This window comes from Mytilus trossulus, chromosome 2, assembly GCF_036588685.1.
Source record: "Mytilus trossulus isolate FHL-02 chromosome 2, PNRI_Mtr1.1.1.hap1, whole genome shotgun sequence".
Classification (NCBI taxonomy): Eukaryota; Metazoa; Mollusca; class Bivalvia; order Mytilida; family Mytilidae; genus Mytilus; species Mytilus trossulus.
In genome coordinates this window covers 70,108,086-70,180,174 of record NC_086374.1, presented here as the reverse complement: position 1 = coordinate 70,180,174, position 72,089 = coordinate 70,108,086, and the positions used below count along the sequence as shown (strand labels likewise).

The 72,089-nt window shown below is 31.2% G+C and overlaps 3 protein-coding genes across 7 annotated transcripts in view; all 3 read right to left on the bottom strand.

Annotated features, from left to right (window-relative positions):
* Nucleotides 1-1,549, bottom strand: part of LOC134705366 (uncharacterized) — a 7,374-nt gene extending 5,825 nt beyond the window's left edge. The window contains exons 1-2 of the mRNA XM_063564111.1: nt 1,423-1,549; nt 285-355 (exon numbers count right to left, since the gene is read on the bottom strand). Of these exons, the coding sequence (XP_063420181.1) occupies nt 285-341 (57 nt within the window). The 5' untranslated portion in view covers nt 342-355; nt 1,423-1,549. The remainder of the gene's footprint in view (nt 1-284; nt 356-1,422) is intronic.
* Nucleotides 1,550-5,613: 4,064 nt separating this feature from the next.
* On the bottom strand, nt 5,614-12,272 carry LOC134705364 (uncharacterized). Of its 2 annotated transcripts, none has more exons than XM_063564109.1 (7): nt 12,160-12,272; nt 10,692-10,762; nt 9,977-10,117; nt 9,166-9,276; nt 7,306-7,501; nt 6,939-7,059; nt 5,614-5,855 (listed from the first exon to the last, which is right to left on the bottom strand). In XM_063564109.1, the coding sequence occupies exons 2-7, from the start codon at nt 10,746-10,748 to the stop codon at nt 5,699-5,701; spliced, it is 783 nt and encodes a 260-aa protein (XP_063420179.1). In that variant the 5' UTR covers nt 10,749-10,762; nt 12,160-12,272; the 3' UTR covers nt 5,614-5,698. The 2 variants fall into 2 exon arrangements, with proteins under 2 accessions (XP_063420179.1, XP_063420180.1); XM_063564110.1 differs by lacking the exon at nt 12,160-12,272 and adding an exon at nt 11,889-11,910.
* A 16,239-nt stretch (nt 12,273-28,511) lies between these two features.
* Nucleotides 28,512-66,608, bottom strand: LOC134707903 (endoprotease bli-4-like). 4 transcript variants are annotated; one of them, XM_063568060.1, is made up of 19 exons: nt 66,488-66,608; nt 61,609-61,794; nt 61,063-61,081; nt 59,350-59,415; nt 57,400-57,525; nt 56,445-56,497; nt 54,680-54,765; nt 50,616-50,788; nt 49,720-49,849; nt 47,955-48,055; nt 46,453-46,553; nt 45,212-45,327; nt 43,724-43,841; nt 43,165-43,439; nt 41,240-41,326; nt 36,242-36,352; nt 30,324-30,513; nt 29,698-29,739; nt 28,996-29,110 (listed from the first exon to the last, which is right to left on the bottom strand). In XM_063568060.1, the coding sequence occupies exons 2-18, from the start codon at nt 61,665-61,667 to the stop codon at nt 29,706-29,708; spliced, it is 1,845 nt and encodes a 614-aa protein (XP_063424130.1). In that variant the 5' UTR covers nt 61,668-61,794; nt 66,488-66,608; the 3' UTR covers nt 28,996-29,110; nt 29,698-29,705. The 4 variants fall into 4 exon arrangements, with proteins under 4 accessions (XP_063424133.1, XP_063424130.1, XP_063424131.1 ...); XM_063568061.1 differs by lacking the exon at nt 66,488-66,608 and adding an exon at nt 66,166-66,190; XM_063568063.1 differs by lacking the exon at nt 30,324-30,513 and having other exon boundaries at nt 28,512-29,110.
* Between the last annotated feature and the right edge of the window lie 5,481 nt (nt 66,609-72,089).

The following is a 72,089-nucleotide window of genomic DNA, read 5'->3' as shown; positions in this document are numbered from 1 at the left end:
CCTGTCTTTTGATAAAGTATTGTGTCGTAATATTTACTTGCATATGTTTCTTTTGAAATAGAAGATAAATCTATATAGACTAACATAGAGCAATAATTTATTTTAATGACACCTCAAGCTTTGTCTTATTTATTATTCATATACAGACAATATATATATATGTTAGAATTAAATATCAACAAGATCAAGCAATATACCAAATTCAAGTTCCTTTTCTAGCAAACCTTACAGTAATTTTAAGTCTGATTAATTGTTGAATATGTCTTTGATAAAAAAGTTCATACCATTTCATAAGCTGCAACAGCAGACAAGAATAAAACACAAAGTGGTAAACCTAACATTGTCACAAATTTATCTACAAAAGAAAAAAGAAAACACAAAATAAAACTTTTTACAGTTAGCCTTTAGATTGAAATAGTGTGCAAAATTAAAAACAAACTTCTCGTGAGATTTTGATAATGTATGGGAGACAATGACCGAAAATCATAGCCAATCAAAAAAACTTTATTGTTGTTAAACCTGCACGGATAGCCTATACTATTCACCTAAAGTAAACACGTTTTGTTTTAAAGCAAGAGGTATAACAAATGACACAAATTTGTAAGACCTAGCAACAAAGATAAGTAAACAAAAAAATACATGATGACTACAATCACACATAAGAAATGGATGTCCGATGTCACTAGTTTACTGAGCGTGGATGCATTCTACTTTTTTTCAAATACTCACTGAGTAGTAGCATGCGTATATACTATATTATTGACCAATGTGTTATTTTTCTGCAAACAAACTCAATTCGTGTACCTTTAAACCATGAATAGGTAGGTTTATATTACATTAGTCATAATCTTTTTTTACCAGTCCTATCGGATGTGACGCTTTCATTATATTCAAAGAGAAGCACACACAACTGAACATCAAAACCATATAACCAAATTTTAATTTTGATTATCACTTTTTATGATAATAACGTTCCATACATGACCAAAGCAACGTTTTGAAAAGTTATGAAACACTGTGTAGAAATGAAAACACAATAAAAAAAAATACCATTCAAATTCAAATGATACCCCTTTCAAGAAGCTTTATTTCGCGTAACGATTTACGATATACATGTAAATACTTTCAACTTAGTTTAAAAATATAGCAGCCATCCGGAATTGACAGAGAGAGACAGTGACAATACGACTTTGATTTTATTGTGTATTGCAAAATGTTCCATTTAGCAATTTTCCACAAACCACCAGAAAAATAAAACAAATATAATAACTGTGCGTTACCCATTTACAACGTATACCCACGAAAACGGTGTGTTATCAGTTAATTAAAATTTTGATGCTGGAATTGCACATCTTTTGAAAACCTTGTATTTTTTAAGATCGTCTCGTGCATATATTTACATTTTCATATTGAATCACTTACCTTAGCAACTGTTGTCACGTTGATGCGACTAGAAGGGGAACGGCATATTTTATACATTTTTTTCACGTGCAAAGGTTAATTTCCAAATAAGGTAATAGATACTGAAAAAAAATATGATCCAATGATGTATAAAATTTTGATAGTGGGATTTTCCCTAATAACTTTACAGTATAATCGAAATGATAAAAAAAAAACGATCAGAGAATAAGACGATGTTTATCCAGTATTGGTTTCTAGGTTTTCAGACATGTCATATGGACTCCAGTTCATATAGTTTATCTTATGAACGGGATGAATAGGGGTTCTACTGATAACCATCAAGTCATCTAAGCTATGTTTTAAGAATCATTGTTATATGATGACCATCAAACCTTTGGGTCGTGTACCAACTACACTTGACATAATTTAATAATCTCATGTTTTAAACTTTGAAATTATTCAGTACATTAACCGACATAGTAATACTATGTACTATGTACAGAACTTAACCAAAGTGCAAATAATGGTTTTACAAATGAACATTACTTATTATAGGGTAAACTCATAAATCGAAACTAAACTGACAAAGACAGGGCTAAAACAGAGAATGACAAAACAGACAAATAATACTACACAAGACACAACTTAGAAAACTAAAGTCACCTGCATGTTGTCCATGTTATTAAAAACTCGGTCAATAACTTTATTCGGTAGATCACATCGTGAAAAGGGAATAAAATTGTAGTTATGACTTAAGGAGGCTCGCGGGTAGAAGATTTTCAGAAAAAGAAAAAAAAAAATATTTTTTGTTATAAATTTTATGTATTACCTTTAGTAGTTGTTACTTTATCATATGGTACAAAAATCATTCGAAAAAATTAATTCGTGTTGGCCTAAGGTGACTTTTAAAATGTAGATATCAATGTACAAGCTCCCAATTTTCTCCCTTTGGTGCAAACATGCCTTTTTTTTTGGTATTAAAATTGAAATATCTTTTTTAACTCATCGGTGACCTATTTTTTTTATTGTTGTTTTCGAATAAGCTGAATAATTGTAAAATTTAAGCAATTTCTGTAATTTAATTCTTTTTTTATTTCGACATTATCGCTTTTTCTCCTATTAGTTCAACAGAAAAAAGGACATTAACAACATTCTATCGAATGCAGATTTGAGCGTAAATGAACGGTGACCCCATTTTTTTATTTCATTTTTCTATTCAGAATAAGATAAAGTTCGTTCATAGAGAAAACAAAATATCGAAATCCTTTATTAAATTTAAAAAAAATGATTTAGACCCGCGAGCCCCCTTAAGGAACATATCCTTTCACATAAGGGGTATATACACATCAATATGTACCCCTTCTGGTCTGCTTGTTTATCCACATTGATAGAGATGAATTCGCATAAACCTTATTAAAGTGAGGGGTTGTATATTCTCTCATCTCAGGTTTAAATTATACTGATGGTGGCGAGTCGTTCAATAATCATCAATACGGCAAATTGACGACTTTAAAATATGATATAAAACAATTAAACGTAAACTAACCAAAAAAAATGAACACATCAAACGAAGGAAACAACTTTTATATTCCTGACTTGGAACAGGCATTTCCTTTATGTAGCAAATAGTGGCTAATATATGATATTAAAGCCAGCTTAACCCCTCACTTGTTTGAAAGCATATGACGTCAATATCATGACAACACTTCAATTTGTCAGCGAAACAAACAGAAATAATGAATAAAAAAAATGGGATACAGCAGTCAACATTGCATTATTATATGGATAACTATTAAATCAAACCAGCATGACAAAAAGGAAAACAAAATGTTATATTGAAGAAGAATTCATACAAAACCTTCTGAAAAAAATAAGTTACCTTATTTTCTTATTCTGCAAATGTTCTTTCAAGGTTCCTGCATTAATTATGAGTTGGTAAATGTATGACTTAGATGAAGGTTAGTTGCTGTTATTTTGTGATTATTTATAATTGTTAAACTAAAATCGTTTTATTTTCAACAGCCCAGTAGTCCTTCTGCAATGACATGAATATCAAATATGGTTTGTAGATAGATGTTTTGGTGTTCTGTTAAATTGTTCCTTTTAAAATTGTTACACGATAATGACTGCTGTACCCATATTTTGACTATTTTTTATTATGTCCGTTTATTTCACACATCATTGTAAACTTAACGGAATTTGATGAGACTGTCATCGAAGTGAAAGGGTTAGCGCTATAAAACCAGGTTTAATCCACCATTTTCTATATTTGAAAATGCCTGTACTTAGTCAAGAATATGACAGTTCTTGTCCATTCGTTTTTTATGTTTTTTATTATTTGATTTTACATTGTGATTATGAACTTTTCGATTATATTTTCCTCTAAGTTCAGTATGTTTGTGATTTTACTTTTTTTTGATATCATGGTCATTTTTATAAATTTACTGTTTGTTAAAAAAATTTATTCGAATACGAAGGACTTTATTATCCAAGACATGAATCACATTAGCCGTATTTGACACAACTTTTTGGAATTTTGGGTACAGAGTGCTCTTCAACTTCAGACTTGTTTGGCTTTCTTACACCTTGAACTTTTTACATCAATTTTTCAATGCGACTGCCAGCGGAATTTTAGTCCCCGAGGGTATATCCAGCCCAGTAGTCAGCACTTCGATGTTGAAATGAATATCAAGTATATGGTCATTTCTATAAATAAGCTGTTTGCTTAAGTATGAATTACTAGAAATACTAAGGATGTATTTATCCCATGCATAGATCATCGTAGGGCACAAGTTGTTGGGGTCCTGAATGAGCGTCAACGTTAATTTTGTTTGGCTTTCTAACTATTTTGATCTAAGAGTCCCTGATGAGTCTTATGAAGAAGAAACGCGCGTGTAGCGCATCAAATTATAAGGCTGATACCTTTGATAACTTTTTGTCGAAAATGCTGGTAGCGATATGCCAAATTTTGATTAAAACACAATGTTGCCTGCTGTGTCCTTTTTTAACAGTTTTAGATATTCTGTAGTATGTTTGATTTGTTCACACATCGTTGTCAATATAGTGAAATTTTTATGCGACTGTCATGCAAGTGAGAGGTTTAGCTGTCCATCAAACCAGATGTTATCCACCATTTTCTAAAAAAAGAAAGTGCCCGAACCAGGTCAGGAATATGTTGCTTGTTATCCATTCGTTTTATGTGTTTCAGCTTTTGATTTCGACCTTTGATAAGGGACATTCCGTTTTGAATATTCCTCTTCGGTATTTTTTAGTGTTTTGTTTTGTCAAATTTGAGGAATACGTATAGAAATGAGGCGGGAGAAGCCGTGTCTGCTGTGTCTAAATGTTATCGATGTTCAAATTGAGAATAAACTCATAGATACCAGGACTTAATATGTTGATGAAGGGACTTTCCTTTTTTTTATGTCCTCGGAGTTCTGTATATTAGTGATTTTCGTTTTTGTTTTGCGAGGCAGTTTTGAGGGTAACTATTCAAAATCTTTCAACATTTGCAAGTTTCAATTATTACGAATAAGGAACGTTTTATTGCTTCCATGTTCAGACATATGACACATTGATGCTAAAACACATAAGGCTGTCACACTCTGTGGGAATCAAGAAAATAGTTCTCAAATTTATTCAAAATAAACATATAGCGAACCAAATAAAGAAAGCTATTGTCTTGTTGGTCTTCTATTTTTTTATTATTTTTTTTTTAGGGGGGGGGGGGGCTTTTTATTTTTATACATCGCGTTTTATATTTTTTGTACATCGTGTTTTATATTTATTATCAATCTCATGTTTTGAATTGACACAGAGAAGATACTATGAGGAGTTAATCCAAAATCATAAGTCCAATAGAAAAACGAAAAACATAAACAAACAAAAAAGTTCTAAAAAACCACAAATGCAAGATTGGAAGAATGAAACCAATTAAAAAAACAAATATTAGGGTTGACTGAGGTTGTGTTAATAATCGAAAGTAAAAATAATTTGATAGTATTTCAACATGAATATCAGATGGTAGTGGATTTTGAAGAACAAAAGTCAAGAACTTAAAAGTTCCACATACCGCATAATCTTATTGTTTTATGTTTATGGCGACAACCAGCTGAATGGCAGGCAAGATGGATGCAGAAGTGATTGAAAAAAATAACTCACATGACCTTTAAGATCAGATTATCCAAAACCAATTTACAAGAACTAATGATATTTGATAAAGTATGTTTAATATATATTAGGAAAACATGTTTATTTTTACATCATCCTTATTGAGTTCTAATATTTCTTTGCTTTCTTAACGAGATCCATCCATCTTTGTGCATGTACAGTCGTGTCCATGAAGGTCAATTTGGGTGACCCAAGGACAACAAACACAGACATAAGCCAGTGGAGAAGTAATGTGGATGTTATTACAGTCGGTAAAAACTCGTGCACCATTGACCATACCAAATCTGAAAAAAAAACAATAATATGCAATTTTCTATGAGTGTTCATTATATACAATGTAAATGAGAAACAAAAAGCATCTAAATACATTTATTGGAATAGCTGTATTTTATGTTATACTTGTCGTCGTCTATCGTTTATTTAGCTATCACAACCTATTGTTTCCATCCAAGTAAAAGAAGACGGATTCTTAGATAAACTTTTTTTCATATTTATGATAGATTATGACTCCACAAAAATGTGCTTGTGCTCAAAAACAAAAATCGTCATTATAAACACATTGTAGTTACAAGGATTTTCTTCACTCAATTATTTAAATGCACACACGGATAGAATGTATTACCATACAATGCAATCACGGAAGACAGATTCATTCGGAATGGCAGAATTGACAGTTTTTTTCTGTCAAATTATAATAGTTTACATACTATGACACCTGAATGTTTTTAAACCTCTTGCTTTAAGTTGTGTATCAATTGAATCATGGATATCACAATAAGAAAAAAATCAATATTTGATTTGTATTTATATCTACATCTCCAGAATTCGATAAAAAAAGGTCTTGAAAATTGTATAAGATTTGTTATACAAGGTCGTCTGTCCATTAAAAGAAATTATACTGTTCACATAAGTAGGTATATAACGTGTGTACCACCACAAAATTTTAGATGGAAAAAATAAATACAAATATCAATAATGTTTTCTGATAGCAGATATCCTTTATCAGTCCGATTTTGAATCGATTCTTAACAATAAATGCCGATAAAGATCTTTAATGTAGTACTAACCAAATACCGAACAAGGCTTGTACAAATCGTATGTAAGTTTACGCAAATTTACGGCATATGTGTTGCTACTAAATTGGTTTCGGCTTAAAGTATGTTCGTTAATCCTTCTATTTTCTTCAACATCGGTTTGAGCACGAAACTGATTTCACATTTGGTTTTTTTTCAAACCACAATCTGTGTTAAACTGGTTTTAAACTCCTTACGAATGTTGACATTTCTTGCTTTAAACTGTTTTTCTGATACTTGCAAATGTTTTCTGTAAGATATGTTTAAACAATTTGAATAAATACTTATTCTTACTTTGAGCATATCTTCAGATAATTGCATGATGCTCCCGAGCTGACCCCATACTTTCTCTTTGGTGCTTGTCCTTTACAATCATTGCCCAGGGTTCCAAAAGATCTTTTAACACGAGTTCCTTCTATAAAAATGTTTAAGCTCTTTTGATAATAGAAACATGCATATACATATACATCAATAATACTGTAAAACAAACCGGCTGACGAAGATAACTTTTTAGTATATTATTTAGCAAAGCAAATATCACTACCACAAGTTTGTGATGATAGTATATAAAAACAAACGACAATCCAAAGGCAAGCTATGTTGAACCCTATATCATAATTTTAGTTGAAACAATTCATTGGACCTTTTTTTTTAATATTACCTGAAGATTTGACGATTTTAAGGACCTCGGCGCCTTGTGGAATCTTTGTTTCCTGGTACAATGGAAAGCCAAATCCTTCAAAAAACTGCTTCAAACTTTCTCCAAGTGTTACTGTATCAATAATTTCACCAGACAAATAATAAAGTTCTTTGATGACTGTAGAGTTTGAGCTTGTTATACTGTTTACTCCATCATTCTATTGTAGCAAAAATAAAACTCAGATTGATAAGTTGAAATAAAAATTAAATAATGTATTAAAATCGAGTCAGTCATGTGGATTCACAAGTAAGCTTAATCATATTGTAGTTGTTTGTAAAAGAAGTATATGATCCGCAAATAAACATATGATGATCATTTTATTCTGCATAATTGATTTATTTATGAAATACAATTCGAAACTGCATTCTTTTCATAATGGAAATGTCTCGGTCAAAGGTATAAATGATGCTATATTAAGAGGAATTTTGATTGGTAAACAAATATTTTTCAACATAAAAGCATATTATATGGTATATATAATGAAAATGATATTAAACTAGAGGCTCCATGGAGCCTGTATCGCTTACCTGATATTTTTATTTACAATTCAGACATGCAATAATTACCCTAATGATGAATGTGGCAAAGTTTGGTTGAGTGTCGCCAGGCAGTTTCAGGAGAGATATGTTTGTAATGATTTCAAAAAAATACGAACAATTAATAAAATATCACTTTAAAAGAAACAACTCCCTGAGGGGTCATTTGACAATTTTTGTCATCTTGCCTTATTTATAGATCTAACTTTGCTGAACATTATTGCTGCTTACAGTTTAACTATATATATAATAACATCCAAAATAATAACCCAAAAACTGTGGCATTATCTAAAAACTGACAATTCAGTGGACAGCATCCCAACAACGGGTAATCAAATGCATCTGACAATTTTAGGTTAGATAGATCTAATCCTGCTTAACAGTTCAACTAATTGTCAGATTGCTGTAAATGATTTTGTTTGACAGATAATAATAAAATTGAGAAAGGAAATGAGGAAATTTGTCAAAGCGACAACAACCTGGCCATAGAGCAGACAACAGCCGAAGGCCACCAATGGGTCTTCAATATAGCGAGAACTCCCGCACCCATATGTGTTCTTCAGCTGGCCCCTTAAAAAATATGTATACTAGTTCAGTGATAATGGACGTCATACTAAATCAGCCAGAGTAAAATTAGCCAGAATCTGCATTTTACCGTAACCCTATGTTCAATATTTAACCATGGCGGCAATATTGGTTAGCAGGCGGACTTATCGGACATTTTTTTTTAAATATACACTAATGATTATTTTGGACAAGTTTGGTTCAAATTTGGCCAAGTAATTTCAGAGGAGAAGATTTTTGTGAAATGTTACAAAAATTTATGAAGTATGATTTTAAAGGGCAACAACTTTTCAAGGGGTCAGTTGACAATTTTGATCGTTTGACTTCTTGTAGACCTTTCTTTGCTGAACACTGTTGCTGTTTACAGTTTATCTCTATCAATAATAATATTCAAGATAATAACCAAAAACAGCTCAATTTTCTAAAAATTACCAATTCAGGGAAGGTAACAAAACAACGGGTTGTCTAATTCATCTGAAAATTTCTTGGCATTTCAGGGTAGATAAATATTGACCTGATCATTATTTTTACTCCATATCAGATTTTGGCCAAATAAGCTAAAAATCAACAGCAATGTATCAGTAGCATTTTGTACCCTTTGTAAAACAGAACATTTCATCATTACCCACAATATTGTAATGGTATCTAAAACGATAAAAGGTTATCGAAGACTTGTGTATCAATCCAGGAAAAGTAATAAAACAGGATAGGCTGTACATACCCAGCTACGAATAAACGCCTCTGTCATTTGACCAGCATCTACAGAAACCTTTCTATCTATGTCTCGTAGTCTACATTCTCGGAGAGATGGAAGGCATGTAATTTGTTTACCCTGATAAATAAAATATATTTTTATTAATCTTTACATGCTATTTTGCGAACAGAGAATTTGTTTTTTACGTTAGTATGTCAAAAGATTTGGTGATTCGATTACTAGATCGACGACTTTGTTGTTCAAGCAAGCTTGCAGTCAATTGATTCAAATATAAAAATATAGTTACAAATACCTATGTGATCAATATAGTATTGCTATGTTCAAGTCTTAACTCGACAGACCTACGATAAAAAAATAGCCTTCAAATTTTGTTATCTAATATTTTACCAAAATATGTTCAGATCATCGATTAAATTTTCATCAACAAATTGAAAGCAGTCCACGGTATGACAGATAAAAGAAACAATATTCGTTACGTCAAAGAATTGGTTTATACATGGATACGCTCTTTTGGTGGCCGAACAATAAAACAGTACTAAACAAACAAACATTTTACGAACTTCTAACGTTATCAAGTTATTGTAAACAATCATAATATGTAAAATTCTACTGAAACATTTTCAAAAAAATAAATAAATCTTGAAATCATTGCAGAGTATTAAAGTTAAGCTAATGCTATGGTGTATAAATTGAAGACTGCAGACAGTTGTCCTTTGTTGGAGCCTTTATTTATTTTCGTTGTTTTTCGTGATATTTTGTCTTATTGACATATACTCGAAATTTCAATAATAATAATCTTATTTGTAAAAACACATACCTTTTGGAAGTCTTGCATCCTGTAAGATTCAAGAATATCATTGTGTGCCGGAACGTGAATCTTTACTACATTCTTTTCAAGATTTGTTTCGATTTTTTCCAAAAACCTTGCTTTCCCTTCACTTATATGATAATCAAATTTCTAAAACAAAATATAAAATCGAAGCCTTGTGATTAAAAAACGGTACATGACATATTATTTTAACAAACAGTAACCTGAAATAGAATGCTACACTAATTTTGTTGTGAAAATACTGCGTGTTAAATGTTTTGGAATGACAGTTTTAAACATTAATATCAGGATGATTAAATGTTTCTTTTCTTTCCCTTTCTTTATCAAAAATCCTTTCTGAATTTTTTTCTTTCACCAATTAGTGTCTTACTATACTGTTTGTATGGTTTCTATTACAGCCTACATATATAATTAGAGATACGTGTATAATATTTTTTCCCTACAGTAAGCATGTATTGCTGCGCAGGATCTGCTTATTCTTCTGGTGCACCTGATATCCTCCCTAGTTTTGGGTGGGGTTCATTTTTATCAGTGTTCTATGGTGTGATTTGTGTAATTTTGTTTTCTGTTGATCTTTTAAATGTTTTAGCCATGACGTTTTCAGTGTATTTTCTACTCTTTATGAATGGGTTAACTCACTGTACTGTACAAATATTTTAAGTCCGACTAATTCTTGAATATGTCTTTGATAAAAAGTTCATACCATTTCATAAGCTGCAACAGCAGACAAAAATAAAACACAAAGTGGTAAACCTAACATTGTCACAAATTTATCTACAAAAGAAAAAAGAAAACACAAAATAAAACTTTTTACAGTTAGCCTATAGATTCAAATATAGTGTGCAAAATTTAAAAACAAACTTCTCGTGAGAATTTGATATCATATGGGAGACAATGACTGAAAATCATTGCCAATCAAAGAAACTTTATTGTTGTTAAACCTGCAGGGATAGCCTATACTATTCACCTATAGTAAACAGGTTTTGTTTTTAAGCAAGAGGTATAACATATGACACAAGTTTGTAAGACCTACCAACGAATATAAGTAGACAAGAAAACATGATATTTTTTTTAATTACACGTTACCAATGAATGTCCGAAGTAATTGAACACTAGTTTGCTGGACGTGGTTACATTCTACTTTTTATTTTTAAATATAATGTCTGTTTACTGTATTATTTAAGGAATTACTGTAATATTGTATCTGTCTATGAAGAAATAACATAAAAAATTTGGTGCAAACTGAATAACCCGCGTAGCGGGTTATTAAACAGTGTGCACCAATTTTTTTATGTAATTTCGAATAGACAGAAAAAATATTACAGTCGTTTCATATACTTTAATTCTAAATCCCATTTTAAACCATAGAAAACCATGAAGAAACGTTGATGACGGCACGGTCAAATGACTAATTTATGTCTATGGGCTCATAACAAAATAGCCAATCAGAAGACGCGCTATATCCAAAATTAAATTATTCACCAATGTGTTAGTTTTCTGCAAACAAACGAAAACAAATAAACAAACAAAATTTTAGTACCTTAAAACCATGAATAGTAAATTCTAAACAAAGTCGATTACACTAGTCGACATAATCTTTTCCTTCCTGTCCTATTATCTGCACATTATCGGAAGGGACGCCTTTCAATATATTCTAAGAGAAGCAAACAAAACTGGACATCAAAACCATATCACTAATATTAATTTTGATTATCCCTTTTTATATTAATTACGTTCCAATACATGACCAAATAGCGTTTTGAAAAGTTATGAAACACTGTGCAGAAATGAAAACACAATTAAGAAGCTACCATGCATCTGCAAATAATAACCCTTTTAAGAAGTTTTATTTTGTGTAACGATTTACGATATACATGGAAATACTTTCTAATCGACTTACTTTAAGATATCTAGCAGCCATCCGGAATTGACAGAAAATACAAGTGACAATTCGACTTTCATTAGTAAAGTGTTTTGAATTTTCTACAAAACACCAGGAAAATAAAACAAATTTGATAATTGTGCGTTGTCCGTTTACAATGTATACCCACAAAAAAGTGTGTAATTAATTAACTGAATTTGTACTGCTGGAATAGCACGCCTTTTAAAAACCTTTTATTGCTTAAAGATCGTCTCGTGCATATATTTATTTTTTACAATGGATCACTTACCTTAGCAAGTGTTGTCACGTTGATGTGACTAGAAGGAGAACAGCCTCTTTTATACACTAGAATAATGTTGTCAGGTGAAAAGGTTGATTTCCATATAAGGTTATAGATACTGAAAAAGAAATATGATCCAATGATGTAGGGAATTTTGATAGAGGGATTTTCCCCAATAACTTCACAGTATAATTGAAATGACCAATTTGATAAAAAAAAAAGTCCAGGATGTTTATTAAGTATCGTTTTCTTGGTTTTCAGACATATCCGATGGACTCCAATTTATGCTTTATCTTATTTATGGGATGAATTCGAGGGGTTTTACTGATAACGAACAAATCATCAAAGCTATGTTTTAAGAACCATTGTTCTATAATGACCATCACACATGTTGGGTCGTGCACCTACTGCAATTGACATGATTTAATAATGTCATATATCTTAGTCTTTAAAATTATTCAGTACATTAACAAACGTAGAGATTTAAGTACTATGCACAGAACTTCATCAAAGTGCAATTAAGAATTATTACAAATCAACTTAACTAATACAACAGAAAAAACATTTCAGAGATGACAAAATAAAACAACTCACAAATGTTATTCATTTGTGAACTTGCTACATGTATACGCTGAGTATTATGGATCATCAAGAATATCTTTCATAGAACATTTTCATTTATAGAGAAAATACAAAGTAGATTTTTTACCCATTTACAGAACATTTGCATTAATAGCTGACGTAAAAGTAGATTTATTTAAGTCCTTATTATGTTGGAGAATCTATTAAAGCCCTAGGCATTGGCGATATAACGCAAAACAAATCTGAAATAACTAGTGTTGTCAACGGTTAACCGGTTAACCGGTTAATCGGTCGAACGACCGAATACCGAATACCAAAATCGTTAACCGGTTAACCGGACTTTTTTCAATTTTGACAGATTTCATATAAAATTGTATTGAAATCATTAAATTGTTAGGTTTTATTTAAAAATTGTCGTCTTGGTAATTAATTTGACAGATCAATTGTCCAGTAAATTGATTGCTACTGTTAATCCTATACACATAACATTAATTAGTTAATTAGAACTTGTCTCTCTGCTCGGGGCAGGATCTTAAAGAAACATAATTAGTATATTTGTTTTTTTAACAGTAACTCTAAATCAGTAATTATGCGATTAAATTTTACGATTTACTTCATTACTTCGTTTCTGATCTAATAGTGTGTAAACCTTCACCTAAATGTACAATCTCCGTCTCGCAAGGCTTTAGTCTTACTTTAAACGAAATGCTAACTAAAAATTGTATAATGCAAACCAATGTGAATGTACTCAATATATACGTGATAGTACAAGTAACATGCAAACAAAGTAAAGAAACGGTGACCTATAGTTGGGAATTTCTGTGTCATTTCAATCTCTTTGTGGTGAATTGTCTCATTGGAAATCATCTTCTTTTTTATAATTGATCATTTTAATTGAAACACTCCACATTATTTTCGGAGTCAACAAGTGAAAAGAAAAGAATAATCAGTTTCAGACATATTAAATTCCACGAGATCACGAAGGTTTTTCTATTTTCAATCTGAAGTTGGTACAAACGCTATAGTTGATACGGTGTAGTTGATTATTAAAAGTCAAACTTCGACAGGAATCCTCACACACAAGCCTTATAACATAGACGACAAACTTTAATTCTAAAAGCGTAAATTTATGACTTGGATGAAAGGTTGTCAAATTGACACTCATACCACATGTGTAGGGTACTATTGATAAGGCTTTCCAGCACCAACTCAAACTACCGGTTAACCGGTTAATCGGTCGAACGATTATCCGAGTAACCGGTTAGGCAAAAGTGAACGATTTGACAACACTAGAAATAACGCAAACATTGTGATTTCAATTACTCATTAAGTTTTGTATAAATGACCTTCTGTCATTAAATTTCGGTTGTGATTTAGTTAAAAGAAGAACCATGAATACAAGGCTAACTCATTTCCTATAAATATGGATAGGAAATAAGTGAGTACTTGAAGATCAATTATTCACAAACTTAGAATGTTTTTTGTATCAGATTTATATACTGTAACTTCAAAGTAGATAAGGTAAAGACATGTTTTAATTGAAATGACAGAATTTTGATTTAGTAGATTAGAGCAAAATAATTTCATACCGTTATATCGCAAAGGTTTTCGTTATAACGCAAAGGCAAAAGAAACTAATGTGTTTTAATTGTGTGGAGCTAATAAACAGAAGCGTCTAAGCCACACACATTGTTTTTCTTAATTTTTTTTGCGTTACAACGCAAACCTTTTCGATACATTCCAAATCTTTGCAAAATAATGCAAACCTTTGAGATATAACGTAATACAAGTATTAAACTATTTCTATGCATATGTATTAGAAGTGAATTGGTCTTGTATGTATGGTTCTTATCTTGACTAAATCACAACCTTGTTTTAATGACAGAAGGACATACAAGTCCATACAATGAATTTATAAAACTTAATGAATAATTAAAATGAAAATGTTCGCTTTATAACGCATACGTATGCGTTATTTTGCAAAAGTTAACGTTATAACGTTTTTGTTATTTTGCAACTTCTGAAGTTATAACGCTTACGTTCGCGTTATAAAGCAAATGTTTGCATGATTCCGCAAAGGTTGCGTAATAACGCAGGGGTTTGCATTATATAATAATTGTTTACGTTTTAAATATTTACATTGTAACGCAAACGTTTGGGTTATTTGGCAAAGGTTTGTGTGATAGCAAAAGTAAAGATAGAAAGAAAGAGAATTTAAATAAAAGTGTGTGGCATAGTTCAAACAGATTGATTGTCTTTATTTATTTACTTTTTTAGCTCTTTTAGGGACCTTTTTATTGATTAGCTTAGTTGTGTACTAAAACTTTGTTAGGCCGATATTTTAACTAAATACAACATAGAAATAGACCATTTTCATATAATTTTATATAGATGTGATCGATAAAATAATAACGGACCAAGCATCAGACAAAATCCCACGAGAAAAGTTCTCAATATCAACCCGGAAGAAAAAGACAATGATTCAACTTTATCAAGCTATCAAAATGCTTTGATCAATATTTGTTTTTCTGGTGTCAATGTAAATATCCTTGACATGCAAATGTGATAACGATTAAGACGCCAACTAAAAATATGTTCATTCTTTGGAAACTGTCGAAACGACTTGGTTCAAACAGTGCGTTTTGAAAATTTATCAATTTTCTTTGGTATGGTTAAATCATTAGCTAGTTATTTCAAAAAAGTCCGAAACATACGAAAACGACTATGTTGCTAGTAATTGAAATATTATATAGTTACCATTGCGTATTGCATAAACAGTCATACTTTCGATAGGTACTTTAAAATACTTTTATTTACTTGCCAAAAAATGTAAAAGCTCTCCAAGCAACTTATTACTGAATAATTATCGACATTGAGCAACAACAGATGAAGGACTAGTGTATCAGGAACGTATTCCCGTTCATATCATTAGATGCCGACCCTTTCATTAAAATCTCTTTAGTGTTTCTATCATTATTGTCCATTCGTTTGACTTTGCCATCTAATTATGGACTTCCCGCTTTGAATTTTCCTCCGAGTTCAGTATTTTTGTTATTTGATTTTTCGCAACAGTCTTGTTTAATATTTCTCAAGAAAAAAAGAATTTTCTTAAGCATTGAAATATTTTTACCCGGTATATTTATTACACGACATTACATGTGGAGCAGGATCTGTTTACCCTTCCGGAGCACCTGAGATCACCCCCAGTTTTTGGTAGGGTTCGTGTTGCTTAGTCTTAAGTTTTCTATATTGTGTCAGGTGTACTATTATTTGTCTGTCTTTTTCCTTTTTAGCCATGGTGTTTCAGTTTATTTTCGACCTATGAATGTGACTGCTCCTATGATATCTTTCGCATTCTCTTATTACATTTCTAACAGGCGTGATATATCACCTAATACAGCTGCTTAAATTGTTCTTTCTGTCAATTGCCCGGAGACTTAAACGTCTTTTTCAGCAGTGTTAAACTGGCTGCAGTTTCTACGTTAGCTATCTCTTTGTAGCCCTGGTAGCAGCGAGTAAATTTTAAAGACAATTACCACGCTATGGCTAAACAAGAAAGGACAAACAGACAAATATAAGAACACGAGACACAACAATGAAAACTATGGACTAAGTAACACGAATCCCATTGAAAACTGGGGGTGATCGCAAATGTTCTTGGAGGGTAAGCAGATACTGCTACACGTTTCACAGTTGCATCCGTCGCTCTTGTTATTACAAAACCCGTAAATAGTCTAATTCGGTAATCACATTTGTGAAAAGTGAAAAGATTATACATGTAGTTACGACAAAAGGCATAATATCCGATGAATCCATTCCATAACGTTTAACCAACTCGTAATGACGTCAGTAAAATTTACGAAATGATGATTTCAACTTCACCATTTGGAACTTCTGCTTTCATACCTTCCTAGTGAGCAGTTACCTCTATCAAGGATATTTTGATAGGAAATACAAATCAATATTAGAGAAAATTCTGAAACAATGTACTTTTTAGCAATGCACAAAACAGAATGAAAGTCATGTCCTTCATATAGTTAATTATTAATATATATATTTTTTGATAGTAGTTATTATAAAGGTATATTTTTTTTAAAGCTAAGCTTCATGTGAACAATTTGAAAAATATAGACAAAATAGCGGTTGAAAAGGTTTTTTTCGCATTTATCTATGTGTCTCAGGGTTGATGGAAAAGTACTTTCTCAGATTGATACACTTTAAAATACGAATATCAAACAATTGAACTTTTTACTTAAAGTACTATAATAAATGCCTTATTTATTTTATGCATTGTTTTTGTGATTTACCCCTGAATCCTCTTTTAGAAGCAGACACGTTTCTAAAAAAAAACAGTGTAACCCAGTAAACCCTGGGTTTTCCAAAAATTTACAATTTGGTTTGACCCGACCCATAATATCAATTATATAAAGTTAATAAAAGAAAAGAAGAAATGTTCGCAATGACCCGGAAGAAAAAAAGATTATAGGACACGTAAACAAGCTTGAATATATCTTTGATCAATATTTGTATTTCTGATATCACTGTAAGGAGCATAGGAATTCAGATACAATCAAATGTAAACCATAAAAGAAAAGATCTGTTTGTCCTTGGGAAAACAAACACAATGATTTGGTGTAACATCACGGCTTCAAATCGCCCAAATTTTTTTTTTCTTTCATATATGAAAAAAAATGTGGTATGATTGCCAATGAGACAACTGTCCGAAGGATTTCAGAATGAAACAAAACATAATAACTATAGGCTATGGAACGCCAACACTGTCTTGTTATGACCATTTTCATTATATGATGTGCATTTACCTTTATATGCTGTGCTTTAACCTTTTTATGATGTGCACTTGTCATTATATAATGTGCAAACACCTTTATATGATGTGCACATATCATTATATGATGTGCACATATCATTATATGATGTGCAAACATCATTATATGATGTGCAAATATCATTATATTATGTGCAAACATACTTAAATGATGTGCATATATACTTATATGATGTGAAAATATACTTATATGATGTGCAAATATACTTATATGATGTGCAAACATTCTTGTATGATGTGCAAACATTATTATATGATGTGCAAATGTACTTTTATTATGTGCAAAGATCCTTATATGATGTGCAAATATACTTATATGATGTGCAAATATCCTTATATGATGTGCAAATATCCTTATATGGTGTGTACATGTCCTTATATGATGTGCAGTTTCCTTTATATTACGTGCAAACATCTTGATATGATGTGGTTGTGTCATTATATTATGTGCTTGTAATCTTATATTATGTGGTTAGGTTTACTTTATTATATGATGTCGAAACGTCATTATATGATGTGCTTTCATCGTCGTTATGGTCAATGAACATTATTACGATTAGAATGATTACTGTTTACGTCATAACTGATTCCGATCTGCTTCTGTAAACTATTAACCCGGCTCAAGTATGTGTCTATCGCTAGCGAAAGTGCAATTTATAGGGAAAATCAGACAAAGCAATTTAACAAAATCAGCGTTTCAAACATTTCGGTTGAAGATTATTAAGATCAGTTGATACAGGAGCTAGTTGAAGAAATTCACGGCTGTGGAGAAATTGATAACAAATTTAAGAGCCTTTTATAGCTTGCTATTCGGTTTAAGCATAGGCTCCGTGTTGAAGGTCGTACTATGAACTATAATTGTTTCCTCTTACAAATTATGACTTGGATGGAGAGTTGTCTCAGTGGCTCTCATACCACATCGGCTTATTAATATTCATTGCAAAGGACACCATTGAAATCACAGTCTGTTTCAAAAATATTTCATAACAATAGCTATAAAATTATCTACTGATGCATAATATGGCGAGATGGTTTGTTTTATAGAATGTTATTGAATAATATTAATCTGTAAATGGTAAGATGTATAATGTAGTACTGTAAATTCAGAAATTATTGCGATGTTTTTATTATTGCGAATAATGCGACTGAGTTTTAAACGCAATAACTAAAACTCGCATTTTGTAATATTTTAACTGAATTAAGCGTGACTTTTCTCAAAATCGTAAAAATTAAAATCGCATTCAAGTGTAAAATGACAAAATCGCAATAATAAATGCTCGCAATAATTTCTGAATTAACAGTATTGAATATGTACAATGATATTAAATCTGGTATATAATATAATCTATGCTACTAAAGGAAAAGACCGATTTCCTTGAGCCGCAACTCCTCTAAAACCATACAAAGTCGGAAATAGTTGTGATATGGCGTTTACATGTAGTGTTTTTTACTTTTAATTTGTCTTTGAACCAATCTTGTTTCCACAGAAAACGCCAATTATGTGAGAAAATACCCAATTTCGAAGACTGCAAGCTTAGTCGACGTAGTGACGCGAAATGCGAAATGGCAATGTGGGTAATAATAAAAAAAGAAAAAGTAACATCTTTGCTAATGAGACAACTCTCCACCCCAGATCAACACAGAAATTAATAACTATACATTGTAGGTCACCATACGGTCTTCAACAATGAGCACATATTGGCATATACAGATTGTTTATTTTCAACATATTTCAATGGAGATTTTTTTAATTTCTAATAAAATTCTGAAACATGAGTACTAGTATGTCAAAAGATGTGGAGAAGCGTCAACGATTTCTGAGATACAAGGGGTTGATTCCTGATGAAGTGTTTTAGATTTAATTTTTCGTCCGATTAGATCGGATTTTCCCCCATTGTGGTACTTATTTTGATCCTTTTCGGTAATGGCAACGATACAGTTATTGAGTTAAAAGGGAAAAAAAAACACTTAAAATCACACTTTGCCACACTTTTTCCAATTTAGGGTATTTAATATTTTTATTTTCCAACCGAGATGAATGGGGTGACGCCCGTCTTTTGCATTTTGTTCCTCTTTTTTGTCTCTTTAAAAAAATAGAATAAAAAGCATATTAACTTTGTCATTACTGTGTCCGCCTTATTACTGTATCATCACTCTTTGTTTCAACACTTGCCCACTCGCTGGCATCTCCGTGTATCATCGGTGCAGCGGAAAAAGGTCCTTACCAAGGTGTCGTGATCGATTTTTCTTCTGACACGGTACGAAAATCTTTGTTTTGTTTACATTATATCAATATGTACTTCAATCCAAACATATTTGTTGTTTTAAGAAATGATTTGGTCGTAGGTTGGTGATTAGTGAAGGCACAAAACAAGAACCCTTACTAAAAACATGTGTAAATACTTGTCAAAGAAGTTGGCGCTCGTTTCATCCGATATGATTCTATATGCATTGCAACTCTTTTTCTGAAAGAAGGCCACTATTTGTGCGTAATGAGTATAGCTGTTTCAATAATTGGCATTGAAATATTTTGTACATATGTTATTTTCGATATTTTATTCCGACCAGAAGCGTTGTGTAAGCTGACCACATGAATCCTTCTGTACGGTACATAGTTAAATGAATGTACGGTATATACATGTAGTTTTTCACGCTTCGAAGTACCTACAATGTTATAACCGCTGTACCGATGATACACGGTAGTAATAATAATTCGGAATACTTTGCTTGCTTGTGACAATGGTGTTCGACAAGGAGAAAAACTTATTACCTTTCCTATTTTATTTACTTTTGATTGACTAAAATAATTTCTTCGTGACTAAAAATATTACAGGACTTACCAGAACTATACCAAAAGATCTGGAAAGAGAATAAAAAATATATCTTAAGTGTTTTGTTATATTGTTTGCAGATGACACGGTGTTGTTGTCTGAAACAGCACAGTACCTGCAGACTCAACTCAATGTTTTCCATGATTATTGTTAGGCTTGGAACTTGAAAGGAAAGTTGACAAAATTAAAGTCTTAGTGGAATTTTTTTTGGACGGAAGCCAAAAAATCTCCGATTTTCTTACAATGATACTAACATTGGGATAATAAAACACTATAACTATTTGGGAATTGTTGTTACTAAAACGTGAAATTTTAACATTTATCCGATAAGGCTTTAAGCCATGTACGAAAACTTGACAACAGGAAGGATGTATAAGATTTCTGTAAAATGTCAACTTCAGCTTGTTCGTTTATAAAAAAAATATATAAACACGTGCGTTTGTCCTCCAGCTAGCTTAGTAATTTTGAAATCTCTCTCTCTTGTTTTGTATATACTGTAAATAGTTATTATTTTTATCACAGTATATTGATGTCATACATTGACTTTGTGAGACTTAATATATAGATTAAGAGACCATAAGCATACCGGTATGGATGATTGATTGACTGTTATTTAGCGCCACTTTCAACACTTTCATGCTATTTCGTGGCGGTGAGTTTATTGGTGGAGAAAGCCGAAGTGCCCGGAGAGACCCCTGACCTACGGTTGGAAAACAGACAATTCTGGTCAATTAAGATTGAAATCGAGCTTACCTGTCACGAGCGGGATTTGAAATCGCACACATAAGTGTTGACATGCTAGTGATACAGCAGTTCGACTACTTATAAAAAAGAAGATGTGGTATGACTGCTAAAGAGACAACTCTCCACAAGAGGTCAAAATGACAAAGAAATTAAAAATTATACGTCATCGTACGGCCTTCAACAATGTTCAAAGCCCATACCGCATATTCAGCTATAAAAGGCCCCGAAATGACAATGTAACCACTCGACCACCGAGCGCCCATCACTTTCACCCGAAATGGATTAAAGGAGAATGAATCTGAACTCGGTGCATTACATTTACGTGCAGCTTTTTCTCATGTGTTTGTGCATATTTCACAGTTTCAACTATAGATGATTATGGGTGGATTCTTGAGGTCCAGCGGGAAATTGATATGTGCATATTCGTACAAGAACATATTAATGCAATATTAATATATTTACCCTGTTTTGTACTAGACTGACAACCTGAGCCGGATTTTTTAACATGCTAGTTCAAAAGGTAGCATTCCGAAGGAAGACATTCATATCACCTTACCCGGACACAATTTTGTGATTCCGAGATGACCAGATTTTGCTCTTAATCCTTAATCCCGCGCGCTTATATAATTAGCTGGGAAGCAGCATGTAAATATGAATTTTAAAGTCTTTGGTTTTGACCCAGCCGCTGTTCGAACCCACGACCTCTCTCACTCAAGGCGAACATGCTACGACGAAACTACCACTACTAGACATGCAGTAACCCGCAATATAAAAGGTTTCGTGGGAAGCCGCTCATCTACTAGTATACACTTTAGACTCAATTAAACAGGACCATTGATTTTTTTTATGTGAGTGGGGGGGGGGGGGGGGGGGCAAGTTGTTTTGTAAATGTTTGATTCTAAATTTCTTGAAATAGATTTTATCTATTTCAGAAGGGAAGCGAAATAGTTTGTTTCCTTTCAAAATGAGGAAAAAATAAAACAATGATGAAACTTTAAAAAAAAACAAATGTTTTTTTTTTTTTTTTTTATTAATTTCGAACAAGGAAATACACGTGCTCCTTCCCTCAAACTAGAGTCGGTGTCTAATACATTTTTTTTTTATTAAAATCAAATGTACAGATTATCTGTTTAAGCTTTGGATACAAGGATCTGACAACACGTCATTTTATTTTCTTTCCTTGTATATATAACATCAGTCAACGAAATTTCAGCCTTCAAATTTTTGAAGGTGTGTATCAATCCAACAAAACCAGAGAATTGAGCGTTTTGAATCTGGTGTCTAAATGAACTTAAAACACTACATTTATTTATTTTTCATTGAGACCCGTTGTTCTCTTACAAATTGAAAGTGGTGTTTTGAATTTTTCAAAGTGAAGATTTACGGCAACGGCTTTTGATAGTTTTCGTTTATCCTGGAAACATAATAGATTAAAAAAAAAATAGTGCAATGTGTCTGAAATATGCTCTATAGTAAATGTTCTTTTGGGGCAATTTTAGCTTTTCAGAGTTTTGTTGTTTTATTGGCTATTATCTTGATAACTAATAATAGAGAAACCTTTCCTTGCAAGGTATAGACAAGAACATATATAATCAAAGTACTCAAGTATGAAAGTTGTTTGCGACTACTCTATCAGAGTCCGATTTGTATCCAATTGTTTGTGTCTATCTGAGAATACATAGAGAGAAACTCGGACAGCTAAAATGATTAGAAAGGCAATATTTACATAAATGAAAATACTAAACTTCGTGTATTATCTTCTTATAGAAAAAATGCTAACGTTAGGTATACCGAAATTGACAAATATAATGCCTTCCCTCGTTAAAACGATCATAGAGCATGACATAAAAGAACTATTTATTAGATTTAATAACCGTAACCGTATTGTAGACTTCGTATGTTTATTATTAAAAACCCGTCGATTTAAACAAAACTTTGCAATTCATATATATTTTTTCAATTTTCCAACAATATCAGATGTGATTTTTTGCATCTTAAAACGAGGTACTAAAATGCCAAGGTTTATCTCAAGTTAGAACCATTTTCCAAACGGTAGCTGCCGTGAGATTTGATCCTAACTAGTAGTAACGGTTACTCCGCAGAAGCAGATCGGAATCAGTTATGACGTAGACAGTAATCATTCTAATCGTAATCATGTTCATTGGCCATAACGACGATGAAAGCACATCATATAATGACGTTTCGACATCATATAATGAAGAAAATAAAACCACATAATATAAGATTACAAGCACATAATATAATGACATAAACACATCATATAAAGATGTTTGCACATAATATAAGGGAAACTACACATCATATAATGATATCTACACATCATAAAAGTATATTTGCACAGCATATAAGTATATTTGCACATCATATAAGGATCTTTCAACATAAGATAAGTATATTTTCACATCATATAAGAATGATTGCACATCATATAAGTATATGTGCACATCATATAAGTATATATGCGCATCATATAAGTATGTTTGCACATCATATAAGTATATTTGCACATCATATAAGTATATATGCGCATCATATAAGTATGCTTGCACATCATATAATGATGTTTGCACATCATATAAGGATATTTGCACATCATATAAAGACGTTTGCACACCATATGATGACAAGTGCACATCATATAAAGGTGAATGCACATCATATAAAGGTAAATTCACAACATATAATGAAAAATGGGCATAATAAGACAGTGTTGGCGTTCCATAATAGGTCACCGTACGGCCTTGTACAATGAACAAGGTCCATACCGCATCGTAAGTTATAAAAGGCCCCGAAATGTTAAACTATATAGTTAGCTAGCATACAAAAAATAATTTGATTTGTGCAGGCGTGACACTATCCCAAAATTTGACCATACGGAATTTGAAATCAATTATATACTATTATATATATCATTTAGCTAATAAATTAATTTAAATATAAATACCTAATTATTTGGAACTTTATTCCTTCTTTACAAGTTATTTTATTTCTTAAAGGAAAGTAATTTTAAAAACAATTTCTGAAATAATATATAATACCAGTACTCTTTTTGGTATTAGTGCATATAAGACAACTCTCCATCCAAGTCCCAATTTGTAAAAGTAAAACATTATGGGTCAAGGTACGTTCTTTAACACTGACCCTTGGTTAACATCAAACAGCAGACCTAAAAAATTACTAGTATAAAACCATTCAAATAGAAAACAACAACAGTCAAATCATTTTGAAAAAAAAAAGCGAAAATCACATTTAAACCACATCAACAAACGACATCCACTGAACATCAGAAACATTTGAGTTTTAGATTATTATCTGACTTCTAATTATAAAAGTAAATGTGAATGGTACATGTATGAAACAACAACCCAATGGTTTAAATAACCAAATATTTATATCTGAAAAAAATCTTCACCTGCATGGTTTTTTTTCAAATGTAAAAGTAATACTTTGGTCTAAGAGACATGATTTATTTTTTGTTTGTTTTGGAATTTAGCACCGTTTTCAGCTATTGTGAAATGTTGGTTACTTTTGTACTTTTCTGTTCTTATGATGATCTATTACTCAACAGACCCGTATTAAACATTTTGCAGGTCATACTTTTTATGCAAAGTTAATATGAAAACCATTTTATCAAACAAAAGCATTTAAAAAGACTGGTTTGGTAATTTTTGTAACAACTGTGATGTATTTATAAATGTTTCTGTATTCAAAGAAAAGGTATGATAATACCAAGAAACCAATTGCATGAAAAGTTTGTGAATGATTTTCGGTGCCCTGTATCTCGTCTGCAAGAGCTACTTTCAGTGTAAATTAAAAAGAGATTCCATTAAGCAGTTGAATACGCAATTAATGTTAACGTTTTTCTTCAGATGCCATTTCTTTGTCTTAAAGATTATATTTTAGTTTCTTCCGTTTCATAATAATCTATGAAGATTTACAAACAAATCATGTAAAACAAATGTAACCCAAGACTGCTTATTGCATAAAAACTACAATCCACTAATTGTTAATTTTTCTATTTTGGATGGCGATTTTCCTATTGGCAACACCTTACAGTAAAAATATAAACCACTCTTTTGATATACGCTGTGTAACGTTTTAGAGGTTTACTTTGTTAAACTGGTAAATTGATTAACACAAATTACTTAATAAAAGACCTATAAACAAATTCTACATTTGATACAAAATTTGGATTCAAAGTTTGATTTTACCGATTGATCTTTTATTTCAAACAGGAGATCACATCCTAATTTTAACGGAGAAGTTGCATGACTCTTCTATCGGTCGTTGCATATAATTATCTTTACATTGCACAGAGGCCATGTTATTTCGCGACTATAAAGCATGATTTCTAATAAATGGTTATTGGCTTTGAACTTGCTGTCAGAAACTACGAGTACTCTTATACATTTTTGTATCTATTCTTATGGTCTTTGTTCGTTGTAGGGATTTTAAATATCCTACCACTTCCGCGTGTGTTTTTGTAAGATGTCTTTTTGCTTTGTATCGATCTTATGAGTAGCGCCTTTTCCATTGACTTTTAAAGTTAGTTCTTATATTGTAAAATAACACCACTTTCCCAAGTTAGGGGAAAGGGTGACACTTTCAAATTAGTTTAACTTTGGCACATTCTGTATCGTTTTTAGTTTTCATTTCATGTATTTGTTTCGGACGATTGTGTGGTGTTCATTTTCACTGAAATAGTACACAATTTTGTTAAGGTGGTGGCTGAAGATTTCCGTCGGGTGCTTTTTTTTCTCGCTGTGCTTATTTCCATTTGAAGCTTCTGAACTGTTTTCTGCTCTTTGGTGGGGTTGTTGTTTGACTTTGCCATATTTCCAATATCCATTCTATTTTTTTATGCCCGTCCTTCGTCAAGATGTTGTAATTCATTGGTTAACGGATTTTGGTTTTTTTTTGCTACATATCATAATTTGTTTTTTGTTCATTACTTTGTACAGATATCATGATTTTGCTGTGTGCGTTTTGCTCATTGTTGAAGGCCGTACGGTTACATATACTTGTCAACTTCGATGTCATTTGGTCACTTGTGGAAAATTATTTCATTGCCATAAAACTACGTACTACTTTTATTTTTGTATCAATAAAAAAAATAATAAAATTCAATAAAAAATATTAGGTTAAAAAATGTTCTGTCTAAAACTGTCTTTTTCTCCGAAAAAATATTAAGTATAATTTATGAAAAATTCCTTAATGAGTTGACACTGAAAACATGTAACCTCAGTCTATAGCTAAAAGTTAACTGTAAAAAAAATCCTATCATATGAAACATGCGGACAAATTATTACAAAAGATCGTATTATTTATTTGCACAAGATATTGTATGTTTCTTATTAAAACACTTTTGACCAAATTTTAAAATAGCCATGCACGTTAGACATAGTAATGGATGTCTGAAGAACCAGACTAAATAACTTTTGATTCCTCCAAAGCCAACGAAATTATTTATGATCGGTATGTTTTAATTTCACAGGATTTTTATGAACTATACATATACCATATTAGGTCAATGTCAAGAACATATAAACTCTTTTGTATGAGACTGAGAAACTTGGGAAGGGCGAGGTTCTACCGAGCCCTCCCTCAGTTTTGCCACGAGTACAAAAGAGTTTTTATTTCTATGACATTGACCTAAAATTGTTTTTATACTGCAACTTAAATTAATACATTGATAGCTTTTTAAATCATAACTAACACAAATGTGAAACTTATTTTTATCTCTAAATGAACACCTTTTTGTGGAAATGGTGTTCCATGATGAAATTGACATTATATATACAAAATATAGCTATGTTACTATCATATTTAGAAAGTAAACACAGGTAGTTGCAGTATAAATTAAAAGATACATAGAAGACCATTAATGTTTGTTATAGACAACGAACAATGCCAATTAGGTCATAGTCAGATAGAAGTTGCCATACAGACAAATACACCTTACAATCATTCCATGCACCAGATATAGTTGACCTATTGCATACAGTATAAGAAATACCGACCAAAAAGACAAAAACGTAAACTTTAACCACTGACCCATGAAAGTAATGTCAAGGTCAGATGACACCTGTCAGATGGATATGTATTCCCTACAATCATTACATTCACCAAAATTTTAATTTAATCTTTCTCTTACAGTATTTGAGATAAAGACTTTACAACAAACACTAAATTTTGTTCGCTGATCCAAATGAAAGTGTCAGACCTTTCGAGGTACGCAAATAGAGTTTATTACTCACAATAACAGAAAAACTACAATACTAAAATACTTTTTTTTCCAAAAGTCACTGAGCAATGAGAAAGAGATCAAGGACAATGGACATATCACAGGCACAAATTTCATAACATAAAGCAATTAAAGACAAAGTATGAAGGATCCAGGTTTCAACTTTTTGAAATATAAAAGTTTTAATAAGTGTGTTAACGTCGCAGGCCCCATATGTTGTCTCATTGTCACTCATACCCCATCTTCCCATATATGCAGACTCTGTTCGAATGTTGCTACACTGTAAGGAAAAAATCAAAATAAATAAAATTGAGAATGGAAATGGGGAATATGTCAAAGAGACAACAACCCGACCAAATAAAACACAACAGCAGAAGGTCACCAACAGGTCTTCAATGTAGCGAGAAATTCCCGCGCCCGGAGGCGTTCTTCAGCTGGCCCCTAAACAAATATATACTAGTTCAGTGATAATGAACGCCATACTAATTTCCAAATTGTACACAAGAAACTAAAATTAAAATAATACAAGACTAACAAAGGCCAAAGGCTCCTGACTTGGGACAGGCGCAAAAATGCGGCGGGGTTAAACATGTTTGTGAGATCTCAACCCTCCCCCTATACCTTTAACCAATGTAGAAAAGTAAACGCATAACAATACGCACATTAAAATTCAGTTCAAGAGAAGTCCGAGTCTGATATAAAATGATACCTTACGATGTAATGCAACCGAAGCTTTTTTTTCAGTTAAAGTTACAAAGTAACATGAAAAAAGAAAACACAAACTTCTTTTTAAGAACAATAAGGGAACACGAACTTAATCTTAAAACGTCAGGTTCGTAAGTATTGCATTTGGACATTTCAGAAATGCTTGGGGAATGAACTAAAAGCAATCTCAAATTAAATATACGTTTCGTTAAATTCTCCTTCGCCTTGCCCGTCCGAATTTAAAAGTTTTGATCTCTAAATTCAATAGGCTATAAACAAGACAAACACAGATGTAGGATTAGTTGCTCGCAGTAACATCTTATTTTCTCTTGCGATACAATATTTTATTTTACTTTATTGTACATATTTCTTCGATTGAAACAATATATAAATACTTGACATATACCATTGTTCCTCTTTCGCATCATTTTTCCCTCGGCTTCTACCTCCAACGCCTGTTCGTACAATAATCATAGAAGCAACTGCACATATACATATGTGACCAACTTCAATTCGACGTAACTGCGAGCACCTTCGATACTAATACATTTAAATGCCAAACTTTATATAGTACCAATAAACCCCACCCATAAAATAACCACCCAAACTTTCCTAGTGCCTCCTGTACCTCCTGTAACATCAAATTTATAAATAGTACATACTGTTACAAAACCAGTATCCGAACTAGTTATACTATTTCCAATCTATAAATAATAACTACAAATAGCAAACGGGAAAAACTCTATTTTAAAGGAAATAAAATACATGAAAGATTGATAATGTTTTGTTTAACCTTGTATTTCTTTACTGATATCAATTGATTAACTAACCAAACTAATACCAATTGTCAGTATGATAACACATATCTTAATCTTCAGATTTTAATACTTGAGCATAAATCCGCTTCATTAAAATTCAATATAGGTTTTACAAAGTTCATCATGAATAACACTAGTTGTCCCCATACTATATATATGGGACTGTTAACTGAAAAAAAACAAGGTCCTTCAATTAGATAAATACTGATAAAAAGTCAAATCAATTGTTTCCAATAATTTGCTCAAGATACTATAATATATGAGTTAACTTCTGTGAAAGTGTTATAAATGGACGAGTATGCTTTAAAAAGTTATATTTGTTAACATGTTTACTGTACATGGCGTTTTGTGTGAACTCGACCTCAGTCATTTATACTTTAAAGGTTTCGCAAAACATCGGAAAGTCTTTTATCGATACAAACAAAAGCTACAACAACTAACACAGTAACTCCACATACTGCAATTCCTATATCAAATTCATTATCTTAATTGTTCCTTGCAAAAAGATCTATATGGTAATACAAATACAATACAGAACAAAACCCATAGCAACGAAAAGCCAAGAAAACATAAGCTATAACATGGTTGAAGGAATGAAACATGTACAAATAGGGTAAATATAATTTGACATATTATTAAGTCTATTAATCTAAATTGTCAGATTTCTGGAGAGACGCACCATGCGGTCAATTGAAAAGTTTTAAATAATACTGCAAAAACTTATAATAAATTAACTTGACGTTTCTATACATATACCTGGTAAATTACTGGATATCCAAACTTCGTGTGGTACCAATCCTAATAGGATTAAAACCAATGTACAAATAGAAAATACACGGGAAGTCAAATTAAAGCATAATAATTAAATTTTGGATGTAACGCGTCTTCTGTTTGGCTGACGTTATTTTGTTATTAGCCCATTGACATATTTCACTCATGTGACCGTGACTTCATCAACGCTTTTTCATGGTTTTCTACTGTTCAAAATGGAATAAAGAATTATATTATAAGAAACGACTGTAACATTTTTTCTGTTTATTCGAAATAACATTAAAAATGTGGTGCACACTGTTAAATAAACCTCTAAGCGCGTTATGCAGTGTGCAGCAAATTATTTATGTTATTTCTTCATAGACAGAACAAATATTACAGTCATTCCTTAAATAGGAAAAAAAAGTAATTACTTGTATTTTAACTTTCAAAAAGATTATAACAGATATACCAGCTCAGCATTTAAAGGCTGTCTATATTTATTGAACCATATGTTTTAGAATGTAAAAATGATTCTCTTTTTCGAGGGTTATTCAATATGACTAAAATAGTTACCGAATTCCCAAAATAATCATCATGTACCGCTTTAAACAGAAAAAAAAGACAATTACCTATATATCTTATCAAAACAAAATAGGTTTCTTCTGTAGCAGCAAGAAATACTTATACTACATATCACTAGTGTTAGTACAATAAGTGTTGATGTAAGAACTATAGTTGTCGTATCTTTAATATGTTCTGTATTCCTATCCCTAAAAACAGTGACATTTAACGACGAATGCGTTGTTGTAAGTACAGAATCTGAAAAATAACAATCAAATAATAAAAGATTAAAAAGATAGATATATTAACACCAAATAAAAGATGGATAAAGAATAAGAAAAGCCTTAACAGCTCGTTCAACCATCAATCAACATTGGGACGGGTGTAAATCTATATATTCTGTGAAATTAATTGACAGATTACTGTAAATACCCAAGTCACTATAATAAATAATCTACTTACTTACTTACTTACTTACTTACTTACTTACTTACTTACTTACTTACTTACTTACTTACTTACTTACTTACTTACTTACTTACTTACTTAATTAATTAATAATTTCATCGAAAAGAGAAAATCGAGAACAGTTTTTTTATGTTTTAATTGACGACGCCATGGCTAAAAATGAAAAAGACAAACAGACAAATAATAGTACACATGATACAACATAGAAAACTAAAGACTTAGCAATACTAACCCCGACAAAAACTTGGGGGGGGGGGGGGGTCCAATGTCAAATCGTGTTCTATGTTAATAAGCCATCTACATAAATTGTTTCAAACTTTAAAAAAAATCAAGAAAACTTACGTTTACAATATTTTCCGGAAAGTGTGCCTTTGCACTTACAAATTGAAATTGTGCTTAATCAACAACAACGTTAACACAGGTACCTCCATTTTTGCAAAGATTCTTATCACATTGCGACTCTAAGATGCATATCAATTAAATATATATATGCATACGTAAACATGTTATACATAAAGGAAATCAAAAAGAAAACGTATTATTTGCAAGAAATCCGCTCATGTAAAAACAATATTCATTTACAACATTGAATATGAAAGGATAGCCAACAAAGTCATTTGAATAGCAGTATAGGGTTTAGTTCAAAATTTTAAAAGACGTATAAGTAGTTCTCCTCTGGTTTATTAACGAGATCAATGGGATAGAGAAACGGATAATGACGAAATTTATGTGTTAAGGTTTTTAACTGTCCCATATCCCTATTCGTGTTCTATATATCAACTACAATTGCTATCTACGCAAAATGTCTATAATCATTAAAAATAAAACAATAACAGATAAAGACCTCCTCTAAAATGGTATATGCTTGATGCTCATTGGTAGCTATTCTGTGTTGACATGAATTGTCTTATGTAAAATTAATAAATCTTTACGTAATCAGCTTGAAAAAGATATAAATAATATATGTCCAGAATCCTTTAATTTGTCTGAAACAGATAGATTACAATTAATTCTATCTTCATTTGATATTATGCAGCTTACTGTTCCGTTCATTAAAAAGTCATTTGCACTGAGGGGAGTGGACACAACGCCTGCATAAATATTACTGTTTTACCACTTTATATATGATGTTTGATATGTTAATTTTTATATTGTGTATATTGTATTGTATTGTTTGTATATGCCTTCAACCCCCAGGGGTATAAATGTGCATTTCATTAATAAATTATAAGTTAACTGTTTACAAAATCTTAAATTTTTCCAAATACTTTTAAGATTTTCTAAGAACTTTTTCTTAGTGTGCATTGGCTTTGTTAGTAAAACCTTTCTTAATTTCGGACCCTCAATACTCTTCAACTTCTTTGCACTATTCACTTTTTCATTCAAGCCTCATTAATAAGCTTTTTGTAGACGAAACGCGCACATCTGGCGTATAACCAGTTTTATTTGCTAATTGAAAATTAAGCGGAATAAAATAATTTAAGACAGCAGAGAAGATAATTCTGTTTAATTGGTTATTACTAACCGACTTAAATAAATTAAAGAGTGAGCTCAGATTACTGTAAATGTATAATGTCTCTAGACTGGTCAAAGGGTCAGAGTGTCCTACTTAATTAAACGATAAATTGTTGAAATTAGATAACTTATTTTCACGTGCAGAGAAATTTCTTTTATGTCCAATGCATGACCGGATATAATCTTTTTTTATTGGTCAATGGCATTACTGGTCAGCACGAGTTCACGTGTAAGTGCATTGTGGTCACTTCCTTTTATCATCAGCATTTGATGTGTTAACTTGTGATTGTTATCAAACAATTTGTTCAAAATTTATTTACTCGGTTAAAACTTACATCTTTTAACTTTTTTCGCAATTAAGGTACAAAAAATTATATAAAACATCACTTAAAGCTGGAATATTATAATTATTCATTTTACAACTTTATTTACTACTATACAATATAAACCTTTTAAATGTATTGCATTGGAATAACAGTTTGTTGAAATAAGTTCTGTCGCATGCCAGGAAGGAATGAATTTATTTTATGTTAGGTTCAAGTAAGTTTGGTGTATTCCTCCTTTTTTATAGTGGTGTTATCGATATAAATTATTACTATTAATATTGAATGGTAATGTTCACCAGTCACTAAATTTCTAAAAAGCTGGGTTTTTTTTCAATTGTGACTAAAACTTTTCTTTTTACCGTAACATGAGTTACAAAAATTATTTCTATAGTCTCATATCAATTCGGATCACAACAAAAATAACTGAGAGTTAAAAAAGGGTTACAGTAAATACTTATTTACTAATTTTAATTTGAAAATGTTTACCCTCGCCATATTATGTATGTGTGTGCCTTTCCCAAGTTAGTAGCCTGTAGTTCAGTGGTTGTCGTTTGCTTATGTGACACATTTAAGTTTTTTGTTCATTTATTTTTGTTCATTTTTTTTTTATGTAAATACGGCCGTTAGTTTTCTTGTTTGAATTGTTTTACATGGTCATTTTGGGGTCTTTAATAGCTGACTATGCAATATAGGCTTTGCTCATTGATAAAGGCCGCGTGCGATGACCTATAGTCGTTAATTTCCGTGTCATTTTGGTCTCATGTGGTTAACTGTCTCATTGGCATCATACCACATCTTCTTTTTTATATTTATACATTTTCGATTGAAAAATGTCAAGTGTAGTTTGGGAATCCTTTGCTCATGATCCCTTACCGAAATAGTCAGATATAAAATTTCGTATTTAGGAAGGATTCAGGACTCTGTAAAAATATACTTTAGTTTTGTTTGAATTTTTAAAATTAAAAATATAGTTTCGGTTAATCAAAGTACTAATTGTCTGTACTAAATTATATAAAGGATTCTATATTTAAATGTCTGGATGTAAGAAGAAATATGAATTCTGAATCATACTTACATTGTAACTGCGATTCTATTGTAATTTAATTGCTGTGATCCTGGTCGGAATAATATTTACACCTTTAATCATTTTTACCATTAAAAGATAATTTTAAAGTAATATCTTGGTATATAAAAATAGGAATTTTTAATATTTCTGCTAAATGTGGAAACGTTTTACATAATAAAGTGATATGTGTTTGGTGTACATGTATGTGAATGTAATTTTTTTTCCAAGTCATATATAATTGTATTCACGTCGCCAGAGTCCTCGGGTGGGGGATCCACTCTTTTAGCCTTAGAGTGGATTTCACATCCACTCTTTCAGCCAAAGAGTGGATTTGTGGCAGGTTTTTCTCCCCACCTTTGCTATTATTTGTCATTTATTCAATTGACAGGATATTAGTTGATGTAATTTTGTAGTAATTATGTATTATTATTTCATATTCAATATGAACTTTTATGTCAAATGTTTTATTTGTAAATGTATTTTTTGCATTTTATGATTTTGAATAAATGACCTTTTTTCGTCAGTTTAGTTTTTATATCATATAGCAAATCAAGCTCAGACTCTGGCTTGTGTATACGTAGTATGTTTATGGTATCTAGCGGTCTGTCTTAAAACCAGTTTTATTTGCTAATTGAAAATTAAGCGGAATAAAATAATTTAAGACAGCAGAGAAGATAATTCTGTTTAATTGGTTATTACTAACCGACTTGAATAAATTAAAGAGTGAGCTCAGATTACTGTAAATGTATAATGTCTCTAGTCTGGTCAAAGGGTCAGAGTGTCCTACTTAATTAAACGATAAATTGTTGAAATTAGATAACTTGTTTTCAAGTGCAGAGAAATTTCTTTTATGTCCAATGCATGACCGGATATAATCTTTTTTTATTGGTCAATGGCATTACTGGTCAGCACGAGTTCACGTGTAAGTGCATTGTGGTCACTTCCTTTTATCATCAGCATTTGATGTGTTAACTTGTGATTGTTATCAAACAATTTGTTCAAAATTCCCACCCACAAACCGCCCTTTATATTATCTTTTGAAGTAGATATGTATATATGTTTATTTATGGGGTAGGTTTTTCTCCCCACCTTTGCTATTCTTTGTCATTTATTCAATTGACATGATATTAGTTGATGTAATTGTGTAGTAATTATTTATTATTATTTCATATTCAATATGAACTTTTATGTCAAATGTTTTATTTGCAAAATGTATTTTTTGCATTTTATGATTTTGAATAAATGACCTTTTTTCGTCAGTTTAGTTTTTATATCATATAGCAAATCAAGCTCAGACTCTGGCTTGTGTATACGTAGTATTGTTTATGGTATCTAGCGGTCTGTCTTAAAACCAGTTTTATTTGCTAATTGAAAATTAAGCGGAATAAAATAATTTAAGACAGCAGAGAAGATAATTCTGTTTAATTGGTTATTACTAACCGACTTGAATAAATTAAAGAGTGAGCTCAGATTACTGTAAATGTATAATGTCTCTAGTCTGGTCAAAGGGTCAGAGTGTCCTACTTAATTAAACGATAAATTGTTGAAATTAGATAACTTGTTTTCACGTGCAGAGAAATTTCTTTTATGTCCAATGCATGACCGGATATAATCTTTTTTTATTGGTCAATGGCATTACTGGTCAGCACGAGTTCACGTGTAAGTGCATTGTGGTCACTTCCTTTTATCATCAGCATTTGATGTGTTAACTTGTGATTGTTATCAAACAATTTGTTCAAAATTCCCACCCACATACCGCCCTTTATATTATCTTTTGAAGTAGATATGTATATATGTTTATTTATGGGGTAGGTTTTTCTCCCCACCTTTGCTATTCTTTGTCATTTATTCAATTGACATGATATTAGTTGATGTAATTTTGTAGTAATTATTTATTATTATTTCATATTCAATATGAACTTTTATGTCAAATGTTTTATTTGCAAAATGTATTTTTTGCATTTTATGATTTTGAATAAATGACCTTTTTTCGTCAGTTTAGTTTTTATATCATATAGCAAATCAAGCTCAGACTCTGGCTTGTGTATACGTAGTATGTTTATGGTATCTAGCGGTCTGTCTTAAACAATGTTTATCCTGGTACTATCAATGATTAATTGATTTGATGATACCGTTCTTCGAGTAGTATTATAGTTTAAAATGCAAACTCAAAAGTTTAATTGTGAATTAAGGATGTTTGCTTGTTATGTTTTGGAGTTTTTGTCAGATTTTCGAAATCCTCTGGTTTTATCCATTAAATGCCTTAATAAAAATTGCCCATGAACCCCAATATTTCTTTTTATAAATATTTTCCATGTATAGTTATAAGCCATTTGTGAAAAAATATTATAAATTTTATTTATTTTTCAATAGTTTTTGAGAACTTTAACTGGTCAATTATAAAGCTATGAAAAATCAAGAGAGAACATTTTCCCGCCAAAATTTCAATGGCTAATATCTAAAAAAAACCAAGCACATAGACCCGTATATTTTTTTGGCTATTTTGATTTTTCAATGAATCCCCTAACAATATGTAGTAGTTTTATGGAAAGTTATTTATTATGAAACTGAGTAGCAAACATCCTTAAACAAAATGTACAATGAAACTTACGTTCACAATATGTACCGGAGAAGGTAGCTTTACATTTACAAATAGCTATACCATTGCTATTAACATCACAGCTTGCTTCATTTTGACATTGATTTTTATCACATGGTGAAACTGAAAACAACACAATGTAAAAATAAGTAGATTTTGTATGATTGGTTATTTAACGAACATGCAACTTAAAGATGGTATGTATAAATAAAGATAAAGGAAATACATCAATAAAACATAAACTAAAACGAAGTTATCTAATGATGAAATGATACCCTTAGACTGAGTGCAATCTCTTGTGATTGACAAAGTAAAATATGGTGTATATATGTTCTTAAGTTCGTTGTATGTGTAAACATATTGTAAATGAAATCAACATACGTTTTCGATGATCTTCAGTCTTCGTGAAAGCATTTTTAAATTTAAACAAAGGAAGTCACAGAAAACTACACAGGAATGGTTTTATGCATAATCATATTTGGGAGAAATCAATTTGTTCCATCATTGATTCTCTAGACTCCTTCGATTGCATGAAATATTTGAAATACAAAAGAGAAAGAAAGAAATAATAACAATGTCAGAAACACAACTTAACAATAAGTTTATCTTCTCGCTCCGTTATACAGAGGATGCACTGTCCTTTTAATAGCAATAGTGTGGTGACTACATTGACCGCATCTATATATCCAACTTGAAATTAAGGATACCATATATGTTAATATCTCAACATCGAGAACTTGACCACACGATTCGGTTTAGAAAAAGAGTTTTTTTCTTTTTTAATTTAGCAAAATTCCAGCAGCGCCTGTATGCGGGATAAATATATACAAATGATACATATTTACAGGTCTTTTATTTTCTTTGATAGAGGAAGCTTTAAAATCAAGAGTTCAAAGTGAGGATTTTGAAGTGATCTGAAGTCATCCCTCCAAAATTTTACGGACGCCGTAACGAGTTGTCTAAACATTATGGAATACAATGTATCTAGTTTACCGATTGCGCCAAATATGTTCTAATTGTCCAAATCACAATTCTGTCCTCTTTTTATTCAATATAACCTACTGAATGATACTTATGATTGTTATGACGGCAGTCACATATGCAGTAAGATCTTTTTCTCATTTGGATAACCCGAGCGGACACTCATGTTTTCCTGGGGTTCTATTCGCTCAGTCTTCAGTTTCCTATGTTGTGTTTTTTATACCTGATTTTTTTACGGGACGTATTATGGTATACAAACCTCCGTCTGTCCGGCGTAAACATGTCGCACCGTAACTTGAGAACGACATGCCAAATTTTATATACAGTTATTCCTTATAATGGTCAAATGATCTGTATACTTTTAGGTGAAAAAAAGATTTAAACTTTTTGAGTTACGGGACTTTGTAACTAAAAAGGGTGTGTTTTTTTCAAATGTCGTTCTGTATCTTAGAAACAATTTATGCTTATTGCTTTAATTTTATTATTAATATTAATATTTAATATTTTACAATATTTGTCTCCTATACATTTCTAGGCATATTATTGGTTACCATGTGTAAGCCGTGTTTATTCCATATTAGATTAGTAGGCGTGGCTTATTTCAATACATGGTTAATTAGTAGTTGTGGTATGTCCCTTTATACAAACAACACCGTTTTAAGGACACAGACGATCTCCCCCATAAGAAATTAACTAACCCCATATACATCGTATAAGGTCACTAACTAACACACTATGTAAATAATGTGGTTTTATAGCTAGCTAAATCTTTCACTTTTCGCATAAACTGCCATTATCTTGACAACGAAGTGCGAACGAAAGAAACTGACACACATCACATATACACATGTCAAAGATAGAGGTACAGTAGACAACATGTTATAATGTTAGTCACTTAAAATAAACAAATATATAAATAAACATGTATGATGACACAATAACACAATGACGGGATGTATAAGTACAGAGCCACGTCTTTGTAACCAAGCAACAAAAAAAGGCACATATACAAAGCATATTAGCAAAAATAAAAGACAAGAATACAAAACGCAAGCATGACACAATAACATAATGACGTGATGTATATCAGTACAGAGCAATGGCATAGGTTAAAAGAAATTTAAAAAAAAAGGTATATCGACAAAGCATATAAGCAAATATGGAAGACAAGAGTACAAAAAATATAATAGAACAATAACACAATGCTGGCATGTATAAGTATATAGCCAAGTTTTTTAAAACAAGAAATGCAAAAGGGCCATATAAGGAAAGCATATTAGCAACAAAAAAAGACAGGAAAAGAACAATTATCATAGAACATTAACACCATGCTAGGATGTATGAATACAGAGCCACATCAAATTGATATTTCATTACTTTATCTTACATTATCAATGAGAAAGTTTGGAAACAAATGTTACCAATTATGATGGCTAGAGGGATGATGAATCCGTGGTTTTCGGGATATACATGCTCTTGGTTTATGTATGTTCCGAATTTGCTAACCTCCAATTTAACATAGAAAAATATCAAAATAGCAAGGTAAAAATAAGATGATTGCACATACGTATGTTTGAAAGGTCTGATCCGTGGTGTAGATAACAATACACAAAGCAAACACAACTACATACCTTCACAATGTTTTCGCTTACATACAAAGGACGACATTCCGTTGTATTCGGCTGAACAATTACCGTCGTTACAATATATGTATGGGAACATGATGATTGTACATAACAGATGAAAGATGAAGTATGTTGATTTCATTATGTAATGAATGAATGAATGTGATTATTTACAATGTCCAATTCATGTGGTGAAGTCCCGTCCTCTGTTAAATGGACTTAACCTAACCGAATCAGACTTATCACAGAGCTGAAACTAATACAATAAAGACGACGGTACAACTTGTGGAGCTGGGTCTTCTTACATTTCCGGAGCACCTGACATGACCCCCATGTTATGAGCAGTTGTTTGATGGCATATCTTATAATTGTAAAAAGTAGATTATATTTCTTTTTTTCGTTTTTTACCAAGGTGTTATCCTTTGGGAATTTTTTTTCACTCAATAATTTGTTATCTTTTTGCCTGTCTTTTGTTTCCACTTGTAGAGCATGATATGCTGGATCCCAATTATAATCACGTTTACCAATTATGTTTTTTTGGGTTGTACACCAAATTTATTCGATATAACGGAACTATAAAAAGAAAAGTACCATACACGTGTCAGGTTAAGCTATCTATGAAACCAGATTTAACCCGTCGTCGTTTATTCGAAAATACCTGAAGCAAGTCAGGTTTATGACAGTTGTTTTTTTAATTCGTTCCATAGCTTAATAAAGACTCACTCTCAATTTTGTCACTTTAAATCGATTTCTCCTTTTTGAATTTACTGTTGTTTACTTCAGACTTTTTATCCATTTGGAGTACCTAAGATGATCCCGTTTAGGTAGGGTTAGTGTTTCTTGATCAGTCAAAGTCTATGTTTTATTTTGTATAATGTTGTTTTGAGGAGTTACCGTCGGGTAAGTTGACCTACGAGTTTAAATATCCCTTACTTAGCATGCGCCTATCAATTACTCAATTACTTTAATGTTATGTATACCGAAAACATGTTTTACAAAAACACGACGAATAACTGTCTTAATATAGATGACTGCGTAATATTGAACAGTTATTTGATGAAGCATTTCGTTTTGAAATTGCAGTCGGGTCGGGTATGACAGTCTATTCTCTTTTTGTATAAGAGTTAATTGAATTACAACTTCGTACTGTCCCAAGAAGTTAAATAATGTCTTTTGTTCAACATTAAGACAATTTCAAGCACATTCACCTTCGACAAATTTCAATTCTTTACCACTTATATTTTGTTTGAAGATAGACATAGTTACAGAGGACTAACAACAAAAATATATTCTCAAACTGGTAAGTGTGTACCAACGAAGGGGAGCAAAAAAAAACAATACTCAACAAGGTAAGAGTTCCATCAATGTAAAAAAAATCATTTCTCCTATTTTGATGAAATGACTTCTAATGAAACTATTTACTGCTACAAAAGCTTTTTACGCCAACCAGATGTAAGTATAGACAAAACTCCAAAACATTCTCCAGTGCTGTCCAGTTATTCAACTTTTCTGGACAACTTTTTAAATCGTGATAATGGGACGTCATATTTACCGACATTCACTATCAAAATGACGAAATTATAATTGATGTCAACATTTCAATAGTAAGAAAATAATAAGGCTCATTGTTAAGGACATACGTTTACTTAAAGTTGTTAATTTCTGTGTCATGTTTGTCTCATTGGTTATAATGCCACATTTTCTTTTTTTTATCATTTTAATTAATATGTGTAGGTACACTAAGGATATCATATTCAGTAGTAATGTTTATGTTTGTGTATAACTGTATTACATAGAAAGTAAAATCACAAAAGAACTGAACTCCGAGGAAAATGCAATCGTAAAGTCCCTAATCACATGGCAAAATCAAAGGACAAAGCACATCAAAAACGAAAGGACAACAACTGTCATATTCTTGACTGAGTGCAAGAATTTCAGAGTAAAAGATGGTACCCTTAAAAGAGAGGCAAAAGATACAAAAGGGACATTCAAACTCATTACTTGATAACAAATTGACAAGGTTATAGCCAAAGCCAAATGTCTCTTTATTTCAGGATTTTTGGAAGTCTTCAAGTCTTGTTTCAATAAACCTAACTGTTATATTAAAATTTATACAGGCATACACTAATTGTCATATTACTGCATTGGAACAACTTTAGAAGATTTTTAGATATTCATGTACGTTTTATATATTTTGTTCTGTTCATTTGCTTTGGTAGAAAAATGTCGGCTTTCCTAGACCTTTACGATTATGTATTGGTATACTGTCGGAAATAATCTGTCCTTTTCATGATTCGTTTACTTAGCATAGTTTTCTATTAATTTTGTGTGCCCTTAAATGAACATAAATTCCTAATATTTTAAATGTATTTTTTTCCGTATTGAAAGACTTATCATCAGATACCTTGTTGTACTGGCGGCAAACACTTCAGTCCAGGGATACAGCTACACCCATATATGGTGATACTAAACAATTCGACCGTTCCATTATCTATTGAAATGTAAATTGAAACATGCCTAAACCCACAGTAGTATACCGATGTTCAAAACTTATAAATCGATAGACAAAAACAAAATTAACTGATTCATAGATAAAATAATATGCATACACATGGAAAAAGTTATACAACACCTCGGTTTTTTCAAACCTTGGAAAATAAGCTACCTTGTTTAGGATAGAATGATATATAAAATATATTTAATTATTTTGATACATTATGAATGATAACATTGGCATCAAAAAGAAAATAATCAAGGATGAAAAAACAGGTTATTAATTTTCCGCAATTTTTTTACACAAAACTACATTTTACAAACTTAACTATAATCGAACTCCAGAATGTCAAATATTTATTTCAAAATAAAGGCTAAGATGATTTTTTTACGTCATTGTTTATTGTTTATAAATACTTCGGTGTTGCAATAATATTTTCCATGTGTAAATATAAAATTGAATATGGAAATGGGGAATGTGTCAAAGAGACAACAACCCGACAATAAAACAGACAACAGTAGAAGGTCATCAACAGGTCTTCAATGTAGAGTGAAATTCCCGCACCCGGAGGCGTCCTTCAGTTGGCCCCTAAACAAATATATACACCAGTTCAGTGATAGCAAACGCCATACTAAACTCCAAATTGTGCGGTTAAACAAGTTTATGATATCTCAGCCCCACCTCTAGACAATGTAAAAACGAACCATTAAATCTTACATTAGGTCTCATGACATATTCATGCTTTTTTTCAAAAGTGTCCTAAGTGACCAACATTAGTGATTCAAAAAATACATTTAGTTGATGTCTGACAATTGTTAGGTTAAAGACAAAATATTGGGACAATAGATTGTGCTATTTAGAATTACAAGTATAACGGTTATAAAAAATTGAAAACAACACTTTTAATAATTCCACGCGTCCGAAGCACTTTTCTGGATTTACCTTCATTAGGAACGCTCAAAGCCAAACATTTTAAATCCGAAGATGCATTAGTACCGAAACCGTTGAAAAGCTATATGACAAAAACACCAAAAATTTATAGCCAAATTCATCTTAAGTCAACTTTACCTGAGGGAGTTGAAACATTAGTTTCTTAATAATTTCAAAATTCATAAACGGAAAATTTTAGAAGAGTTTGTTAAATCATGTCAGTACAGAAGTGACTACTAAGCTGGTGATACCCTCGGTGACTGAGAGTCCACCAGCAGAAGTTTTGACCCAGTTATGTAAAAATTGAAAACAACACGTTTAATAAGTTCATGCGTCTGAAGCACTTTTCTGGATTTATCTCCATTATAAACGTCACCAGGTACGCTAAAATCTGAAGGGAAATAAGTGAAGAACATGTTACAGCAAAACTAGCTAAATAAAATAAACGTGATAACAATCAATGACTTCAGTGAAATTTTATTTTTTCTTTAAAAAAGACAACAGTATCATGCCGCTTGTTCAATAGTCATTAATAGATAAGCGAAAACTAATCCGGGTCACAAAACTAAACCGAGGGAAACAAATCGACTATAATAGCAACACACCAGAACATTAGAAACACTGATCTTCTACAAAGGCCATATAACTGTTAACTTCTATGTCATTTGGTGTCGAGTGGAGATTTATTTCATTGGCAATCGCACTACATCTTGTTTTTTTATATCATAATTTTCGCACGTGCACAAACATAATTTGTTTTGGAATATTTCACTCATTATACTTCTGTCAACTGATATTATACCGTCTAAACACATATCACAGCATCATGAGCATCAATTTTGCTAAAGTTTACAAACCTGTCTTTCAAATAGTTTACCAAAACTAAAATTTCATTAAATATCTACCTAAATTACTACCAAAGACAGCCGTAGGTTCCAATCGCCATTGTCCATTGGGATTTTCTCCCCACATTTGCACTGTTAAAACAGTAAGATTCATTTCTCTAGTTGAATCTAATCCTCTGCCAGGAAGAACTGTAGATCGTGTTCCATAGGGCGATATAAGAACCCACTGTATCTGGCCTGCATGACGGTGTTGAACTTTTATCGACACTTCAACATGTTCGACATAATGTATATTACACATATTCACAAATACTGTATGCGAGTTGCTTCTAACTCTAAAATAAAATATTGTTGACTTTTGTTAGTCATAAGGATAAAAAGTATATTTGACATTGTGAGTAAAGAAACAAACATTTAATAAATTTGTTTCTAACTTATAATCTACCAAAAAAGGGTATCATCTTTGACAAACTCCAGTGCTAATTAAAAACGGTAATGAAACAACCTGAAATGCGCGAATCGATTTTTCCCTTCCATTTTTCTTTTTGTTTTACTTTTCTTGTTCCTCAAATTGAATATTGTCAGATAAAACATAACATTTAAAAAAAGGAATACATACGGTCTTCGACGGTTATTGCTTGCACTACAGTTCATCACTTGTGGTACATTTTCCCAAACTTTACTTTTTTCAACAAGAGCTCCAATGTCCAATAAACCAAAGCCAAAGTATGAAGAAACTATAACAAAAGTAGTCATTTGTCAAACTGAAAGTTAACATAATAATGATAAATATTATTAATTTGTCATTTCTCTTTCAGACCTTATTTGGTCACCGAACGTCCTTTTTCTCGATTTTAATGAATATTTTACTCTTGTTCCTTTGACTGATAACGTTTGATATTGGTAAAGGCCCTTTCTTTCAGCTATGCATAAAACGTCTACTTAACGAATACCTATCAGACGTTTTCAATAGGATTTGTATGTTTGATACATAAGGAGACCCACAAAGGAGTGCAATTGGAATAGTGTACCATCCCTTTAAATTCTGAGGGAGAGAATGCAAAAATGTTTCAATGTATACTGTTAAAATATGAAATCTTAGCTCCGGTGATTTTTTTCAATACGCAAAATATTGGGAATTTATCGCTCCTGTCATAATGGTGTTTTTGCAATCATTGTTATATATGTTATATATGCATGCAGTTCTCTTCTTAAATTTAAAAAAAAGCCCAGAGGCAGATATATAAAAAGAACAAAGACACATAATACCAATATGAAAGTATTAACAATTCATTGTTAAAAGTGCATATATATCTTAAGCGCAGTTAATTTCTGCATTTATATAGGTCTGCATGGAATATGGAATAATGACAAAAATAATAAAAAGAGATAAATGGGGAAAATATATAAGGATTTTAGCAAGGTGAAATTATAAAGCGTAACCAATTACTGAGTGAAACAAAAGAATACAGTACTGATTACAGAAATGCACGATGTACAGAATAATGAAAGCATCTTATTAGAAAAGTCTTAATTATAAAACAATTTTCATGAGAATTTTATAAAAAACGCATTATTTTTCGGATTCACTTTAATCGGGCACGCTCAACGTCAATCGTTTTTAAAGTCCAAAATATCAGAAATACGTGAAAAGGTAAATATTCAAATCGGATAAAAATATCAAAATTTATATAAGATCCTATCCTCTTGCATAAAACTAATAGTTTTCAACATCCAAATTACATTGTGTTGAATACAGATTTTAAATACATGGTATTAAATAAGGAATTTAAACATATTGTAGTGAAAAAAGATCTTAAATACATTGTATTGAATAAAGATTTTAAATACATTGTATTGAATTAAGATTTTAGATACATTGTTTTGAATAAAGATTTTAAAACATTGTATTGAATAAAGATTTTAAATACATTGAATAAATATTTTTAATACATTGCATTGAATAAAGATTTTAAATACATTGGTTTTGCTATATCAGCGATATTAGAATTATTCATATAATAAAACGTGGTATGATGGCAATGAGAAAAATCTACACCAAAGACTAATTGAAATTGAAGTTTACAACTAATTAATGTGTACCAACCCGACAAGTTTGCTGCATTTTTCATAAAATAATTTCCTCCTTGTTCAAATTCTGGCAAATCTCCTCTACATGTCAAAACAAGTAGATGCATAACATCACGATAGGATAGTCTCGGACTGAAATATAACATACATTTTACTTAAGAAAAAGCCATGACCTCTGACATATATTATACGATTGTTTACAGAATTCATGTTCAATTACTTTTACTGCAAATTTATTGACAAATAGTTAATTAACATTTAGGGCGGAACAAATGTATTCAAAAATTAACAATATAAGTTTAGACTATTATGATACCCAGATGATTTACTAATACATGTAACGTAAGGGTACCCAAATTGCACCGAGTACCCAAATTGCACCTATTTAGAAAAAATAGCAAGGGAAATCTTACAAGATTTCCTAGAGACTTAACAATTTGTTTTTTCATGATTTGATACTATGCACGTCTTTTAACATAGGTAAACATATATAGATAGACACAAAACGTTCACAGTATTCATCAACAGATGGTCTGTTTACTGAGAGAAAAAAAATGTACGAAAACGTCATCATGCGACGTCATCAAAACGTCATCTTTTTAAAATTAGCAAATACAATATATTATAAGTATCCATTTCGTAAAATATGAAGAGTAAGCATGGACTAATATCCAATTGTTCAAAATATTTGAAGAAATTAAACAAAAGCTCGGTTATTACAATTTGACGATGTGAAATTTAAGCATGGATGCAATTTGGGTACTCCTCATTACAGAATCATGGACAGTTTGTAGGTTGATTCAAACCTATTTTTTTATGACTCAAAATAGATTAAAAATTAAATTGGTGTACCTATACAATAAAGAAGGATAGGGCTACAAAATAGACAAATTGATGACATTTATTTCTTGATCATAAAAAAAACGTAGATGAGAAAACTGTCAAAATAGGTGCAATTTGGGTACCGTCACGTTAAAGTAACCATCGTTTAATGTTAAAATAATTTAATACTAGCACTGTTATATAAAATATAGACGTAAATAATGTCATTGCTCGTTTCAATTTCTTGGTATTTGATGCGAAGCATCCTTCGTTCAGGTTTCGCAATAATAGTAAATATACACAGATGTTACCACTTAAATAATAATCGGAGTTTATACAAATTGTATAAAAGACTATAGCCGATATTTAACTAAGAAAAAATGTACAAAATAATTAAACCAACAAACAAGCAAAATGTTTAAGTGCACAACGTACTTAGCACTAAGGGCAAGCACTACAGCCCCTGACACCATTGGAGTAGCTGCTGAGTTCTGATTAAAATATTCTGTCGATGTATTGCCTATATCTGTTGTTACCTTTAAAAAAAAGAATAGTTTGTTGTCAACTTAATACCTAATTTATCATTATTATATTTTGTAACTTGTCTTTATGATCATTTATCGACGTCAAAACTATTATGGAATATGTATCCAACATTAATACATTATATATCAACCTGTTTCCTGTTCCTTATGTTTGCATGAACGACACTGTAAATGAACTTCAATAGGACACATCGTCCTTACTGCAAGAGTCATTCTCACTTTGACGTTCTCAATCATTTAACTGCACAAAAAATCAATTTTTTATATATTTAAAAATAATATGAGCAATTCAAATTTATTTTATACCACGAATATTCTAATTAACAACAATATAATTAAAGATAATCTGACATTAATATTTCTTTTTTACCGATTCCTTAATTAAACTTTTAAAACTATAGACATAATCATTTGAAAAAAGTAAATATTCAATGAAATAGTGAACACTTTTACGGTCTCATTTTTGAATTTATTTAATTCAACGTATTAGATTGTATCTAAGACAATTCAAATAATTATTGTAAAAAGGGGTTGAATCTTTGAAGATACAAGAAGTGCAGTCAAATTCATGTCATATCAATGTGTTTTTCAACTGTTTCATCAACTATGTGATTTGATAAATAAATAAGAATAACTCTGACATCTCAGTACTTTAGAACTGACATTCAATATGGATATTTGAGAATCGGAATATATGGTCTAGAATCCTGCTCTTTTAATCATTTCGCGAATTTCATTCCCGGAATCTTATATTAATAAAAATATTTAACGTTTTTGTTCAGATTTTGAGACATATTTTACATCATAACATAATACATCAATGATTAACTTTTGAAAATTAATGCCTATTAGACAAAATGTAATGTACTTCAAAAAGGTTAGGAAGTGCATGAACAAATATATGTTTTAGCATTAAAAGTTTCATTTTATCAATAAATGAATACAAAAGAGCAACGAACATACATTTTGAAAAATATGAAAAATATATTGATAAAGGATATTTTGTAAACTTTACTATCATACATTTTTACGATAGTCTACAGATATAACATGAAAACAGTTTTACTGAATAATGTAAAATCGTATATGATAATCCTTTAAAATAAAATATTACAATATTTTTTTGGAAAAAACGTGTATCACCTTCATTACGTTTAACATAACAGTATAGATTTATATGAATCAATACTTAAAAATGATGAATTTAATATAAGTCAGTAAAGTTACTCTGTACATAATATAAAATTATAATAAAGAAAAGAAAAGAAAAAAATCACAACTGTGTAAATATACTTACATTAAAATGGTGTCAGGTTATTAAAGTACCATTCTTAAACAACATTTTCACAGATATACTGCAAAATGTATATATACTCATCTGATAAAACTTACTAGTTTATGGTGTATTGCTCCAGCCTTAGCTGTAAAAGCAGCTACCATCATGGCGCTGCAAGACTCACCAGTTGGAAGTTTGGTCAAATCATTCTGTATTCCTATAAAACGCGGGATTAACAATTATTTATTAATTAGACCCATAAAAAAATGAAATCATTTTAAACAACAGTTTGAAAAAAAAATATTAGACAAGAGACCTGATTGGATTTTGTGTTCATTGTTGGATGACATAATTAGTAAAAGGCAGGTGTCTTATATCTATACTACTTCAATACAGAGGTCAATTAAGTCAAAGTTAGCCAACATGACGTAATTAAAGGCAACAGTAGTGTACCGCTGTTCGGAAGACAGAAATCGATTGAGAGAAAACAAATCTTGGCCACAAACTGAAACCGAGGGGAACACATCAACCATAAGAGAAAACACTGAAGTGCATTAATAAATTCCGGGTCGAATCCTATACCTATTTGCACTTTTATGGTATGGTAAACGTTTTGATATTGGCACATAGAGCCTTAGAATGTGCACTTTGAAAATGAAGTTTTATAAAATTGACTGTGTGGCAGCATTTAAACAAATGCATGGCGTCTATTGCAAGTCCAATGATTCTATCAGATTTCCACCTTACTAAGTCTTTTACTTTCATGAATATATATTTGTCTATCAAGTTCTCTTTTAAATAAATGTTAATTGCTGTCGTATTACTTTTGTTATACTGATAATAACCTTTTTTTTATAATTATATAGAATTTGTTAACAAAATTAATAAAGTTCTCATATTAATTTCATCGATTCCCTAAAAATATCAAATCAAATAAAACCTATATCTAAATTTAGTTATATTTGTTTTTTTCCTCAAATAGCCAGATCATTTCAAAATGTTGATATTATGGAATTTCTATTGTTACGAACCGTCCACACTTATGACCGCGCATGTTTGTATTTATCACATTTATTAATTTCATGAGAAATTTGTTTGTGCCGAAAATTTTAAATCATTTAGACTTTTTTTTTTTTAAATATGTCTTATTTGCAGAAGTTAAAGCTTGATATATAAGGCAATAAGTGTTGATGTACTGTTTATTTTAAAGTTATCATAGGTAATTAACTTTCCATATTATTCTAACAAGTTATTCACCACCCAATTCATTTCTTCTCGGACATTTATATAAAATCTGTATCTGATTATTCCTTCATAAATTGAATGTATTATTTTCAGATTTATCTTGTATATCTTAAAGATCATTCAAGGCATTATATACTCCTTACGTTTGATAACTATTTACAAACTTTTTTACAGCTTTTTATAAAGGCCAAATGTACTTTTAACATATTTAAAAATCGAAAATAGATTAAGTTTCCTAATATGAAAAAGAAGATGTGGTATGATTGCCAATAAGACAACTATCCACAAAAGACCAAAATGACACAAACATTAACAACAACATAGGTCATCGTACGGCCTTCAACGATGAACAAAGCCCATACCGCATAGTCAGCTATTAAAGGCCCCTATAAGACAATGTAAAACAATTCAAACGAGAAAACTAACGGCCTCATTTATGTAAAAAATGAAGTTTGGAATAATTTCAATTAATTTTTCTTATCCAGGTTAATAAAACAAAAACACCTCTTTTAACTTTATGTGGTCTAGTCTGTACCAAAAATAACTACTACACACGCCTCATTTGTTTTTTAAAATTGTTCTAGCATACATATATCTTATTTGTTATTATGATAAGTACAGCTCGCTTATATGTACCTGCTACTGAAATGACATATCTGTTTGTCACCAGTCTATCGTAAGCACAGCTATCGCGACCAATATCTGTATCATCACCACCACTGTTCCCTGTAGCAAACACATAGACAGATCCAAGACCACCTCTACCCTGAATGATAAATAAAAAAAAACCTAAACGAAAAATATCTGATGTGAAAGTAGCATCCGCCATTTCGTTTGTGACCCTTGTTTTACTGTATTGCATTTAATTTATCTTAGAAGAGGGTTGATAGCAAAATAGCATATCTATTCACGGGAGTCTTTTCTAGTTCAGTATTTACAGTTATATGATTTTTAGATCGGGAATAGTTATTGAAGCACTGATCCTTTACTTTGTGTGTGCGTTAAACAGTTCGTGTACTGATTTTACGTCATGGATACAAACCATATATCCTTCGTGTTATCTATCATACATGAATTCATACAATATTACTGCAATTGTATTTGCTACTGCTAAACATTTTTGGAATACATCATATTTGAAAATTTATGAAAATTCACGAAAATTTCACTTTAGTATAACATATCAATTAGGTAAAACACACACCTTAATTGTTGATTTATTAGCTGTCAGTTTATCTTATAGAAACATGCAGTAACAATAAAGTAATACATGGTTCCGTAAAATAATAAACTGCTTATAGAGTTTGTAACAAATTACTATTTTCTTTTGAACAAACGACACTTGCACCTTTTGTACGTACACATACATTTTGAAAAAAACGTGTTAATATTATGCATTATTGACGAACGTTATAGCTATACATTCTCTTGTTTTCTTCGTTCAACACTTTTTTTTCCATTTGTTTCAGTGAGAACAAAGAAAATTTTTAAAGTCGCTGTGTTCGTAACGGGGTACATAAAAATTGCCTTACGAATTTCGTTCCCCTTTTAAAAGAATCTTCTTGTTCAGTAAGTAATGGATATGTTACGGTTCCAGTATGAAAATTTGCAAAACTGCTTGAATACACATCAATTATATCCATGTGATGAGTGAGTGCATCCACGTCCAACGTCTTAAACATTGCACTCGAGGCTACCTTTATATCTAAAAAGAATCATACATATGTAAAACGCCCATAAAAAATACGTTTATCATCTACAACATATAAAACAATTAAATTGAGTTTCTTTGATTCATGCATCAATTGTGTTTTCAATATTCTTACCCCTGGTTTTATTGAGTATGTAACAAAAGCGGATTATCTAACGACATTACAAAAATGTATGATCATTATTTATTAACATATTCAAGTAATATCTTAATGTATTGAAGAATCCGTTTGTAGATTTTCGATATGCCTTGAAGTGTACCACTTTCTCGCATGTACGCTTCAAAACCAGTTTACAGTATAACATATTTTGTATTTTACTTGTGCTACCAATTTATAAAACTAAACACCCGAGAAAAAATGACCTAAATGTGAGCTGTGGTGCTAAATCTGAAAAATTAGAAAAGTTGGTTAAGCAAGATAAAAATTGAAACCGCCAACCAAATATGTGAAGGAACTTTGGTAATCTATTCTTCAATAATTATCTTTAGAAAATATTGTTACCCCGAGAAAATTATTACTTTTCGACTCGGAAAGAACAACATCAAAAATAACCTTTAAATTACGAAATAAAAGTTGAGAACAACAACTCCTTGTTTTTATATAAGATATGCTTATGTTTTCCCTTGAACATCGTTAGCTTTCTCTTTCGATTTGTTTTACATTGTTATTTCGGGCCTTTTATAGCTGACTTTGCGGTATGAGCTTTGCTCATTGTTAATGACCGTACGGTGACCTATAGATGTTAATTTATGTGTCATTTACACCTCTTGTGGATAGTTGTCTCATTGACAATCATACCATACCTTCTTTTGTTATATTAAAAAACGATGCATTCATTTTCTTTAATATTTTATTTTGTGAGTATCGTTATTTAAAAAGCTTATTAAAGTACAGTAAACCAGATACATTGTCATTTAAGGGCATATCCAACAGTTTATTTCTGACGGTGAGAATTTTTTCCCTTTCAGATATTTTATTCTTCAATTCACAGAGAATCAAATTTTGCCAAAAAAAATATATGTTGTCGATTTCGTTTTTGCAAAAAATGCTGCTGAAAATTGAACATTTTTGCAATTTTGGAGTAAAAAACGTTTTTTATTAAAAAAAAATAATTATGATTTTTTAATCAACATAAACTTATATAATTGGGCTCAAATTGAAGCTAAATAATTTAAGATGGTAAGAAAAATCGAATTTTACCATTTAAAGCATTCATTCTTACTTAAATAAAGCCAAAAATGTCATGGTGTACCCAAACAACGGCAAGAAATGGACATTTGAAATGCACATATTTGATTTTTTTTAAATATTTCTAACGGTGTCGATTTGGCCAAAGTAAGATATGTTATTCTTTGAAAAAAATGGAACGTCATAACGTTTTGAAAAATATTGGTCACCGTACTCGTTTTTGAGGAAAATTGAGAAATATAATATTGTTTACTCAATTCCTCCCGTAAGCCTCACAAATTGCGCCAAAAATTTAGACGTTTTCCGAAAATAACGTTATATTTCCCCGCTAAATTTTCAAAGGCAGTGCGACGGTGTGGCAGACAAATATATTTACACTTTGACTTTGTTGGGTAGTTGTCTAGATAGCACTCATATCGCTTCTTCTTATTTATAAAGAACCAGTATCTGGACGAGATAACAATTCAGTTAGTTTTACTATTGTGTTCGTCAAAATTGTGAAACCAGGGTGTGAAACATACAAACCGTGGAATTACAGACTATTTAAATAGGCCTTCGGGTATCATTCATTCCTCTTTTAAAAACAAAAGTTTTACACATTAGAAATCCGTTTCTGTGTCTTGGTCTATAGTACCAAAGCAGGGTTAATTTTCATATTGTATTTCCATTTGATATTTTGTTCTGAATATTCATTTAGTATGCCACTTGACGTCCGTCATCCATAATCATTATTTATTTTACCGTTACTTTACAATGAAGCGTTTTGCTTATATAGAAATTAACAAAGAGCACATGAAATTTTGCAACCATACACTTGTCTAAAAACTAAATGACTCCATATTATTTATTCATTTTGCAGTTTCGGGCATTTTATTCTTTATAGGCTTCCAGCAAAAACAAAAATCTGTATGTTGACTCTTAATGTTTTGAATTATATGGGTCGTTGGGTTGCTGTCGTATTAATGCATACCTTTAAATCTTTTTCAAAACAAAGGATTGATTTGGGTATGGGAATATTCACATCTTTGAACTTCTCCCGTCCGACAGTATATCTTTGCTAAAATTGGGTGCGGCCGTTTAGCTGCTCGGATGTATAAGTTTGCAGCCTCGTTTATTTGAAATAAAAATGTCGTATATCCGATGCATAGTGCAGTGATAGTTTCGCGCTATCTATACGATACTTTAAACAAACATCTAAATAAATGGTTGAAAGGATATACGAACTTCGAATAAAATCTCTAAGCAACAACAAAGGTTACGTGAATCTTCAAATAAGTCACATTGCTGATTTAACACATATGCTGCGCCTTTTGCAGTTGTAGATGAAAAAAAAACTTTTTATAACAAAAGAGATCAGAAAAACAATAAATTGAGAATAAGCGGAAAGGCCGAGAAGCGAGCATGACTGTCGTTGTTTTACGCTTTAATATATGAGTTATGGCATAAATTGAGATTGTTTTCTGTTCTACTGCCCTCCACCTAGTTTGGCTGCGCATACAATGTAACTACTGATGTTGACTTCTATTTTATTATTGATTATTCAAAAAAATGAATTGAAAGAAAAAAATGCGGATAGAAAGTCTAAATATTTCGTTAAAAATAAAATATAATAAAAACAAAATACCAAAATTGAAAAACTGTTTGAGACAATTATCAGTTGAAAACTAACGATTATGCAACACTATATGAAACTGATAAAATGATTGCTCCCTTGCTCCAGTGGCAAATATATCAGGCATTTTACAACGAGGCGAAAATGGATTTGAAGTAAATCATTGATACATTATTATAATAAAGAGTTTACTAGCGGTAAAACATATGCCGTACTAAAATAAAGTTAAATAAGATAAAAAAAAAATCTTGAGTTAAGCTATTAGCCCCCCCCCCCTCCCCCTTCCCCAATTTTGAATCATGGTATTTCGATGGCTGTTTTTTTCCCTATCCTTTTATGGAATATGGATCCGCTGATTTTGTGAGGGCGTGTCTTATTAGTCGAGACCTACATGAAGACCTACACCGCTTTTTTTTTGTGCTAAATTATATTTGTTTCCTCATACACCTTAAACACCAAAATCGTCAGATATTTTCTACTTGTTTGTCAGTGTATATATTACAATGTTTTCCTATTTCATTGTTTTTTTTAATTATTACAGTGTCATCTTTTGTTATACATTGTTTTTTTATGGATTTTTTTTTCTGGACAAACTTTTCTTTTCGCTTTTTGGTGACAAGTCTAAATATTTTTTTCTTTCAATTTCAGCATTACGTATAGTGGCAGCTGAGGGTGAAACAAACAATTTTTTTTTATCTCAGGGTCAAAAACTGGAAACAAACTTTTTATAATGATCAAGATAATTGCATTTCTTTTATGATAGACCAAGAGGACAAAAATATCTTCAAAGATTTGAGTTCTTATTTCTGTTTATATTCTGTATGAGTTTTCTGCCAAATCCCGCCGTGCTCTTTCCTTTGATGAAAGTACCCTCCCTTTCCAGACGGCCATAGCAATTCCAATGGTGATTTCGTTATGACGTCGTTGAAACAACGTTAAATTACGGGAAAAAATAGACGATGTTTACGTTTGTTATTACCTCCCCTGTAACTGTTGGATATGCCCTTAAAGAGGGTGTTTGATAAGAATTCTTATTCTTGACTTTCAAAACACTAGTACGTATAGTTTGAACTATATACCTTACCTGCTATTTCTGAACCAAATGCTATTCCAACAGTTTGTTTGCCATTTTTCAAAGCCCCAATAATACCAGCCACGCGAGTGCCATGTCTGTAAAAAAATGAAAATTTACCATTACCACACAAGTAATCTTAATTGTCATAAAGAATAAATAAAGCTGGTGAGATACAAATAAACACAAATTAAATAACAGATATAAACAAAACCCTTTCAACCATCAGTTCATCGTTCCTCGTTCAATAGAATTTGAAAAAAATAACCAAGACCTTGTGACTATTAAATCTTTTTTGGATTGATAAATAATTGCAACAGTAGTATACCGCTGTTCAAAACTCGTACATCTTTGGACAAAAAACAAAATTGGGGTAACAAACTAAAACCGAGGGAAACGCATTAAATATAAGAGGAGAACAAACAACATAAAATTAGAGGTTGTGGTATGATTGCCAAGGCAACAACAATCAACGAGACCGTATGACGTAAAAGTTGCCAATTATAAATTACAGTACGGTGATCAAGTATGAGCAAAACGTATACAGAATAATTAAATATAAAAGGCTCCAAAATTACAAATATAAACAATTCAAACAATAAATCTAACGCTCTACTATATATACGATCCAACAAATGAAAACAGATATGAAATAAATAGAATGTGCTACAATTATGAGAGTGATATTTTTATTTTGAAAATGAAATTATTATTCTGTCAAAGTATTTGAATATATATGATTAAAAAGACAGTATGATTGTAGAAAAGACAACTACTGACTTTATGCCCAACACAGATTCGAAAATATTTTCAACAATTCAAACCAAACTAAACCAATTAATGTCTCATTACGCCATAATGAACTTGCATAAATGCTATAAGTAAAATCGACATATTGGATTAAATATTTCCTTTTCCAAATGTGAATTAAAACTTTAAAAGTTACAGAACATTGGTCGAAATTCAAGTGCAAATAATGATTTGTCATAAAAGACCATTTTAAATTGAAAACAGAAACAAGTGCAATGTCTACCAAAATGCTTAATTATTGAAACAATTAATTAACTCCCATGAGAAGAAAAGACTTTGAATGATAGTTTACTAAATCAAATTGATATCATTTTTTTTGTGTGTCTTTCACGAAAACTACACATGAACAGAAACTACTACACAGATATACAAAAGTACCCAATAATATGTCAGAATGTTTTGTGAAATTTATTACTTGTCTAAAATCGGCCATCGACACATTTGTTTGTTATTTGTAGCTATCTGATGAGTCAATATAGTTTTATTGCTACCAAGAAAGCTATATCATCAAGGATCATAATGGTTCAGTATAAATCTGTCTTTATTCCTTCATACACTTCACGCAATTATAGTGGAGCTTCTTCAAATTTTAATGTGTAAGATGACAGCGATCATGTCGTGACTGCAATCTCGTCCTTTTCTCTTCGATTGTGACACTATCCAATGACATTATGTCAGTACTTTGTAAATTAAGTGTTTTATCGTTACCATTTTCCCATGGTGATTTCTATTTTTTTATTGGGCATGATTTTTTATTTCTCCTTGGTATGGTCTGTCAATTGTTCTCAAATTGATAATATGAAAATTGTGTTCGAAACGTATATGTCTATTAACTTTTTTGATCTGGTGTTACCTGCTGTTTAGGCCTCGGTGTAAACGCGAATTACACATAAAATCTACACAACTTTTTTTATTAGGCTTAGTAGTCTAATGATCCACCAACATTACAGTGTATTATAAAACGTACTTGAAAGAATCTATTGTTCCTGTCTTGGCAACACCAAAACTAATCGCTCTGTTCTGCAAAATAAATCACTATTAATATAATCATTTTCAAAAATGAGATTTCACATTTTTACAATACAAAAAGAAACAAAAATATTGCAACAATCATCATGTTCAACTCTTTTTATTAATCTTGAATAGGATTTAGAATAGCCCACCAATAAAGGTTAAATGCTGGTTATAATACAAGCATCGAGCATTTGTGATCAAAACTATTTCAGAAAAATACTAATATCACAAAAATACTAAAATCCGAGAGGAAAATTCAAAAGGAAAGTCCGTTATCCAATGTCAAAATCAAAAGCTTAAAACATCAAACGAATGGATATCAACTGTCCCGTCTTGGCACAGATATTTTCTTATGTAGAAAATTGTGGATTAAACCTGTTTTTAAAGCTAGCTTAATCTTTCACTTGTATGACAGTCGCTTAAAGTTTTTTTTTATTGACAACGATGTGTGAACAAAACAATCATAATAGGTAAAAATGTCAAAAAAATAGGGGAACAAACACACTTTCTTGTGTGCGAGGTGAGAGTTCAAAATATTCTTATAATCCAAGGGTCAGTATCGCTACAGGCTCAATTTGAGTTCCACGTCGTTTTGATTTGTTACTTGAATGATAAAATATATGGTTTTTAATTTTCGGCATGAGAGTGATTTGAATTATGGTTTTTGTTTGTAAATTCCGTACAGTTTACAAGAGTTAAATACAAATATTTCCTATAAACAATAATAATTTACTTCTAGACATATTGTAAACCATTTAAGCCAGTACTAGACCAAGAACCTATCTGAAGCGACGAATACTACAAATGAGTATTCACATTAAAGTCATATGAGCTGTTGATATTCATGAAAGGGGTTATACTATAAGTTTACCAAAATAAACTTGTAGTCGCATAAATTGTCTACTTACAATATTTAAATCAAAATGATCTTGAATGCCTTCGTCAACTACACCAACAGTTACCCCAGTTCCATTGACACAACTTCTCCATGCCGGTAGTACGTTCATATCATATTTATCGGTTTCAGATTTATTCTAAATTAAGACATTAAATGAATTTATTACAGCTAAATCTGGAAATAAACTCATCGAAAACACCAGTCTAATAATTGGAGAATTCAGACGTGTGTTCCGTAAATATACGACTCATAAGTAACACTAAAAAAAAATAAAGATCCAAAATATGTATGATGTTAAAGAGCAACAGAACTTGCTAAAAACTAGTATTTTTGCTTTATTTCAATTCACTTTGTCAGCACAACTTTTTTAAATAAAAAAAATACGAAAGACGACGAAAATTTGTTCGATCTAAATTGTATGACTTAAAAGATTGTTGTAGAATCAGAATAGATTTATATGATTTATTTTGCATCATAATCATACTGATAAAGGATATCTGTTATCCAAAATATTTATATATATATAGACAATTACTTTAAATGTTCCCTTTTCTAATATTGGTGTTTTGTACACATTATAAGGGTTTATATTTATATATGTATGTGTCACACAGATATGAAGGTTTTTTTCATTGCTCTCAATCGACCGACAAATAGTTTACGTTTAGTATGTGTATGGTCTCGTCAGATATTCTATGATATCAATGTGAAGAAAGCTCGATAATCTATTCGTAATATACTAACAAACGTATCCTTTGTTTGAACTGGAACTGCTTGCACAATATTTGCAAGACAATCTTTATTTTTCTATACTTTGTGAGTTAATCAAATTTTATATTAAACCATAATTTGCATCAGTCTATACCAACAGATTAAATTTGATAAAAAGTTTTTTTCATTATACTAGTCTTGTGCGTAATTGCATCATAGGCATATACATTCTACTATATGTTTCTGGGTGGAAAAGAAAAGTTTTTGTTAGAGTCATATGAAAAATAATGTTTAACCAATTCGTTAACCAATGCATGTATATATCATAAGCTTAGTCTTCTGTGCACGATTTTGTCATTTTTCACGCAAAGATATCTTATAATCGTAATTTTTTTTCAGTCTGTTATGATATAACATATATGGTAGCTCATTCAATTCCGTGTTTGACTACGAAGTTTACCCATGTCATCTTATAGTAAACAATCAACAAAACTACATGGATATTGAGCACGTGTTTAACATGTACAATCAGATAATAGTTTATATCAGTGACAGAACCATGCGTATTGCGATCACCGGATTTTTACGAGGAGGGTCACGCTAGGATCATTTTACATACGAAAAATATGTTGACGAATTGCTTCCTGGAAGCAAGCAATTAAAAAAAGTAAACTTCATCTAAATGTGGACAAATAAGAAAATTTTCTTCAGAAAAAAGTACATGTATATTAGTTTAATAATGAAAACTTTCCATTTTGTTATAAAAAAAAAACATCTGCATCATTGTTTTTAATTTGAGGTTTCATATGACTTTAAGGAACTTGTTTGTTCTAAAGAAAGGGTTTTAGAGCCAAGACTATGAAGAAATGTATGACGTATTGTTTAAATAGATATTTTTAATATATATACAGGTTTGCCGTCAGTTTCAAACATTAGGATAGCAATTTTCTTTATTTCAAACAATGCGTTAACAAACGTTGTTTGTTATATTTACGATGAGACATCATTCAATGCATTGCTAATTCTTTTCTATTCTTTACAAATAAACAAAGCCGGTTTATCTTTTTGAACAAATATATATATTTATGTTGTGTTTCTGTTGTGTCGTAATTCTCCTCTTATAGTTGATGTGTTTCTCTCAGTTTTGGTTTGTAACCCTGATCTGTTATTTTTTCAATCGATATATGAATTTCGAACAGCGGCATACTACTGTTTATTCCCACGAGGTTTCATGGGATAACATACTTACCAGGTACCACTCCAAAGGCCATAATTCGTCTTTAATATTAGTTGCACATGTATCGGCCATGACATACTGAAATAAATAATTATTATAATAATGATGATATTGAAATAATAGTGACCGTATATCAACCAAAGATGAAGAACTGGATCTTCCATCACTGTATTGGTTACATAAACTGCATTAGTGTCCTTAAAAACAACGGTATATTACTGGGTCTTCCAAATGCTCCACGAAACTTCTTTCTAAATAATCAGCATCTTTTTAAAGCAATTAAAGCCGGGCTTCAAAGTTATTTACCTATTCTAGGTGGCGTGAACCAGATATGGATACTGAAATATTCCAAAGATCGTTTAGAGTACATACAATCTCAGAATCTCTTATCTTGCGAAAGTATTAAAAAATTTGACTTTTCGGCACTTAATACATAAGCATTCCCTATTCCAAACTAAAAGCCAAATTGAAAGAGTTGGGATTGCTTTGTTTCATAAAAAAAGAATGTTGAACGTAGAAACAAGTATATTGTCTTGAGGATGGATAAATCATGCTTTGTAAAAAATAACTCTGATTCAAACAAAAATTTCTTTGAAACTGACATTATCAAGATGATTGACAACATATTTTCAACAGACTGTCGGCATTCCAATGGGAACAATTTGTGTCCCTCTTATTGCCGATTTGTTTCATACAGGAACTTCTTAGAAAGAAAGATAAGAAGTTAGCAATATCATTTAAATTTACTTTCCATTATATAGATAGTGTTCAATAAACAGTTCAAAATTTGTTGAACACATCTATCCGATCGAACTAGAGAAAAAGGACACAACAGATACATTTAAGTCTGCCTCATATTTTGATCTACATCTAGAAATTGACAATGAGAGTCGATTGAAAACAACACTTAACGACAAAAGAGATGATTTTAGCTTCCTATTGTGAACTTTCCATTTTTTTTCATGTAACAACTCTCCAGCAGCGTCTGCATACAGAGTATATATCTCCCAATTGATATGATATTCCCGGGCTTGTATTTCCTATCATGATTTCCTTGATAAAGGGTTGCTGCTCACAGGGAAGGTATTAAACCAAGAGTTCCAAATGGTGATCACGTCGTAAATTTTACAGACGCCATCACGAGTTGGTTGACCGTTATGTAATCCGTTTTACAGGTGATATCGGACATGTTCGTTGTGTCGTAACTACAATCCACTGCACTTTTCACCACGAATGTGACCTAACAAATTAGACTATTTACTGGGTTTGTAATAACATGAGCAACACGATGGGTGCCACATGTATAGCAGTATCTACGTACCCTTCCGGAGCACCTGCTTTCGCCCCCAGATTTTTGTGGGGTTCGTGATGCTTAGTTTTTAGTTTTCTATTGTGTTTTGTGTACTATTATTTGTCTGTTTTTCTTTATTTTTTAGCCATGGCTTTGTCAGTTTATTTTCAATTTATGAGTTTGACTGGTATATTTTGTTCCTCTTTTATAGATGAAAATTTGTAACATTAGCCAAACATTCTATTTGTCTGTAAAAGAGTTGTCGATTGAAGGCCAAAAGTAATTGTGAACTTCAAATGAAATTCCGATACGGTTCATTTCTTAGTATAATTTGAGCTTGACACTGTTGCCGTCATCTTATAGAAGCATCTTCTTCTTTTGAGAAAAATGTGAACCCTTCCTGTATAATTTCCAATACGTTTTAATTATCTTACCTGCCATTCTTGATTAGTCCTGTAATTATATAAAATCGAATAAATATATATCAGCTATATCATATATTTAACCCATGTAAATATTGATAATGCTTGACAGCGAAAAACAATAACTATATATTGTTGCTGTAATCACCAGCAGTCCTTTGATTTGACATGAATATCATTGATAAGTTGATTTTTTTCAATATTGCAATTTTTCTACCGCCAGGTTTAAATTGACGTATTGGCTGGCCTTTCTATTTTTTTAGATTTTTCAGTTTTTAATGCTCTTCCAATTTGTATTTGATTTATCCTTTTAACTGTTTTGATTCGAGCGCCGAGAGGGGTTTAGATATTGATGAAAAGTACGTTTGTCTTACCAAAATACAACCCTTTGTTTTTTTCTGTATCTTTTTCTATGATAAATGCAAAATGTGATGTATTTGATAGTATGATAGTATGTAACATACTGTTCATCGCCCATGAACAGTTGTACATTAATTTCAGTAAAACAAATCAGATTAAAACATATATATTTATCAAAGTAATTTAAAGTGCACTTACAAACTGCACAAATAAACAGTAATAATCCATGTCTTTCCACCTGAGAAAATTATTTCCATATGGGATTTGTTTCAGTGCAATGAATCACTGTGAATTGTGTTTCTTCGGTCATTAAGACATTTTTCAGTACAGAAACCAGGAGATACTGTGAACGCTCACCAGCCTTTTTGTTGGTCCTTAGCTATCCTTAAACATGCAAAATAAGAGTTAAACTATTGAACTATAAATATCTACTTTATTCTATCGTTCGAATAAAATTTAAAAAAATGCTGTGTCTGAAACCTGTTATTTCATAATTTTGTTATTTCTCTCATTATAAGATCTATAAATATGGAGATATGATTGGAGCCCGTTACCCTTCTTTTCTAAAAAAAAATATTCTGAAAATGTGATCTATTATGAGCTTATTTAAAAATAAATATATTTATTTCTTAATTTCTAACCCCTAGAATAAAACTACTTTTAACCTATTCAAACACATAAAATTTCTCTAACTATAATAAAGAAATAGACATATTCTGCAATGTTAAAGTCTGCTGGTAATATAATATGCATGACTCTAAAGGAAAGCGAAATAAGACAATGCACTTTTATAGACAAAGGGTTATAATCTTGGAAATTGATTGAGCAGTGTGTATAGTACAAATTATAGGTCAGGATAATATGTCAATGATCTAAATGTGTATTGAGCTTCTCCGTAAAGCACAATATTAAAATATAATAACCAATGAATATCAAGGAAAAATGATGATAATGTGCATGTATCTTTTAAAGGGCAAATCAATATTTCAAATGAATCACAGTCAAGCTTGTTCTGATTTATTTGATGCTCATAAAAATATACATAGATATTTTCTTGTATTTAAAATTGGGTTTTAATATAAGTTTTATAGGAGCTGTTCGCTTTCAAATAAACACCGTAATCATAAGTTTCATGATATGCCAAGGTCGCCAAAAATTATTAACAGTTGTTAATGACCATTATACCTACCATGTGTACAATAACATAAGTATAGGCATGTAGAGGGCTGTTCTTATACACATGAGGTTGCATATTCAACCACATGCATACAATATTGCTTTAAAGAGTCTTTCAATTAAATTAACAACATTAATGAGACCATTGTTATTGCACCAGATGAACATTTGACAATCAATGTATTTAAAGTGATGCTGTTGGTAAAATTCTTAGAACCAACATTAAAGAGCTGATAGATTAAAAAAAGACCAAAAGTAAAGTTAAAGAGAATATGAGTCATGCATGAAACAGAACCATTACTTCATAATCTAAAATGCCTTGAAAATAGAGGTTATGCCAGTTTTTGTTATGACTCGTCGTCCTTCCTCGTTATTATATATCAACTCCTTTACTCCATCACTTATGAGTAGCTTATACATGCCTTCTTAAAATAATACGTCGTACATGTAAATTATTTTTTTTATTACCACATAACTTGCTCTATTGCGCATAGAATTATAATAACTTTAATTATCGCTATTTTGTGCATTTTTCCTTTGAACTTTTTTTTTGTGATAATTTTCAAATCATGCTTCTCGCTTGAAATGGAAATTATCGCTGGAAACTAAGCAGGCACGTGACGTTGCTAATGAAATCGACATGAAATCGACAGCGTTGTCATAGGTAAAATAGCGATAAACAGATTATCATTGATCATCTCATCTCGATTGCCTTTCTCGCTTGCGAGAATACAATCTCGTTGAGATGATCAACGATAATCTATAAATATTGACAATGCAATTACCCATAGGAGCACCTTTAACGGCTAAAATGTACCGCTTTTAAAAAGAAGTTTGGTAAAATATTTATTCTAGAATGGAAAGCTATGAAGCAGAAGTTTACCGATTGACACCTCATAGTAAACAATCAACAAAGAAAGCATGGATATTGAGCACGTGTTTAACATCTACAGTCAGATAATAGTTTTATTTCAGTGACAGATCCATGCGTATTCCGATCACCGAATTTTTATGAGAAGGGTTACACTTAGAACATTTTGCATACGGAAAATATGTCAGCGAAATGCTTCCTGAAAACAAGCAATTAAAAAAAGTAAACTTTTTTCTAAATGTGGACAAATTAAAGAATTTTCTTCAGAAAAAATTATATGTACATAAGTTTAAGAATGAAAACTATTTATTTTGTTATATAAAAAAACATATGCATCATTATTTTTTTTAATTTGAGGTTTCATATGATTTTAATTAAAATTGTATATAAAATGTCTGTAAGCCAGTAAAACAAAGTTCGTTTAAATTTATGAGATGTCTTTAACTTAGATTCCTGTACCATTTCGTAATCCGGAGTTACCACATAGATCCAGGATGGTTAAATCAATAAAAATAATATATTTACTCAAATTGGTCGAATCATTAGTATTCACTAATCTACATTAAGGCTCTGAAAATAGTCAACCCGAACAGGTATTAAAAATTATAGTGATTGCAGGAAAAGAATTTGATATATTGAAACACTTTGTGCCTAGACAAAGTTTGTATTCTTTACATGTTGTCAAGCTAGTACTGATAGATTAAGTCAAACTTTGTTATTGTTTTAAATTTAAATTTTCCCTGTGTTTTAAGATTGTTTAAACAAATGACAATTCATGTCAACGTATCTTTACGAGATAAGAAATAGCTCTGTTCACTAGAATAGATAACTTAAGTATGCATTAAGTAATTTGTTAAAATGCAGGTTATCGGTTATCACTATGAAACTATATTGTTGGTTCTTATACGTGCACGGATACGTTTGTTAAAAAACAAAAAAAAGCATATACATTGATTTAGCGCTAACAAAAATAGTTGTTACCAGGAAACACTGAATAATTGAAAGAATGGTTTTAACATTGCAAAATATCTAGTGTTTGTAACCATAGAGTTTAAGTTGTCGTCAGTTACCGGTAGCTATGAAATAAATTAAATATGTTTAAAGTCATATGAAATTTCAAATTAAAAAAAAATTATGCATATGTTTTTGTTATTTCTAAATGGCTAGTTTTTATCATAAATAAAGACAACAGTAGTATACCCTGTTCCTAACTCATAAATCCATGGACAAAAAACAAAATCGGGGTAACAAACTAAAACCGAGGGAAGCGCATTAAATATAAGAGGAGAACAAAGACATAACACTAAAATGTAACACACACAGAAACGGCCCAAGCATCAGATAAATTCCGACGAGAATAACAAAAATAACATCAAAACCAAATACATGAATAATAAAACTTATATACATCAACTTTGCTTAGGAGAAAATTATTTAATTTGTCCAAACGTAAACATCGCTCTGTCATCCAAATAAACTGAATATATCTTATGTATTATACATGTTATGCACCTGCCTACCTGAATATTAATGCTTCGTTGTTGATTGTTTACAAAGGTGTCAATCAATAAACACCGGCTTCAATACACGGCCATTACTTAGCTGTCACATTTTTACAACAGCCCTGACCAAGTGAAATATGTACATGTATGCATTTATTTGTATTCTTGTCTAGCATTTTTGCTAATATTCTTTGTCTATATGCCTTTTTATGTTTCTTTATTCCAATTTGTTTGTTTTATAGTGATTAAGATTATAACACAATGTTGACTGATACATCCTCATGTTTTACATTTTTACCTATTTGGTCTGTTTGTTATGCTAACATAATGGAATTTTAACCGACTGTCATACAAGTGAGGGTTTAGCTAGCTATAAAACAAGGTTAAATCCACCATTTTATACAGAAGAAATTGTCTGTACTAAGTCGCGAATATTACAATCGTTATTCATTCGTTTGGTGTGTTTGAGCTTTTGATTTTGCCATTTGATTACGGACTTTCCTCGTATTCGGTAGATTTGCTATTCAACTTTTTCTTAATATTGTAGGTCACTTTCTCCGTAATTTGCTGATTTTTTATGTCATACTAACAAAAAAAATTATTATTATTCATTATAAACAGGTATATTTGAATATAATTTCTTTGTAAGTTTCGTCTGATTTTTTTTTATATTATATATTAAAGTAATTAAATGTGGAATGTATCCATAGGGAGACAGCTAGCATTAAACATAATAAAGGGACATAACTCGCTCTCACCCCATATGGAATTTACTGACCCCATATATACCGTATTAGGTCACTAGCACACTATGCGTTCGCTCTCATCCCAAATGGAATTTACTGACCCCATATATACCGTATTACTTATGTATATGTCAGAAGAAAATTTAAAAAGAAAAAAGATATCTGACATTTAAAAGAATATTAACGGTACCGGACGTGCAGTTCGAATATATACATACATAATGATCTATTATCCCAGTCTCGTCAGTGATAATCGCGGGTACATGTTTAATAGTCTTAAACCTGATACAAACGTCGAAAGGCTGATAAAACAAACAAGTTCAAAAGTGTAGCCCAACCCGTGCAAGGATGTTAATTAATAAATTTGAAATACGTTTTTCATTTCCAAATCAAGGTAGAAGTGTTGCTTTACCATATCATTATTCTATCTTTTTTTTATATTTCAAATGAATAAACTCACCTTTAAAGAAGCTACTATGATCGAGGACTTTTGTAATAATTCAAACGTAGTCTTTTTGCACCCTTTTTTTATTTGTTTTCAACGTTATCTATGACATCAAACAAAAACTAATCTACTTTTTGTGTAAACACAGTTAATATCTAAGCGATACATGTACACATATACTGCAAGTTTTTAATGGTTAAACCGATTCGATAATTATCTAATAGATGATATAAAAATGAATGTACAGCACCTATTGAAAATGAGTTACAAATTTCATTAATGTGTCTTGTGAAACTAATACATAAAGGTAAATAGAAGAGTAAATAAATGTTCAAACCTCCTGGTATGCTTGTCGATAGTTGTGACTGGTTGTTATCAGCAAATAAATTAAACATTACAGGTAGAAAGGCGTAGTGTAGCATATGGATTGGTTTATGTGTATTTGACGGATAAAACTGCTTGGTCATTTGTAATATAGATGTGAGAGAATTGGAGAAAAAAATCCGTTAGCATTCGGTTTTCACATGTAAATAATTTAATTTTGGATGTAAGGCGTCTTCTGATTGGCTGACGTTATTTTGTTATGAGCCCATAGACATAATTCAGTCATGTGACCGTGACGTCATCAACGGTTTTTCATGGTTTTCTACGGTTTAAAAAGGAATTTAGAATTGAATTATAAGAAATGACTGTAATATGTTTTCTGTCTACTCGAAATAACATAAAAAATGTGGTGCACATTGTTAAATAACCCGCTATACGCGCGTTATTCAGTGTGCACCAAATGTTTTATGGTATTTCTTCATAGACAGAAAAAATATTACAGTCATTCCTTAAATAGTATTATATTAAATTAACTTCGTTTCTATAAAAAATAAACCCAGCATTTTTCTTTTTAAAAGTGAGCAGAATGTACAGTTTGGAGGTAATTTAATGATATCTTTAGAAATTTATAACATAATGAAAGCTTGTAATTCAGAATTAACTTGTAATAGTAATGCTGAGTTCACACGTTATTCGCATTCGATTCGCATTAACTAATTCGAATTAGTTTAATTCGCATTCGAAACGTTTTACGTCCTAACGTCAATTCTAATTCGAATTGAACTTCGCGTCAACTTCGTTTTACTGTCCAAACGACAATAACTTTTAATTCGTATTAACAAAAACGTATTTCTAATGCGAATTGACTAATTCAAATTAGTTAATTCTAATCAATTCGAATTTAAAAAGAAGAGTGTCTGGACGCTATCAGCGAATTCGATTCGCATTCGATTCGAAATCAATTCGAATTAAATGTGCGTGTGAACGAGGCATTATGATTGAAAATATCTCTTATCGTAAAAATTATTATCATGGCAAAGGATCATATTACAGATTGAAATGTTGAGACGTTATATATTTACTCCGTCAGCATGTGGGATCTTGAAACTACATATCGATTTGCAATAAGTGATAGCTGCATTCCTATGAAGTTTTCTGTCTTATTTCGAATCTGTGTTAATATGGACAATCTGCATATTTATTCTCAATGAAAACTGACACACCTTAATTTACTGGGCGTTAGTTTACAGTTTTTTAAGTTTTAATCTAACTGTAGCATTTCAAATGATGCATTGTCCTCGGAAAAAATGAGAGCAACGCATGTCTTATTTTTAGAAGAATTACGAGTGGACATGTGCAGATAGCAAAACAGAAAAGGATTTTGTCGATTTTCCTACCTTAATTATGATATTTAGCATGTTTACACCAAACACACAAGCTTACACTTTCTTCAACCTTATCATGTTTATACGTGAAACATGTTTAAAAATGTACTTAGAATTGTGTTTGGGATCTAAACATCAGTGTTGCACTGCAGAGAACAAAATAACTAAATATAAAAAATAAAGATGTGGTATGATTACCAAATATATAGCAGTATTAAAAATGTAGATTAGAAAAAACTACGATATAAGATTGTGGTCGTTGTACATGCACCAGCTGGAGATGACGAATTCTCAAAAAGATTAAAGTGTCGTCCCAGTCATACATGTCATATATAGCAGTATCTCAATGTGTTACCAATGTCCGTGTGTTAGGTCTTAATTTTGATTTCTTTTCTATACAGCTGCCACTGAAAGAGATGCACTGTCCAAGACAAGTATGGCGCATACCGTCTATGAACTTGTGTAAAGATATTTTGAGACTATTAAAATTTACAAAGTTTGTGATTTTCTCTTTTTTGTAAGTTTTAGATGTTTAAAAGGTACGGTCGGACAAAGCGGCATAACTCATATTTTTTTTGGTGAAAACAAATACATGTTTATAGGCATGAGATGTTTATTTCAATACGTCCAGTTACTATCTATATATGGTTTCTGTTCTCTGTAATTTGTTACAGGTAACCAACATAAAGAAAATGAAACAACAAAGACAAAGGTAATGGAAAAGAATGATACATTTTGATTCTTCTATTTGTATTTATCTAATACGCAGAATGCTTTTTTTTTTTAATTTAACCTTATTTTGCTATTCCTTTTTATGCCTTTTAAAAATTTAGTTGAAATGTCTATATGACAAAAAAAAATAGTTATACCAAGCATGAAAATTGTGTGTCAGAGGGTCTCTGGGTATTGCTGTGTTTCAAACGGACGGACGATGCCCGTCTTCATACTATAATATAGATACATTCATCATATATATATATATATATAAAAAATAAAATAGAATGGAAATGGGGAATTGGGAATGTGTCAGAGACAACACCCCGACCAAATAAAAAAACAACAGCAGAAGGTCACCAACAGGTCTTCAATGTAGCGAGAAATTCCCGCACCTGGAGGCGTCCTTCAGCTGGCCCCCAAACACATATATACTAGTTCAGTGTTAATGAACGCCCTATATATATAGAGCTCAGGTGGTCGTGTGGTCTAGCAGGACGGCTGCAGTGCAGGCGATTTGGTGTCACGATATCACAGTAGCATGGGTTCGAATCCCGGCGATGGAAGAACCAAAAATTTGCGAAAGCAAATTTACAGATCTAACATTGTTGGGTTGATGTTTAGACGAGTTGTATATATATATATATATATATATTTTCCAAAAGACCAAAAAAGTTAAAAAGTATATTTAAACAAAACGCATTTGACTAACAGGTCGAACAACTGATGTTCTTATGAACGGATCATATCCGGTTCATATGATCCGTTCATCCTATATTGACTCTTAAAATTCAAGAGTTTATCTAAAAACGAGGGTACTTTTTCTAAAAATGAGGGTACTTTTTATATGGCCTCCCAAATACCGTTTCGATCCCTAACATCACTGAAGAGACATTTATTGTCGAAATCCGGATCTGGTGTACTAAAAAAATATTGACACCGTTTGTTTGTGGCATAACATCGTGGCCACAAGTTAATTTTTATCTGTTTAGTATTAAATTTATATTAAGATCCATTTTGTTACATCATGTGATCAATTATATTTGGCAATTGCCAATGGCAGTCAGCAGGGATAAAGAACATCAGTTGTTCGACCTGTTAGTCAAATGCGTTTTGTTTAAATATACTTTTCACTTTTTTGGTCTTTTGGAAAATGTTGTTTGTGCTGTTTTTAGACCCTTCTACAACGAAATTTGTTTTACATGCACACGTATAAAAATTGCGGTTTTTATCCAACGCAATCATTGGTTTGAACGTAGTGTTCAATTTAGACTAGTTTAAATATATATACATGATATACAAGGGTTGAAATTTAGTATTTTACGCCTCGCGCGTTTCTTCTTCAAAAGACTCATCAGCAACGCTCGAATAAAAAAGGTTAAGTATAAAAAAAAGGCGAAATAAAGTTCGAAGTTAAAGAGCATTGAGGACCAAAAATTCGTACTAGTTTTGCCAGATACATCTAATTAAGGTAATCTATTCCCGAGGTAGAAAATCCTTAGTATTTCAAAAATTCAAAGTTTTGTAAACGCTTAATTTATAATGATGACCATTTCAATGATAATTCAGGAAATAAACGTTATAAACCCTTTTCTGGTTTTTTTCTTCTCTTCTCTACAACACAAAGGACAAAAAAATCAAATTAAATAAAATAAATGTATGAAAATGGTAAATTTATCAAATTTAGTAAGACAGCAATCAATGAGATTTAAATTTTTCAGTTGTTGAGATGATTTACGACAAATATTTTAATGTCACAGTGGTGGTTAAAATAAAGTTGATAATCCACCAAACAGTATCACAATCTCATCGCATGATATTTTATTTGACTGCTTATTGAAAACCAGCTTCTTTGTCAATATTTTATTTCTAACTGCAATAGCTTCGAATTTATCAGGATTTGCCTGCATGCAATTTAATTTAAACCAATTAAACTAGCACTTTCTGTTTCAAGTATAAATAAAAAAAAATGTCAAAATCGTTGTCATGATAATAGTTATCAAAGGTACCAGGATTATAATTTAATACGCCAGACGCGCGTTTCGTCTACATAAGACTCATCAACAGAGTATTATCGCCTGCACATTTCAATAACATATATCATTCTTAAACATTTTAAATAATAGAGATCCGAGGATGTTCCCCTTTCCGGATGTTAGTCTGATTGCTGAGTTCTTCTTGAAGTTTTATTTGTTGCCTAGCAATCTGTAAGTTTATTTTGACGTAATTTCACTGATTTTGAAGATGGACCGAAGGCAAATAATTAACTTAATGTCATCGCTGAGGGGCGCAGGACATTTTAGCAAATATTTTTGAACTACTAGGGGACATTTGAGCGCCAACACTAGAGCCCATTTTAGCGCAGGATTAATCCGTTCACCTGTATTTTTGATAGCCCATTTTAGCGAAAACTTACCTGGTTGGATACTACTAAGCTTTTGGTAGAAGTTCATTGTATTTTAACTGTTTAAAGAGAACAAATAATGGCCCAGAATCGTTCTATGACCATTATAATGAGCAATGTTATAGTTGTCACCCAGCTGTTTACGTTTTTCTTGATTCTGTTATCAAATTGCAATATATACAAAAATACGAAGTATAGACGAATGTGCATTATTTAAAATCTAGATAAGATAAAGAGAAAGAACAGTTCCTAATGTAATGCAATGCAACAGTATTGTACAGGGGGTATATCCAGAGCCCGTTACGTACGTCCTCTATGACATAAATTCCAGGCTAAAACTAACTTTTAACATTTCATTAAATCGTTTATACATTTAGTGCTGCATTTTTATGTTTTATATTGTGCTGTCTAGGAGTTTATTAAAGTTTTTTTTTTATTTATTATATATTATTATGGGTTAAATATATTTCGCTAAAACGGGCTTTGACAATTTGAATTTTCGCTAAAATGGGTTAAAAATCAGGCGCTAAAATGGGTTCTACTTTGGCGCTCAAACGCTCGATTTTTTTCACTCAAATGTCCTATCAATGCGCTTAAACGTCCTCCGCCGATTTTCCGTCGCTGAGTTGAAGATCCATTGGTGGCCTTTGACTGTTTCCGGCTCTTTCGTCGGGATATTGTCTCTTTGACAGATTCACAATTTCCATTCAGACATGCAAAGGCCAGAGGAACCTGTCTTCTGAACGGCGCAAAAATGCGGCGGGGTTACACTTGTTTATTAAAATCTCAACCCGCCCCTATACCTTTAACCAATATAGAATAAACAAACACATAATAATTATATTACAAACGTCAAAACTCATTTTAAAAGAATTAAGACAGAAACCGATGTTAGCCTAGTTAACAGAAGAAACTAAACAAAATAACAATGATCCGTAACATAAATTTACAAAAGACTACTAGTAGCAGTTACTGACATGCCACCTCCAGACCTCAATAAAACTGATTGAAAGATTAAAAGTCTTCCCCAATTGATAAATTAATATTATGAACACCACTAACAATACACCTTATCGCTAATCCCGGCTGACTCAAGAATCTGTTCCGCTCGA

What these genes read in the sequence shown, in the direction of transcription:
- LOC134705364 (XM_063564109.1), bottom strand. Translation starts at nt 10,748, where the DNA reads ATGTTAGGTTTACCACTTTGTGTTTTATTTTTGTCTGCTGTTGCAGCT. An exon ending in CTGTTGCAGCTTATGAAATG is followed by an intron (nt 10,118 to 10,691) that starts GTATGAACTTTT and finishes ATTTTGTTTTAG; the next exon opens with AAATTTGATTATCATATAAG. An exon ending in AGGCGTTTATTCGTAGCTGG is followed by an intron (nt 7,502 to 9,165) that starts GTATGTACAGCC and finishes TTGCTACAATAG; the next exon opens with AATGATGGAGTAAACAGTAT.
- LOC134707903 (XM_063568060.1), bottom strand. Translation starts at nt 61,667, where the DNA reads ATGGAAATAATTTTCTCAGGTGGAAAGACATGGATTATTACTGTTTAT. An exon ending in GGCCTTTGGAGTGGTACCTG is followed by an intron (nt 57,526 to 59,349) that starts GTAAGTATGTTA and finishes GTCTTAATTTAG; the next exon opens with AATAAATCTGAAACCGATAA. An exon ending in ATATGTCATTTCAGTAGCAG is followed by an intron (nt 48,056 to 49,719) that starts GTACATATAAGC and finishes CGCGTTTTATAG; the next exon opens with GAATACAGAATGATTTGACC.